Raw genomic sequence first — 72,089 nt, 5'->3', positions numbered from 1 at the left:
ATTAATATTTTTAATTTTTAAATAAAAGTACAAATCTTTTGTCATTTATTCTACCAAATATAAATGTTTTCCTCTGTCTTTACAGTTTGTAAATTTTTGATTTTATAATATATCTTTATATTCTTTAATTGAAATAAAAATATCATTTATCCGACCCGTGTATCACACGGGTATCTAACCTAGTGTTATAAAATACAAACACACACACTAACAGATGGGAGAACAATTATGACTAATCCTCTTAACAATTATGAGTAATCCAAATCTAATTAATTCATGTTATAAAATACAAACACACACACTAACAGATGTTAAATATGTTGAAGCCCTAATTCTAACAATTATGACTAATCCTCTAAATCCATATACTTAGCAGATGGGAGAACAAGGATCCACTGATTCAACAATTTCGAAAATAAAAGCTTCAAATTGCTACTGGAGAAAGCAATTACCTGGTTGATGTTGGGAGGGATCGTAGATGAGAAAGGCTGATTGACAGGGAAACAACACCGTAGCAGCACAAGATTGGGAGGAGGTAGCATAGGATTGAGAGGAGGTGGCGCTGTTGTTGTTTGAGGGTGGGAAAAGATTGCAGATGAAAAAGAAGCGCGGGTAGGGTTATTGGGGTCTATTTTCTCATTCAGACTCTTTCCAAAGCTGAGCGATTTAGATGTTGTAATTTTCATTCATATGAGTTTTTTAAACGAGCTAAACGCTCTTAATTTGTCTGATTCAGATTTGCACATCTGAATGGTTTCATTCAGACCCTTTCCAAACACCCCCCTAAATCTCATTCATCTGTAAAGATGCTGTATTGGTGAAACTTTAAGAACATAATCAAAGCAAGGATGAAATTAAGAACATAATCAAAGCAAGGATGAAATTAACAGTAGCATGTGGAGAAATTGCAAAATGCAAACCCAAGACACATGTTCAAGCAAAGTTCATTAAATGCCCCTAACCTTGTAGTCATTAAATTTTGCTTGTTGAATATGCTATTTGAAAATATGTGAACTTTCTTGATATATCATTGTTTGTGCATGTTAGAACACACTACTATTTCTTGTGGTAACGAACGTTTAGAATATTTTTACTGCTTATATAATCATCTTGCTTGACTTATCATTTTGAATTAGTTGAATTTAGAATATAACACATGCTCTTGTTTGTTGATGAGGGAAAGATGGATCAAAGGACATGTATTCTAATTAGATTGTTATTGAACACTGAGAAAAAAAATATAATTAGGTTAACTCGTTCTTTATTGAAACAAATAATGAGGTTATAAATAAAAATGTAGTCTACACATTCGGCTTCGTTAGTTGATGCTAGACTGTCGCTATCTAGTCAAAAACTATTAATTCAGTGTTCCTAATCACCTAAGCAAGCTAGGGTAAGTATAGTGTCGAACCACGAGGAGTATGTGGTCAGTGTGCAGTGAAACTGATTCCTAACATTATGAAGTAGTTCAAGTAAAGTGCTGATCACACTAGCAAACAGTTTGGTTTTATAGTAAACGAACAAGTAATCAAGTATTCAATCAATCAGACAAAGCAAATCACACCCGGGAATCCAAGTAAGCAATCAAACAGCAATCTCATGCAACTTAACAGATTAACTATCTTGTGTCAACTACAGACTGACTAACCGGTTAAACCTTAGGCATCTACGCTCGCTAACACATGGCACTGGTTATCAAACGGTCCCTGCCAGTGTGAATAAACTAAGGGCAAACGGATGCTTTCTTGCGATTAACAAGTCAAAACAATCCTACAAGCAATTATCATAGCAACTGGCACACTAATCGTTCCGATCGAAATAAACCTAAACTGACGTTGTACACAATAATACTAGACATCAATACTCATAGATTAACATCAAAGATAGTTACAATCAATTCATTCTTAATACATGATAAATAAACTGAAAGATTACAAACTACACATCCCGGGTATGACTCGAAGGAACTAGCCGTGCATCGGCATCTCTCAGGCCTCGGTTATGATCTGGTAGGCCATGTATGATGCTTAGAGATGATTGGAAGTGATGGGGCTCTCTCTTTTGTTCTGAAAATCGCCTGGAAGGTGAAGAATCGCGTATGGGGTCGTCCCAATGTTATATAAAACAAAACCCTAACTTTCACGATTTTGGGGACCATCGCGTAGCGCGATGGTCTCCTCCCCAGGTCCATCGCGCTACGCGATGGACCAGAAGTCAACGCCTGATCAATATTTCCAGGGCATCACGTAGCGCAATGCCCCACTTTCAACACCCATCGCGCTACGCGATGGGTCACTTCAATCAGCAGGTTCATATGATTGCCTCGGTAAACGTGCTGGACATCCCGGGTCTTCATTCCATGCTCGTACAGGTCCAAATTAAGCGCGTTAAGTACCTGTGACCTGAAACACAATAAACATGTATGAAGTATCATAGTTCATAAACTAAACGAGTAAAACAAGTAAGTTAACACACATAAGTATATACAAATAAACCGAACATCAGTAGTGCAAGTCCCTGCAACTTATATAGATTCTAAGTCTAGTTTCTCTTGGCTCGAGTATACAGGTCCAACAACAATTTAAATTTTAGAACCGGAATCTAAATGGTTTTATAAAGATCCATGTGAGAAAATTCAAGGCCCTTTCTCATTTACTCAGTTGTCCAAATTGATTGAATTTCCGACTTTGATATGACAATATGGAAGCGAAAACTGTGAATAATGAAAAGGATGGTATTCTGTTATTTAATACATTAAAGAGTTGGGATTAAATGTACAAGTAGTAGCAACGGTTCATCTGCTCACAAATCAACCGGGAGCATGAAAGTATCGAAAATCGATTAAGTCTCTTTGTATACGTGTATGGTATGGTGCATATGAGGTTTTCGTATTGGTTTCGTTGGGCTTTCTATTTTGTTGTGGTTCTTTTGGTATGTCTTTGTATAGTTATATCTTTTGTTTTGTTTTTTTCTTTTTCATTGGTCGGTTTGTGTTGATGTATCAACCTATCTAGTCTCTTCTTAATAATTTTTTTTATAATATAGATTCGTTATAAGAAAAAAAAATTCACATGCAACTTCAAAAAATTAGAAGTTTGGTCATGAGCTAAGATTGCGAAAATATAGTTTAACTAAAACTTTAGCATGCCTAATATTTCCAAAATTTTCTAAGTAATTAAGTTAGCATTATGGTTGATTGAACCAATCCCTTTCCATTGAACATTTGTCACAAAACTTACAACACACTAATAAAATTGCAAAGAGCTCAAAACTCAATGTAAACTTCTCATATACAAAGAGTAACTAGGATAAATATGAACATATGTGTTTCTTATGAAATTTGTTGAAATTAAACATAATACTTATATTCACAAATTATGCTATGAAACAAAACTAATAAAACCAAATTTAAATTTACTAAAAGGAACATTCCTATTACAAAAACGAAATCAAATTACGACAGGGCTAGATACTTGAATCTTATATCCAAAACTATTGAGTAGCACCACAACAAATTCACAAAGTCTTGATAAACACAAGCAAACACAAATGTCTCACAAAATAATATAAGGTGTAACTCTTCATTCAAGCATACATTAAAGTATGACACCGGATTCTACATAACTAAAATGTGAGTATGATAGGCATGCTTAAAATGTGATTATATGCTTCCTAGAGTACATTCCATCTATATGCCAAGCCCTAACTTCTTATGTACAATATCAAATTAACTACCTAAGCACCTAAAATGAACTTTTCTCGCTGGGGTGTGCATGAATCTGAAAAACTGATACGAAATTAAAAAGCTGAACCAAAATAACCGAAACCAAACAAAAACCAACGTTTGGTTTTACGTATATGTAAAAACCGAGTTTTTGGTGCGGTTCATAAAACCGGAAAAACCAAGCTGAACCGAATCGTATTTTGAATTGTAAGTAATTAATGAGAATTAAGTAATTAGTGTAACCTAAATATTTTACTTGAAATTTATAATAATTAATTATCAAATCCAAATGGTAAAACTGAATCGAACCAAATCAAAAACCAAAAAAACTAAAACCAAATGATCTTTAAAAAGTCAAAATGGTTTATTGTTTGGCTTGAGCCCAAAACCAACCCAAGCTAACTTTTACATACCAATGCTTATCTTGTATTGTTAATCCAAGACTAGACATTCTTAAAAATATCTGAAGAGGTAGGTCCCAGCAGAGCCCAGTTGGACCCGCAAGACTCACCTTAAACAGGGACGTCTGCGCAGAGACCAACTGGATCCGCAGGACCAACCATGCTCAGAGAAGTGACGTCCTTACGCGCAGTATGCAAGCTGGTCCCGCAGGAAATGCCTCCCATGGTGAAGGACTCCGCCTGTTCCCGCAGCCTCGGATACAAGCCATGAGGGAAGGCCACCCGCGCAGCATGGCTACACGCACAAGGCACTTAGCTCTCAATCGTTCAGTGTCACCTGAAGGAATGAGCCAAGCCGGGAGCAATCCCGCACAGAGGCGGGAGGGGGAATACTCCCGCCCAAATAAGCCAGTCCGTATACTGAAGGATCTTTTACTGTACCTGACGAGGTATGGGCAAAAGATCTGATCAGAGATGCGACAGCTCACTGACAGCAGCATGGCAGACAGCACGCCACAGCACTGTGACCAATAGCCGCCGCCTACCCACCAACTCCTGCCATACCACGTGTCTAGCCTGTAGTTGGCAGAAGAGGAAGAGTGCACGACACGCCTGCTCTGTGTCAGCCGCTACCTATCCACCACTCACAGGCAGGGCACGTGCATAGGTTACAGTTGGTAGCGTGTTGGGCCGGCTAAACCCCTTGGAAACCTACCTTCGGCTATAAATACCACAAATGGTATGATCATCTCATCTTATCATATCTTACTACATTATCATCATATTATACCTGATATCTGCTCTAGCAATCTCTTAATATACTTTTATATTTAAAGAGCAATCTAGTCTGATTCTCACGCCGGAGGGTGGTCACAAGGAGGAACCCCCCCCTTCTCAGTGACGAGCTCACGGTGTCTGTTTTGCAGGTTATCAGAAGAACCATCTTCCAAGGGTCTAACCCCTCGTGGGAAACATCTCTCCAACCCCCAGGTTACCAGTAACCTGCCCGGGGTCTGGTTAGTGTTTCTTCATTGGCGCCATCCGTGCATAAAGCTAGAACTACAATTTTCTCCAGTTTTTTCAAAACTTTATACAAAAGATGGTTAGAGAAATTCCGGTAACCACAACCCCAGCTATTGGGGGGAATACCGGCAACACAGTTTTTACAAACACTACTCCGGCTACCGAAGCCGGAGCAAGTGAAGTAAATTTTACGAACACTACCCCACTTACTAAAGCAGGGGCAAGTGCAGTAAATGACCGCCTACTGGGATCCACCGATACCCAGTTTGAAAAACGAAGACTCCCCCGCCAGACTCTCGACGAAGTCAAGGCATGGGCGGAGGCACGACAAAAGGAATTCCAGGCTGAGTTGAACGAACGCTTGCGTTCCGTGCAACAGGCCGACGAATTCGAATACTGGGAGGATGACTCGGAGGAATCCGACTCCGACGCGAACCCTCGTCATAAGGCAAAAGGGAAGCGTAAAGAAACGGAAACCCAACCGAAAAGGCATTTTGGACAAGCCTTCAAACCAAAAAGCATAGATGGAAGTCCACGAGACTTCTCTAAAACGTTCAGACCAAACGTTACAAATGCAGGAACGTCCAAATTTGCAAAGGACATTGCTGAAGCAATTGCCCCGAAAAGTGCTAAACAAATGCCTAACATAGGCACATATGACGGCCAATCTGATCCAGACGATCATTTGAACAGGTTCATAGCGGGGGCAACCGTTAGCAATTGGACGGAACCCACGTGGTGTTACATGTTCCAAATGACGCTGGTGGGGGCTGCTAGGGCTTGGTTTGATCGTTTACCGGTTAACCACATTTACGACTGGGCAGACTTCCAGCAGAAGTTTAGCCAACACTTCAGCCAGCAGCGAAAGTATACCGAGGAGCAATGGACAATCCTCAAATGCACACGGGAAGAAGATGAATCTCTGCCAAACTTCATCACTCGCTTCAACTCAAAGAAGTTAAGTTTGGGCAATATCAGCGAGGATCTTGTTCGCGCAGCCTTCATCCAGGGCGCGCAAGACCCAGAGCTTATCCGCACCCTAACGGGTAAAGATGGAATGCCATCCACATGGGATGGCATCATGACAGCAGCCAAACGCTATGCGGAAACGGAGAAGCAACTGGGTAGAGACCTTCCGCAGAACACAAACCTTTACACCCAGAGGACGAGAGAGGACAACGTCCTCACCGCCCGATTGAACAAAAAACGGAAGCAAGGCATTTGGCAGTCAAGGGTAAACTTTGACACCTCATCCGGCTTACAGCACCGATTGGGTGAAAGGGATAATGTAAAGCCGCACCGGAACTCCAGGTGGACGCCACTTACCAAAAGCGTCACTGACATATTTGCTACTGAGGAGCTCCCATGGCCAAAGCCTCCAGTAATCCGGCATCGTCACGATGCTGATCGGAGCAAGTACTGTGACTATCACAGAACAAAAGGCCACAACACCGAAGAATGCATAGACGTAAAAGACATGGTCGAAACATTCGTCAGAGATGGGACGCTCGCGCACCTCGTGGCGAAATAAAAGCTAGGCAGGCGAGTGCGTATAGAACCCCAGCTGGGGAAAACACGAACCAACTTCAGCTTCAAAATCGAGACTACATGCTGCGTAAAGAACGAGATCCCGAACCAGGTGCGTATCGGCTCGATGGCACTCCCATCCCAACATGGAAGGGAGTTCAATTACACAGTTTGCATGTAATCAATTCCAATTTGTAAAGAGAAGGCCAAGAGCCACTTCTAATGGAAATGATTCTCTAAGAATATCGAAGCTGATGATTTTACATTTATACTTTTCTGAACACTAATATGCCGGTTTTCACCGCATAATTACGTGAAGTCATTGCATGGGAAGGCGGTCCTACCCGCACGAACCCAATAACGTGACAAACCTTCACGCAGGTCAGTTGAAGGGGAAAAAGTTCAGCACCCAAAAATGAAAGTGCCGGTCTATCCGCATGAATCATTAAGGAAACTGAATAATAACCTGTCAACAACCGCGCGTCGAACGGTTAAAACTATCCAACACTGGTGACGACATTCACATTACGTGAAGTCGTTGCGTGGGAAGGCGGTCTTACCCGCACGAACCCAATAACGTGGCAAACCTTCACGCAGGTCAGTTGAAAGAGTTCATCCCATTAAATGAAAGTGCCGGTCTATCCGCATGAATCATGAAAGGAAAATGAACACTAACCTATCGACAACCGCGCGTCGAACGGTTCAAAACAAAATTCTTAAAAAGATGAGAAAAACCTACACGCAGGTCAGATAAGGGTAAAGTTCTGCCATCCTACTAAGTGCAAGTGACGGTTCTACCCGCACAATCACGAAAGAGGAAGCAAAACTTCACACCTATTATCAACCACGTTCAAAGGTTAACTTATCCTCAAAAGATGAGAAACCTACACGCAGGTCAGATAAGGGTAAAGTTCTGCCATCCTACTAAGTGCAAGTGACGGTTCTACCCGCACAATCACGAAAGAGGAAGCAAAACTTCACACCTATTATCAACCACGTTCAAAGGTTAACTTATCCTAAAAAAGTAAGAAACACCAGCACGCAGGTTAGATAAAAGTTAAAGTTTAGCCATCCTACCAAGTGCAAGTGACGGTTCTACCCGCACAATCACGAAGGAGGAAGCGAAACTTTAACCCACTATCAACCACGTTCAAAGGTTCTTATTCTGAACACTTGGAAAATTGCTAATTTAAACATGCAAGTCATAAGTTTATAAAGCAAGGAACCCAAAGAAGGAAATAACAGTCTTATACGCAAAAAGATTAATATTTCAATGATGTATTACAACAGTGGCCGGGTAACTACCCGCCTAAAAGAAATCTATACAAAGCTAAGTCTATCCTAGCGGTGGGAAGAGATCTTCAGGATCAGGCTTCAGGGCCACCTCCGCTTGGACCAGCACCGTCTGAGCGTGGCTGCCCAAGGAAAGCCTTAAGGATGTTTAGCCCATCATCAGCAGCAGCAGCCTCATTCACCTTCTCCACCACTGGATGCGGGAAGGCAGCGTACTGGTTCACAGCTTGGTCATAAGCAGCTTCAGTATTAACATTGAATAAAGGGAAGTTGGAGGGCGGAAAGCCTCTCTCAGCAAACCCTAGACCAAGCAGGAAGCCAGTCTTCTCCCCATCCTCATGAGAAGCGTTGAGGGCTGCGCTCATCGCATCGTCATAAGAGGTCTCTGAAAGGACCCGACGCGCAACCTACAAAAGAATACAAGTTAGAACATTTTCTAATTACGAGCGGAAAGCGTAAAGAAAAAGATAAAGATACCTGAGGCAACGCTTCTCGAAGCAGCCATTGGAGGGTAGCTTGACTTTCTTTGTAAGCACGTTCGGCTCCGTTTTTATCAAGGTTGGCAAGTTGAACTTCCTTGGCGGCAGCCTCTTCGACGCTTTTGAGTTTCCTTTCAGTGCGGTCAAGCACCCCCCTCTGGTCAAGGATCTCCTGCAGCTTCTTGGCATCTTCCATTGCCAAGGCGTCATGAGCATGCTGAAGAGCCTTTAATTTGCATTTAAGCTGCTCATTCTCTTCGCGAAGCGGCTCAACAACAGCTTCAGCCTTGGCAGCCCTCTCAGTTGAGTTTCGCGCAGTCTCCTTGGCCAGCCGAAGCTGTTCATTCACAGCTTGGGCAGCCTTGGAGCGGGCCTCGAGTCGCGCCTGGACTTCAACCTCGAGGGCCTTGAATGCCTTCTCCTTCTCGGCTGCGGCAGCGGCCAACTGCCGGTTCTCCTCCCGAAGAGCCCGCGCATCAGATATATCTTTGGCGCAAGCTGCTTTTAACTTGTCGTTTTCACGACAAAGCAGCTCGACGCGGGGCTGCGTTCGGGCCTGGAGAACCCGAAGCTCATTGGTTAGCCTACCCTCTTGGTAGCTAGCCATGGCTTCCCCCAACGCACCATGAGGAGCAGCGTGGCGAGCCCAGTCCACGCACTCCACAGGGGTGCGAAGGGTTGTTCCTCGGCGTATGTTCCATCTTGGAACATACACTTCATTGGAATCCGACACTGCAAAAGAAACAAAGGCAGTTAGGAAAAGATGATAAAAATATATAAGGGAAAAAGAACCCTACGTACCTGTAGGGTCAATAACAGGCCGATAGCCGCCAAACCCATCACCTGAACCTAAAGGAAATCCATCCAACAGGTCAGGCAGACGGGAAGGTGGCATAGATCGGCGGGAAGCCTGGCGCATACCTGATGGTCCGGCCATCGGTGCCGGTGGCGCAGGTATAGTGGCAGCCGCTGTGGTAGCCATGTTTGGCGCCACCTCCTCAGCAACAGTAACCGCCGGCTCCATGAAAGATGCTGTAAAAATTGCACTCACGGCCGGCGGAGACACCTTCTCAGCGGGAACAGCCTCAGGAAGGCTGGAACCAGCGGAAGCAGGCGTAGACGCCTGGGTCGACGCCTCGGGAAGGCTGACCGAGCCTACCGTCATTGGCGGGGGAATACTTGCTCCAACTCCACCCTGGAATGCGTCAACATCCACACCTGCACAATCAAAAGTGTTAGAAAAATTTATTTGAAACAACAAATCTAGACAAGAATTATGGGGGTACTCACGGGGTTTCTTGAGCTTGAACGCACGGACGAGCGGGGGCGAACCCGATGGAGTCGGCCTCTTGACACCGGTAACCGTCGTCGTCGCTGCCTCCCCGGAGGTAACACCTGCAGCCTCCGGAGCGGTGGTCTCCTCACCACCGGGCTTCCCCGCCACCTCTGCATTATCTGACTCCGAGTCAGATAGGATTACCGGGTCGGCCGTAGAGGCCACCTTCTCCTTGCCCTTCCCGACGGCAGCCTTTTTCTTCCGCACCAGTGGAGGACCTTCTGCGGATTCCTCAGAAGAAGAAATGTCATGAACTCCAGCAGCAGGCACAGCATTGAGAGGTTCAGGGTAGAAGATAGGCTTACCTGGCCGTCGGTGGCTCAGGATCTCTTGGCCTGGCGGGTAAACCTCCACGAACCGACCCGCGGTCTGCTCTAAGATGGGCAACTCGTTCTCGTCCAGAGCACGAGTACCCATCCGCGCGGGACCATCTTCCTCCCGCGGGTTCAGGAGCGACTGAAGATCGTTCCCCTCTGAAATCAACAAGAAAGTTAGTAAAAATCGAAGTCAGCAAAATGAAACAAGACGTACCATAAGGGACAGAGTTCGAACCATATTCAAGGACGATCGGAACCTTATCCGCATTCGCCGCCTTCCACACCCGGCTCATCCCCAACATCACCATCGCCGACTCCGGAAAACGGAAAACCGGGGACTGGACCCGGGAAATCTTCGAGAACCATTCCGCCTCCTCGTAGTTGAGGGCGGGAAGGTTCGGAAGCGCCTGGCCATTCTTGAACTTCATGGCGATGGGGATGGCGCGAGCGGATATGAAGAAGAACTCTCTTCTCCATGAGCGAAGACTCCGCTCGGTGGTACAGATCTTTAAACCCTTGATACGGGTTGTAAGAGTGTACCACCCTTGGATGCACCTCCATGTATAGAAGGTCATCAGGCGATCAACGAGGGGCTCAAGGCCCAGTATCCGGCACACCCACTCAAAGTGCCGGACCTTGGCAATGGCCATGGGGTGCACCTCTGTCAGGTGCACACCGTGCCTCTCTAGGACACGGTACACAAACTTTGTCAACGGAAACCTAAGGTTCCCGTAGACAAAGAATGCAGCATAAACCCCGATCTTGCCACTAGGGGCATCGTACACAGTATGGTGGGGTTCAGGAAACTCAGGCTCGAGAGACTCGAGCATGAACTTCCTGATGATATACTGGTACAGATCGACGGGAAGAGAGCACTGGCATTCGCCAGCAGTCTTCTGGTCATCAGCATCATGAGAAGACATGGTGGAAGAAGGACGAAAAGAGATTTCAGGGTAATGCTTTACTGAACAGAAAAATTTGCCGGAAATTACTTGAGAAGAAGAGATGAAAGTGGAAAGTGTGAATTGCAAATAACCCTCTCCCCCTTTATATAGTAATCGCAATTAATGCGGTGAATTTAATGCGGAGGAGAGAGAAATCAAATGTGCAATGAAACTATGACACGTGGCAAAAAGCAAGCTGGCAACAGCTGTTGAAAGGACGTGTGCCAGTAAATTCGCGGCCACGCGCCCGAAAAATCGCTCCCACGCGCCTGAAAAAGCGACTGGAATGACCATGTTCTGTCACGTCACCATAACTTCCTGCACGTCCTGACACAGTCAGAAGAAACCGTCGCACGACGTTTCAGAGGTTTATCTTTTCACCAACTCTTCGAATTTCAAAATTCAAAATTCGAAAGTATTAAAAAGTAAGCGGGAAAATACCCCTTACCCCTTGGCAAGCAAGCAACCGTAAGACGGATGCGGGTACAGTGTAAAGGCAAAACCCTTCACATACCTAGCACCCGCAGGGAATTGAAGCCAAATAAACCTTGGCAAGCAAGTAACCGTAAGACGGATGCGGGTACAGTGTAAAGGCAAAACCCTTCACATACCTAGCACCCGCAGGGAATTGAAGCCAAATAAACCTTGGCAAACAAGTAACCGTAAGCCGGCTGCGGGTACAGTGTTAAGGCAAAACCCTTCACATACCTAGCACCTGCAGGGAATTGAAGCCAAGAACCTTGGTGAACAAGTAACCGTAAGACGGATGCGGGTACAGTGTTAAGGCAAAACCCTTCACATACCTAGCACCCGCAGGGAATTGACGCCAGGAATACCTTGAGAGTAAAGTAACCGTAAGACGAGCGCAGGTACAGTGTTAAGGCAAAACCCTTCACATACCTAGCGCTCCGCTGGGAATTGAAACCAAGAAGGATCTTCTGGGCAATGCTCGCGGAAACGGAAATAGCATCCCCGCATAGCGGGAACATCGAGAACTACGTTGTTTGAAGCTCCAGGATGGAATTGGTGGTCTTAACATAATTGATCACTATGTTCAAAACTACCAAAACCTCATGGAAAATACATACAACTGGGACTCAATGCTCCTGACTTGCGAGGAGGTTACAGACCTACCCGCATCATACCCAAAGACCAAGCAGGAAACTCGGGCATTTCTGCAAGTGACAAGGACTTCCGCGGAAAGAATCCCCATGGAAAACCTTACAAAACCCTTTTCAAAACCCTTTGCTCAAGTCCAAAAGTTCACCTCACTTCATTAAACACTCATGAGAAGAACATTGGACTGGGGGGACTTGAAGAGGTAGGTCCCAGCAGAGCCCAGTTGGACCCGCAAGACTCACCTTAAACAGGGACGTCTGCGCAGAGACCAACTGGATCCGCAGGACCAACCATGCTCAGAGAAGTGACGTCCTTACGCGCAGTATGCAAGCTGGTCCCGCAGGAAATGCCTCCCATGGTGAAGGACTCCGCCTGTTCCCGCAGCCTCGGATACAAGCCATGAGGGAAGGCCACCCGCGCAGCATGGCTACACGCACAAGGCACTTAGCTCTCAATCGTTCAGTGTCACCTGAAGGAATGAGCCAAGCCGGGAGCAATCCCGCACAGAGGCGGGAGGGGGAATACTCCCGCCCAAATAAGCCAGTCCGTATACTGAAGGATCTTTTACTGTACCTGACGAGGTATGGGCAAAAGATCTGATCAGAGATGCGACAGCTCACTGACAGCAGCATGGCAGACAGCACGCCACAGCACTGTGACCAATAGCCGCCGCCTACCCACCAACTCCTGTCATACCACGTGCCTAGCCTGTAGTTGGCAGAAGAGGAAGAGTGCACGACACGCCTGCTCTGTGTCAGCCGCTACCTATCCACCACTCACAGGCAGGGCACGTGCATAGGTTACAGTTGGTAGCGTGTTGGGCCGGCTAAACCCCTTGGAAACCTACCTTCGGCTATAAATACCACAAATGGTATGATCATCTCATCTTATCATATCTTACTACATTATCATCATATTATACCTGATATCTGCTCTAGCAATCTCTTAATATACTTTTATATTTAAAGAGCAATCTAGTCTGATTCTCACGCCGGAGGGTGGTCACAAGGAGGAACCCCCTCCTTCTCAGTGACGAGCTCACGGTGTCTGTTTTGCAGGTTATCAGAAGAACCATCTTCCAAGGGTCTAACCCCTCGTGGGAAACATCTCTCCAACCCCCAGGTTACCAGTAACCTGCCCGGGGTCTGGTTAGTGTTTCTTCAATATCATTAGCAAAATTTGTCACAATAGCTTAATGATGAGCACACGGTCGACTCGTGATATCAACCATGAAGGTTTGTCTAAAAGGAAGATTCTATAATCCAAACATAAATGAAATAACGCTAACAAAACTTTGATGACTTTGCTTTGATGTAATATTCACACAATGTGCAAAATATTAGTAAACACATCATAGTTTTAACATTTGAAGTTTTGAACTCGTGATGCACAATTGGAATAATACATTTTCACTAAAATGACTCTTGATGTGTAATTCTTCACTAATTCCCTAAACAAGATTTAAGGTTAATAATTTGAAATTAAAAATGATTAAAAACTATATATTGCGAAAACATACATCACAACAATATAATAATTAACATATATGAGAGCTGTCATATTGTAGCCTCCATCTCCATCTATATAATTTATCTAGAAATACATGTGTTTTTTTTTATCTTGTTTACGTTCAAAAAGCTTTCGACGTTCATCTATTTATATCTCTCTCTCGCCTATTCAAAAACACTTGTATATTGTTTTACTTACTTCTTTTTAATATATTCATAACATACCGACGGTTAAATGAGTCTCTAGGTGTATAACATTCTATAAATTATTATGTATTATAGAGAATCCAATATAGTGATAATTTAGTTGTTTATATGATAAAAGTTTTATTTATTTTATATATTTTTTGTTCTCTATAAAAATATTTTAATTCTTTGCTCTACCTTTAAAATCTGCTATAAAACATAAATTATTGAGAACTTCAAAATAAAATATTACGCAGGACATGCAAAATAAGAAGCTCATTACTTGTCAGAAATTTATTCACACGCCTTGTCTTGTCAACATGAATAAACAAGTCAAGATATTGAGGATTTGTTATGCTCTATGCATTAAGATGTGTCATATCACATTATGAGATGCACGTCCCTAAAAAAATTGAGGGGAGTTTGTAAACAATACTGTGAGGCTTTGAGGGGTTATTTATTTCTTGTGAGTGTAAATTATAGGGTGAAAAAAAAAATACAGTGAAATTTTATTAATTTAGAGAAAAGGTAGTGATTTTATAAATTATAGGGTGAAGATAGAAAACTGTAATGATAAAAAGTATAAAAAAATATTATTTAATTAAACAAAAGAGAAAAATATAGTGTTTTTTATTGTAATTATAGAGATGTGGATAGAGGATAGGTTGAGAATGCTCTCATCGGCAAACCACCGTAGGTTTGTCACACTATTTGAAATAAAAAAATATTAAAAAACCTTAAAATAGTGGCAAAATGGTTTGCAATCCATATTGTTATCACTTGTCAACATATGAGTGGGTATATTTTTAGTTTTTTTTTTCCTTTATTCATTTACAATAATTAGTTTTATGTCTAATTTTGAGTTTTGTTAATAATTTTTAATATTTACGTTTTTATATAAATCTAAAAAACACAGTTTTGTTCAGTTTTTTTTGTGAGCATACATGTATAAATTTTATTAAAAAATGAGTTATTTAAAAAAATATTTTTTAATAAAAAATTAACATTACTTATTTAAATATTCCTTATGAATACAGTTTTTTTAATATAAAACTTATATTTTTTATATTTCTAGCCACTTTGAGAAACAATTTTAAATTATATTTATCGAATAAAAAATAATGAATGTTGGGTTATTAATAAGTGTCGAAATTTTAGGTTTAATTGGGTTTGGTTGGTTTGTGAATGAGAATGGTTTTATGTCACTTTCCATTCTCCTCTTTTGAAGGCTCAACTGATCACTTAATTAAAATGATTTTGTCATTGTTTGAGACCTTGACCTTGTAAAAAGCTAAAAAACGAAACAGTTCTTCTTCCAACATTATGACAACTCTAGATAGCTCAAAAAAATATTAATATTAGTAAGCATTTTATTCAAGTGATATTTTAATTAAAAATCCAATCAATGATCAAGAGTAGTAAAATTATAATCAAGAGCATAAGTTCAACAAGATAAGTTTGGTGTGGTGATTTATTGTAATTTGTAAACACCTGTTACCAACTTCAAAATGTGTAACTTGAGAGGGTAGTCACTATCCAAATAATGAGAAATTGAGAACTTAGAAGTGTGTAAAGCTGATCACTAACTTATCAATGAGAAGAGATAGGTGATCACTATGTAGATTATTGAAAAAATCAGAAGACAGACAAACAGTCACTATATATAGATTGGTGCGATTAATGGTGATCCCTTCCAACGCGGAAGAAAGGATAAATATTGGTGATCTCTGTCTTATTAGAGCGATGCTATGATGATCACTAGCTTCTTAGTGAGATGTTAGGGTGGTGGTGACTACCAAGCTTAGACGTTGCCGCTTTGGTTGTGACTGAGTAGTTACTACAGATGAACACAATTCTATAATGTCATGCATTATGAAAACATTAGTTGGGAAATGCTGAAAACAAATTAAGTGATATAAATGAAGAGGAAGTTATAATGAGCATATTATTATTTTTAGTCACGAAAACATTAAACACAACAAACTTTCATAATCTAATCATATTCATTATCATTATCATAAACAAAACATAACATAACAAAATGAAATAAATATTAGACGATTATGCAATCACGTGCAAACACTAAATTTGCAAGTAGTATTTTCGGCTTGCCCGGAGTTGGCTTTTATGAACCGAAGGGCCGCCATAAGAACTTGTTGCGTGGACCCATCAGCCAATGCCCAGTTCAAGTGTCTAACGACATCAACGGGTTGGTAGACGAATTGGGTGCTAGTGTAGGAGTTCAAGAGAGCAGTGGTTCCTTCCCTTAAAAGTGTTTGATAAGGATCCCCTATCCCATTAATGCTTTGTCGTAATGTGGTGTTTGACCCGTATTTCGTTTCAGCCAAGGGCCCAAACACAAGCCCAACTTTCTGTTCCGGGTCCAACATCCAATAACATCTATGTTGGGCCATCATCCACATCCTATTCATAAACCATCATACATGTTTTAAGCGGATGTTTTGAGCCCAAACCTGCTGGGTTCAGTCAAAAATGGTCAAAACAGGTTTTTGCATGAACCGGTTTGGTTTTGAAAACTGGTTTCTAAGTGAAAAAATTACGTATGGTTGAAAAAATATTTTAACCGGTTCCAAAAGAGAGGTTCTCAAACCGATATCAGTTTAGGTTCAGAACCGGTTCATATGTTCATCTTTAGGCACTCACAACGTAATTACTGGTTTTAAATGGGCTGTGTTCGTGGGTCGGTGGGTCAACCCCAAAACATACAAGAATTATTTGTTTGACATGAGCATGTGCCGGAAATTTGGTCAAACAAATGAACTCAAGCACAACATAAATTTTTATGGGTTGACATTAATACGACTCGTTTAAGTTAGAATATTATTTATTTTATTTATCCGTACTCTAAAATTATTAATCTACGACAAAATATTAAAATTGTATTGTTTAAAGTATAAAACTTGATGCTTATTTCTCTTTTAATTTTTTTAAGTGTAATAAAATGGCCGATAAATTTAAATTACGACACAACACATTTTAAAAAATAAGTTTAAAATTAGATGGATACAACGGTCCAAACGCACAAACCTGACAGGTCGACCCAAACACGAGGTGTTTGCGGAGTCAACCCGAAACTAACTTGAACCTGTTTAGCTTAAAACCAAACTAATGAATTTCATGTTATAGGTTCTATCGTGCGAGAAATTTATACTGCTAGTTTTATTAACATATATGTAACTTAGATTTGTAAAATTCTATAAATATATGTAAACACCTGTTGCAAAATTCTATAAACGTTATAACTTACTGGTACGGACAAGCCGAAGCTTCAAAGAAAGGCGTCTTTGGCATTGGAGGCAATGGCGGTAATGGAGGCAAGGGCGGCATGGGAAGTGACTCAGCTATGGGAGGTGTTAAAGCCGGCAACTGAGTGGTGGAAGGCGGCAATGGAGGCCGCTGCTGCGTTGGAAATGGCGGCAATGGAGGCAGCTGCTGCGTTGGAAGTGGCGGCAGTTGCTGCGTTGGAAGTGGCGGTGCGGTTGACTGATATGGTTGGGGGCACAATGGGGAAGGAACATCAGGTTGGGCAACTAAAGGGTCCACAGTATACATTTGAGAATCAAACATCTTTAAGCTAAGTCTGAAGTCTTGAGCGGGTCCGACAGCCGCCCCGCATGCTTGCCCATTGTCCGCTATTTGAGCCCGGCAACCACCCATATCCACTGTACCTGGAAATGAGGTTGTGTAAGCCCCTAACCAGTTTGTAGTTTCCTCCCTCAACACCGTGAACTGCCCGTTCTGTCCCGGGCAAGCCAGCAATATGGTTACTCCTGCACAGCATAAGGGTGTCATTTTTGTCGGGTTGTCAGGTTTCAGGCCAAAAACATGATTTGTGTAAAAAACGTGTAACCCCATTTTGCCCAATTATCTAAACGTGTCAAACATGTTAGGGCGGTAATCAAGTTGTAATTGTGTTAAATGTGCCATCTAAACGTGTCAAACATGCTACGAGTGGCAACATTGTTAGCCCTGCATAAATCAGCACCAGACAATTTAAGTAAAGGGGTCATTGGGGTCAAGTAGCATCGAGTTAGCTGGTTAAATTGTTCAAAAAGTATCCCCAACTTGAATACGACATGTTTAGCCCATTTATCTAAACATGTCAAACATGGTGTGTCGTAAACAACTTGTAAATGTGTTAATCCTGTAACAAATGGATTGAACGGGTTGATAGAACAACTTGTTTAATTACACAAATAAAACAGGTCAAAACAAACGTAACCTACTTATTAAACATATAACAATCCAAAACCTGATTATTTACGTGTTGTCTCGTGTTTAGGTCATGTCGCTACCCTCGACTTACAACGTATGATGCAGAAGAGAAGGAAAGCAACATTAAACCAATCTTATTCATGTCAAAAACATCAACCCTAACTCGTACACACTTGTAATCATGTATCCCTAACACGACCAGCTTAACAACTTATCTAAACGTGCCAAATAGGTTGGGGTAGTAATCAAGGTGTACATGTGCTAATAAAGTTGATGGCTTGTAACAAATAAGTTAAGCGGGTCGTGAAAAGGTTGACAGAACAACTTGTTTAGTTAAACGGATAAACAGAGTTAAATCAAACAAGACCCCTTTTATCAAACATCAAACATATTAAAATGACGGCCCAAAACCTTATATTTCCGTGCTGTGTCATGTTTCAAGTCGAACCTATCGGCCCTTAACGAGCAAAGATGATTTAAAGAAGAATACAGACATTAACCGGCCCTTAACGAGCAAAGATGATTAAAAGAAGAATACAGACATTAAACCGATCTTACACTCACCACCAAGAGGATAATCAAGAGCATCAAACCCGCCATCTTTACATTGGTCACAGAAAACAGTACCAGTAACTGTCGTATCTGCAAGAGCTCCATCAATGGCGACGGCCACCACCAACACAAGAATAGTCACCAACCAACCCATTACCATTCTCACAATACCCATTTATTCACAAACTATCATCACAGTTAATATAGGCTACCACATCTCACAATGGTGAGGGTGGTGACCCAACTGCTCCCCAATATTTAAAATGACTAAAACTAATCTATACATTCATAATCTTTGTGTGTTGACCCAAAAAATTTATAATCTTTGTAGACAGTAAGTATGAACAATACATGATATGATACACATCTTGGATATATAAGCTCTTAATAATATAAAGTTGAATACACTCACTTAAAACCGAAACAAGAACAAAACTGAGACGATAACATAACATAGATAAATTAACATAATTATGCATTTTACCCTACAAAAATCAGTCTACTTATCAAAACTTGCAATAGTACCAACAAGAACACAAAACACCGCTGCTTCATCACTTCTGTGCATCTTTTTCAGCTTCAGCTTCCGCTTCAGCCACAGCTTCTTCTGTATGTCCATTTTCATTGTTCTCGACACTACACATCAAACATACACAACCACATTATATAATTCATGGTGAAGTTATCAATTAAGATCATAATGTAAAGTTGAATCAAAAGTAAACCTTGGAGGTTGAACATTAGCATCAGTTTGATCCTTTCTCCAACGCTTTTCACTTGAATCTTCAACCGATCTCGCCTTACCATTACTACCTTTTTTGAACCGATCACCCGAACCCAAATCCTTCAATTTCATCGCCTCAAGCTTCTCATCAATCTCCTTCCAATCTTCACCTTTCTGTTTCAACACCTCTTCTCTCGGATGCGCATCACCAAACGGGCTCGACCCGTTTCCCGCCTTCACCGTTTCAACTTCACCCACCGGCAACTTCCTAGGCTGCAAATTAAGCTTCAGTCTGTTACCAGTGCCGCCGCCGCCACCACCCAATTCCTCCCTCTTTCTTCCCCAACTATCCGATTCCAAAGGATCCTTACTGAGCCGCCTTTCTCTTAAACTATCAAATGCACTCCCAATACCACCACCGCCGCTGAACCGTCGGTTTTCAGTTTCTTTCTTCTTTCCCCAATTATCCGAACTATCCGCGTCGCCACTCGACTCAAATCCCATTCTCCTCTCCCTCTCAAACCCCCCAAATTTCCGACCCTCAGACGGTCGAAAACTCTTATTTGACGCCCAGCTATCCGAATCATCCGCACGAGAATGCGAGCCCTCAAAAAACACACCACCCGAACCCCTCTCCAGCCTCTCGAACCCCCCTCCAATGCTCGATTTCTTGGCGGCACCCCAATCATCAATTTCATCCGCACGAGACGGTCCCAACGGCTCCCTACTAGATCTCCTACCCTCATCATCACCACCATTAACCCTCCCGGACCCCCACCTCGAATTCGATGACTCGTTCCTATCGCCATACGATCTAAACCCACCGCCTAGCCTAGTACGCTCCAGCTCCTCAGCGGTCCGTTGCCTCGGACCGGTGGGGAGCATCATCATATCCTCGGCAGTTAAACCCTGTTGAATAACCGGTTTAACGGCCGAGTAATTATTATTCGATGAACCAGATACAAATTCACCTAACGACAGCGTCTGACCTTTCTTCTTTTTGGTTTTGGTGGCTGCGGCCGTCATGAGGTCCGGGAAATCGGACATCTCACGAGTTGTTGTGTCAGACTGTTTGAGTTCGTCTTCGTGTTGTTTCGAATCTAAGGCCCATGCGCCAGGTTTGGCCCACGCGCTGGTAACAGTTGCCGCCATGGTGGTTGTTGTTCAGAGACAGAGAAAGAAAGAGAGGTTTTCTTTCAGGAGTTTGTGTTTGAGTTTGTGTTTGCGTGAGATCGAAGTGTTGAGATATCGATGGGTTATAATATTTGATCGGACGGTGGAGATGTGGCTTAAGAAACCTTGTGGGATTCTAATCCTTTTTTGGGACATATAGGTGGTCCTGCTTGAGTTAAATATTTTTGCTTTTTATAAAAGTGAAGAGCAAATCAAATAGAAGACGGTTTTGTTCATGTTCGTTTGTAATGAACGGTTCAGTAGCACCTAGCTGAACGGAATATTTTGTTCACGTTCGTTTTCACAAAATAAAAACAAACAAGTACAAACAGTGTTTCGTTTTATTTGGTGTTAAGTTTGCTACGTTTGTGTTGGTGTTTTTTTAACATATTCATATTCATATTTTAGCATTATATAAAAATTAATCTTGTAATACTCACATACATACATATATATACACACACACACATATAGGGTAGGGTTATGATATTGGTAAGAACACATAGTTTCCAAAAAGCGAACAAACATAGGCAAATTTGCTATATTATCACCGAACGTTTAATTCATTTACAATCTGATAAAATTTTATTTACCATTTCCATAATTTGATAAATTTAAATGCACAGAAAGAATAAATAGAATATTGTATGAATGGAAAAGATGTATGTATGCCAAGTCTCTTATTGGGGTAAAGTATTTATGTTGCCTTTTATGGTTAACAAATGCTTGCAAATTTATAGAACAAACTAATTAAGAAACCTTAAAGCTTTCAAAATTGGTATTGACAATAAAGCTACAACGTTTTCTATCAACTCAAATCTCAAAAAGATTTGTAAACAATCTCTTATCGGTTCTCAAATGTCTCCATGCCATTTAAATTTATTCAATTTTTAATGGCGTTTATAATCAGGGTCTATCTCCGAGAATTTATATGTCTTGGCCGAACTGCAATAAAATGTCCGTAAACCCTAAAGAGTAACGAAGTAATATGAGCAAAAAATATTTAGGTCTTATGCAAATGGTTTTTTGTTTAGTTTAAAAAATTAAATTTTTAAATGAGCTTATTTTGTTATGATTTAGGTTGTCTAAAAAACTTTTTGTATAAAAATAAGCTCAAAAATGTCTCAAGTGAGAATAGAAACTACTGCCTTTTGGTTGGGTGTCATACCTACTTGTCACCAGACCAAGCTAGTTATTGTATAATTAGGGTAAAACATTAAATATACGTATTTTTTTTCATAAAATATATATATATATATAATTGTGGCCTCGAAAATTAAGTGCCCCGGTCGGTTGCCCACGTCGCCCTATACCCAGCCGGCTCTGATTATAATGTCATGAAATTATGGTTATGTGGCAATTAATACCTTTCTTTTTTCTTTTTATTCTTACAGTTTCAAGTGTAGCAACATATATAAATGTCACTTGCATAGATCTCCTAATGGTTATGCTACTTAATTGAATGTTCCATGTTCAGTGCTCGGACATGACGTTAGTTTGGGAGTAAGTATAAAAAAACAAGAATAATTGTTGGAAAAATTCCTAAAATGTCCTTTTTTGCGGAGAGAGTTTCCCAAAAGGTCCTCATCTTTTCTATAATTCCAGAAAAGTCTCTTACGAACCCGTCGCATACGACGACTTGATATTCGCAACGACTGCTTTTTAACTCACAATCAAAACTTGGCACGTGCTTGTAACCCGTCTTCTCTGGCAAGTTTGACGTTAAAAAGACTTGGTCAATAATGACATAAATTTGGCATGATCAAACAAAACCCTATGTGTATGTAAGATGTTTTAATCTATGATTTGAGATAACCCAGCAATCAATTAATTTATGGTTTGAGATTTGATTCGTTTAAACGGGCCATAGTTGCTGTTATTTGATTGATTTAGGGGGTGTTTGGGATTCCTTATTTTAATCAACTTAACTTATAAACTTTTTGAAAAGTTAACAATGTGCATAAGGTGTTTGGCAAACCATAAGACCTTATGGATTATAACTTATGGAGAAGGCAAAATAAAGGGGTTTGGAAATGTTAGGAATATATAACTTAATATGTTTGATTTACCTGTTACACACCTCTAACCATCAAAACCCATTACATTCCTTTTAAAAAAAATAATGTCTTTTTTAATCATTTTGGTTTTCCCCAACACATAAGCTAATCCAAAACACACCCTTGACCTTTTGAGCTCATGTACAAAGAATAAGTTCCCTCTAATAATTGGGCTTGTGTCTCTTTACGCTAGGTTTTCCCTTTTTCTTTTTTCATGATTAGAGCATTCTCATCCAACCCCTCATTTAATGTGAAGGGTGTTTTTATAATTTAGAGAGTGATTCAGGATGTTGTGAGTGAGGAATTTTTATATTAGAAAAATTAGTGATTTTTCTGTATATTTGAAAAGTTACTGTTCATCCCCTATAATTTTTTAATATATTTTGAGAATGGTTGTGAGTGAAGGAAAGAGAAAAAGTAATGATAAAAGATATAAAAAGTATTATTTAGTGTAATTTTTGATTTATGGACAGGGGGTGGGATGAGAATGGTCTTACTCATGAGCTCTTCTTTACCATAAAGTCAATTCACACTTTTATTTTATGGAGATATGCATCTAACCAAGTTGGTCCTAATGAAGTAATTCAGAGTAACTTTGCAGTTGATCACAATTGTATTCAAATAAATTGGTCCTAATGAGGTAATTTGAATTTTGTTTTTTTCCCTTTATTTTTACTTTTTGGTCTTTCACAGTAATGAAATCACCATAACCAAAACATATTTTTTCGTTAAAAGCTCGTTCTCTCTTTATAAGAAAAAGCACAACGTTCTAACTTCTAACTTCTAATACATGGCTGTTGTCTCAAGTTAGTAAGGTTGCCCCAAGTTAGCAAGGTTTTAGTGGGATGCTTTATGTTTGATTGAATTGTGCTTTCATTCTATCATATATATCTAGTCCTGTCTTTTGTGTGCTTCCTCCAATTCTTTTAACTTGTAAGTAATATATGTTGTTAGTGTAAGTAACATATATAAAAGTTGTACGCTTTTGGTTGTAATAATCCCGACCACATGTCGAGTAGTCCAGATTAGTCACTAATCTCCACCCACCGTCCGATTACTACCAGCGTCAGTCAAGCCTAACTAAAATAAAAAATATAGATTGACCAAAAGAGTTATAGTAAGATTTAAAAATCGTTTTCAAAGTCAAGCTACCTTCAAACAATTTTTGGTTGAATAAATCATGCAATCGCAACCACCACTTCAACTCCGAATTTTCAAAGTTCTGGTTATAAACTGACAATATGTTACTTTCATCATATATCACCATGTAAAAAATCACTAAATAAGAAAATTTTTAAGCCTTTAATAATTTGTCAAAACATTAAGCTTAAAGCAGTCCAGAAATCAAGACAAGATCCAATATTCCTACTTATGCACTTAGCCAAGATCCAATAAGCAAACAAAAAAGTTGCATACCAAGTGTTCCGACGAAATATCTCACTTAGACATATAAATCATCATCACAACACCACCAGATCATGCAATTCTTAAAACAACCAGAACTATAAACACAATAATATTATTAAAAACTGATCTTATTTATCCCAAATAGTTCATTATCCATCAACAATCAAGTCAATGTAAACCACCAGTCCACCACCAGACATAGTAAATAAAACCCTAACAACCACACAATTAAAACTCAACACACCAAACATAACCAAAAACAGTTAAAACATAACATTCAGATCTAGAGTTGACCGCAATCAGCAATGACCACAGGCTTAGAGCAACTCCCACTGCCAGATCCAACCTTCTCAATCCCCTTCACAACCTCATACCCCTCAACCACCTTCCCAAACACCACATGCTTCCCATCCAACCACTCAGTCTTCGCCGTACAAATAAAAAACTGAGATCCGTTCGTGTTCGGCCCAGCGTTCGCCATCGACAGAATACCAGGACCAGTGTGCTTCTTAATAAAGTTCTCGTCGGCGAACTTGTTGCCGTAGATGGACTCGCCGCCGGTGCCGTTGCCGCGGGTGAAGTCGCCGCCCTGGCACATGAAGCCGGGGATCACACGGTGGAACGACGAGCCTTTGAAGTGCAACGGCTTGCCGGAGGATCCTTTGCCTTTCTCGCCGGTGCAGAGTGCCCGGAAGTTCTCGGCGGTGCGAGGAGTGGTGTCGGCGTAGAGCTCCATGACGATCCGGCCGGCCGGTGCGCCGCCGACGGACATGTCGAAGAAGACCTTAGGGTTTGCCATTTAAGAGTGTTTGGAATTGATTATCCCCACAGTGATGGTTAATTGAAAGAGGGTTAGGGTTTTGGGATCGGAGGCGAGGATATTATATAGGGAGGTTGGATGGCTGGTTAGATGATCTGGGCCGTTGAATTGGGACACGTAGCGAGATGAAGTGGGTTGATGAACTAGGGTTGGGTTTTGGTTAACTATGGTTTGTTTTGCCTCACGGACGAATCACGTGGCATATGCTTCCTAGATATTCCTTGCTCAACGGCTACAAATTAGTATAAAGTTTTTTTTTTATAAATTGAACTTGCAAGTTGGGTTGGTAAAAAATAAGGCGGTATTTGTTTTCACGCGTTGGTCATTCTATATTGTCTTTTAAATCTAGAAAAGGTACAAAGAATTACAAAATATAACATAAAGTTAATCAATATATACACATAACGTGTTGTTAAGTAATACAGCATGATGTCAAAAAAAAAAATAAACAAAATGACAAAAATAAACAAAAAACATAATTATAAATAAAAATGCACAATGCTTGAACAAAAGTTTTAAAATACATAAGCTGTAAATTAAAAAGTGAAAACCTAAATATAATATCATAGAGTTCAACGAGACAGTTCCAATGCCGCTAGTTTAACTTCAGTCGGAGTCCGTTTGATACTGTTTCTACGACTTCCTATTTGTAATAGAAGGCCATATATTTAAAGCCATTATGAATGGTTAATGTTTTATAAAATATATGATACAACTGTTTTTGATTTTTCCAAAGAGATACTTTTTCTTCTCTTTTGACAATTGCCTTCGCTAGTAATATCTTGTATATATGTGATCATTGACTTCATTGGTGGCGGATTCCAGATATTATTAATGGGTTTCCCTATCGTTTTTCTATGATTAATGGCTCCATTCAACTGTGACTCTGTGAGTGACATTACTCATTAGTTGTAGCACAGTCAAACACGATAATCTCACTCCCATTTATAGTCAACACAAGTGGTTTGGGGAAGTTACACGTAGTTGTTCAAGTAAATAGTGATTTAATCAAGTTATATTTAAAAAAAAAAAGCATTTTGAAATAGTAAATTCTTATTATTGGCTTGAAATAGTGGTTTGAATTACAAGTGGCCTTGTGTGGGATCATGTTGTCTTGAAATGGGGTTGTGATTTGTGAAGAGGCAGGGGTTCCCACACCCATCTATAGGACTCCTAATGTAAGCTTCTGCAGGCGGACACATATCTTCCGCGGAGCAGTAACAAACACCAAAGTAGGAAACTACATGGCATCAGTGGAATGCTAACCTGACGTGAGACATTCCCTGACATCCTTGGAAGGTTGACTCCAAAAATCTTCCTAGGTATGGGACAAAAGGAAGTATCTTGGAAAACAAGACTTCCAGCCAATAATATGACGACAGCGCGTCAGCGCATTGCCAAGAGTCAGCTACTTTATTCGTCAACCTTTTGAGCGCGTGCAAGTCCCACGATTGGTGGATTCACTGACATAACAGGTGACCTGTACCTTCTCTCTTCCCGTTCGGCTATAAATACCCCTTCACCTCCGACGGTAAAAGGATCCAGACTCTTATACGAGAATACTCCCTAGTGCTCCGCGATTACTTGTGTTTATTACATATTCAATCTCCAATAGAGGTGGTTTAGTGTTGAGCCAATGGGAGTATAGGCACCCCCTCAAATTCGTATTTTCTTCTATAAACTTTTAATATATTAGGTTCAAAAACCCCAAGTGCCCCATCCATGTTTTTTTAAGTGCTCCAAACTCAACTTTTCGAACCCAACTTTTTAAACGCAAGTTTAATTTTACTTTCACCAACAAGCTTAGATTATTTAATTGGCTAACCACTTCATCAATTAGTTATTAATATATTGATACATATTCTTGAGTTTAATTAAACCGTTATAAAAATTAGACCAAAATATGATAGTATTTAGAGTATCATTTCTTTTTTATAGTTCTACACTATTTAACTTTGTATTTTTTTGTTAATTTGTAAATAAGAGCTTTGAGCTATAACAAATATAGAAAGGTTTTTGTCAATTGTAATATGTTTTATTTATTGTGTTTTGATGAAATTTATTGCTTGCATGCCTATACATGGTTTATTGAACGTAATTTCTTTTGACCTGATATGTTTTGGTTTGATTTGCTTTAGTTTTACTTGACCCGTTCTAGGTTGACCATTTTTGGCACCCACTGACAAATATTTCTAGATCTGTCACTGATCTTCAATACTGATTCTCACGCCGGATGGTGGTTACGAGTCACGGTGTTCTGTTTTGTAGGTGTGAGTAATCGGATATGCCGGATTATACATAACCCCCGTAGGAAAGACTAACCTTAACCTAAAGACTAAGTAATTAGACCAAGTGTTAAATTATTGTTTCTTCTGGTTGGTAATTAGTATGAGAGAGAACAATTTAATAAAACCGACATTTGTTTAAATCATTAATGTTTTCGTTAGGTCAAGTGAAAATGTTTGTTAAAACTATAAACACAGCAACAAAGATGGCAGATTTTGGTACGTATTTCATGTTAGTTTAAGTGGGGGAGTAATAGGGCATCTTCGGGCTATCTGAAAAGGATGCATAATGACAGCTTAAAACTAAGTAGATTTTTTATTTTATTTATATTCTGAAATACTAACTTGTAATATTATTAAATTATGTGTGATGAAGAGGGGTCCGCTTTAGAGTTGAGATGTTGGAACCGTAGGCTGCCAAGTGGAATGTCAAATATGTTGGGTGTCGATAAAGGGGGAAAGTGGTAGTAAACACACTTTGTCTTATTTGTGTAGTTGATAGAGATGCATACATATATGACATTGACCATTATGGGTTAAGGTTTATAAACTTAAGTGGTTCTTCATTGGCGCCATTCGTGTATAAAAGCTAGAACTAATTCTTAGTTTTTTCAAAAATTTCTGAAGAAATGGTTAACGTTACTCCGGTCCCAAGGCCAGTAAGCGACCAAGAAACCCCGGTAACCACAACCCCAGCAACTGGGGGGAACACCGGCGGTTATACAAATTTTACTAACACTACCCCGGTTACCCAAGCCTGGGCAAGTGCAGTAAACAATATTCCACTGGGGTTTACTGATGCCCAGTTGGAAAAACGAACGAGGGTCCCTCGCCAAACACTAGATCAAGTTAAGGCGTGGGCCGAAGCACGTCAGAAAGAGTTCCAAGCTGAGTTGGATGAACGCTTGCGTTCAGTTCAACAGGCTGACGAATTCGGCAGTACTCGCCAACATCTCAATATGAACAGTGAGTGCGAGTACTCAGACGATGAGCAGGAAGAATCCGATACCGACGCAAACCCTCGCCATAAGGCAAAAGGGAAGTGTAAGGAAACGGACTTCCAACCGACAAGGAATTTTGGGGAAGCCTTTAAACCAATGAATGCGGAGAGAAACCCGCGTGACTTCTCCAAAACCTTCAGACCAACTGCTGCAAATGCAGGAAAGTCAAAGTTTGCAAGGGACATTGCGGAAGCAATCGCCCCGAGAAGTGCCAAACAAATGTCCAACATTGGCACTTATGATGGTCTATCCGACCCAGACGACCACTTGAACAGATTCATCGCGGGGGCAACCGTCAGTAACTGGACGGAACCCACGTGGTGTTATATGTTCCAGATGACTCTGGTTGGAGCGGCCAGGGCATGGTTCGATCGTTTACCGGTCCACCACATATATGATTGGACGGACTTTCAGAACAAGTTCAGCCAACACTTCAGCCAACAAAGGAAATATACTGAAGAACAATTGACGATCCTCAACTGCGTTAGAGAGGAGGATGAATCTTTACTAGACTTCATCACTCGCTTCAACTCCAAAAAGCTAAGTCTGGGCAACATAAGTGAAGATCTTGTTCGCGCCGCTTTCATCCAGGGCGCCGAATACCCAGAGCTTATCCGCACATTGACGGGTAAGGACGGCATGCCATCCACATGGGATGCCATCATGACGGCGGCCAAGCGCTTTGCCGAGACGGAGAAGCAACTGGGAAGGGATCTTCCCCAGAGTACACACCTCTACACGCAAAGGACTAGAGAAAACAATGTTCGGATCGCCCGGCAGAACAAAAAGAGGAAGCTAGGTATTTGGCAGTCAAGGGTAAACTTTGACACCTCATCCAGCTCTCACCCTCTTGTTGGCGGAAGAAATAACACACACCCTTCAAGCCAAAAACACCGGTGGACGCCACTCACAAAAAGCGTCACGGAGATATTTGCCACTGAAAAGCTACCATGGCCAAAAGCTCCAATGATCCGGCAGCGACCTAATGCGGATCAGAGGAAATCCTGTGACTTCCACGGGACAAAAGGTCATAGTACGGAAGAGTGCACATCCTTGAAGGATATTGTTGAAGCATTCGTCAAGGATGGAAGACTGGCACACCTGGTGGCATCAATCAAGAAGAGAGGAAGGAACGATAACCGGTACCGAGGCAACGGACGAAAGCCCGTTGACATCAGCATCAACATGGTTCATGGTAAGATCAGAGGAAGAAAAAGGCGAACGACAGAACCATGCGCGTGGAAGGAAGCTGAGGTGCGCTTCCCGCGAGTGCCAGGAGGACCCAGCAAAGAAGGCCCTATCGTCATCAAAAGCCAGCTGGGGCACTACATCACTTCTCGCACTCTTGCTGACAACGGCGCCTCGTCAACGGTGATGTACAGGCAGTTCTTCGACAAGCTAGATGACGAAGACAAGGAACGCCTGGAAACGATCTGCGCCTCGATGGAAGGGTTCGATGGCAGCACAAACACCCCCTGGGTATCCTATCTTTCCCCGTCACTCTTACGGACGGGAATCACTCACGCACAGAAGACGTGGATTTTGTCGTAATGAGGAAGCCACACCACACATACGACATTCTCTTCGGAAGAGACGGGATGGCAAGATTCAACGCCGTGGTATCCTCAGTCCACGGCATGATGGGATGGCCAACAGCTGAGGGTGTAGCGATGATCACCGGCATTCCCCAGAATTTGGTGAGCGATAACGGCACCAACTTTGCTGACAAGAAGCTACAACAGTGGCTGAAAGAACTTCAAATCACCCACACCTTTACCTCAGTGGCACACCCGCAAGGTAATGGTGAGGTGGAAAGAGCAAATAAGAGCATCGTCGAAGGCATAAAGAAAAGACTCTTGGAACACAGATCCGGTTGGGTGGACGAGCTTCCGCACGTCCTTTGGGCAAACAGAACGCTGAAGAAGGCCAGTACGGGAGAAACCCCGTTCAGTCTCACTTATGGCACTGAAGCCATGGTCCCGGTCGAAATTGGTTTACCCTCACCAAGGGTCTTGATTCAGCCAGAAGACAATGATGCGGAAAGACGGTTAGATCTTATGCTAACCGAGGAACGCAGAGACTTAGCCGCAGTGCGTGAAGAGAACTACAAGCGACAAATGCAAAAGTACTACAACACGCGGGTAAAACTCTGCAACTTCAATGTATGAGACTACATATTGCGTAACAACGAGGCTTAGAACCAAGAACGCCCAGGAAAGCTGGCCCCGGTCTGGGAAGGGCCATACATTATCAAAGAAGTTCTGGGAAAGGGCGCATACCGGCTCGAAAGGCTCGATGGCACTCCCATCCCAAGAACATGGAATGGAGCTCAATTACGCAAATGTTATATGTAGATCAATTCCAAACTTGTAAAGAAAAGGCCTAGAGCCACTTCTAATGGAAATGATTCTCCTTTCACAATGTGTTGATAGCCTTACCTTTATACTTATGAACTTCCCACACTGATGTGCCGGTATTCACCGCATAAATAGGGGAAGAAGTAAGTCGTTACGTGTGGAAGGCGGCAAAACCCGCATAAACACAACGGTAAAAATTTCAAGTTTTAAGGAAAACCTACACGCAGGTCAGATGTAAGTAAAGTCTAGCCATCCTTGTAAGTGCAAGTGACGGTCTTATCCGCACAATCACGAACAAGGAGGCAAAACTTAAACCTATTATCTGCCACGTTCAAAGGTTAACTTATTCTAAACACTTAGAAAATTTAAAAGGAAAAGATGAGGAAAACTTCCACGCAGGGACAGATATAGGTAAAGTTAAGTCATCCTACTAAGTGTAAGTGACGGTCATACCCGCACAATCATGAAAGAGGAAGCGAAACAAACATATAATTGGCCACGTTAAAAAGTTAACTTATCTAAGTACTAAAGAAATTGCTAAGTTAAATCAAAATATGCGTAAAATAAACAAGGCAAGGAATTAACACAATCTTTATTCCATCGAATTCAAATATTACAAAGATTGCTGGGTGCATACCCGCATACAAAAGAAGCTATACAAAAGCAAAAATCTAAGCTAATGGTGGAAAGAGATCTTCAGGATCAAGCTTCAGGACCACTTCCACTTGGACTCGCTCCATCAGTAGAGCGTGGTGGTTCAAGGAAAGCTTTAAGGATAGCTAGCCCATCATCAGCAGCAGCGACTTCGTTCACCTTCTCCACCACCGGGTGCGGGAAGGCGGCATACTGGTTCACTGCTTGGTCATAAACAGCTTCAGTATCCACATCATACAAAGGGAAGTTGGAAGGCGGGATGCCTTTCTCAACAAACCCTAGACCAAGCAGGAAGCCGGCCTTTTCCCCATCCTCATGAGAAGCGTTGAGGGCTGTGCTCATAGCATCGTCATAAGACGTCTCCGTGAAGACCCGATGCACAACCTACAAAAATAATACAAGTATCAAAAACCTTTTCTATTTACAAAGAAAAGCGTAAAGACATGAAAAGCTTACCTGAGACAACGCTTCTCGAAGAAGCCATTCCTTGGCAACCAGAGCTTCTTGGAGGGCGGCTTGAGCTTGGGTACAGGCACGTTCGACTTCACTTTTATTGAGGTTGGCAAGCAACACTTCCTTTGCAGCAGCCTCTTCGACGCCCTTTAGCTTCCGCTCAGTGTGGTCAAGCACGCCCCTCTGGTCCAGGATCTCTTGGAGCTTCTTCGCGTCCTCCATCGCCAAGGCATCATGAGCCTGTTGGAGCGCCTCTAATTTAGCTTTAAGTTCCTCATTCTCGAGGCGTAGAGGCTCAGCAACAGCTTCAGCCTTGGTGGCCCTTTCAGTTGCGTTCCTAGCAGTTTCCTTAGCCAGCCGAAGCTGTTCGTTAACAGCTTGGGCAGCCTTGGAACGGGCCTCGAGACGGGCCTGAACCTCAACTTCAAGGGCCTTGAACGCCTTCTCCTTCTCCGCAGCCGCGGCGGAGAGCCTCCTATTCTCCTCCCGGACAGCCCGCGCCTGAGCTACTTCTTGAATGCGAGCTGCTTTTAACTTGTCGTTTTCACGACAAAGCAGCTCGACGCGCGGCTGCATCCGGGCCAGGAGAACCCGAAGCTCATTGGTTAGCCTACCCTCCTGGTAGCTAGCCATGGCTTCCCCCAACGCACCACTGGGAGCTGCGTGACGAGCCCAATCCACGCACTCCACAGGTGTGCGAAGGGTTGTTCCTCGGCGGATGTTCCATCGTGGAATATACACTTCATTGGAATCCGACACTGCAAAAAACAAAAAGCAGTTAGGAAAAGATGATATATAAAAAAAATAATAATAAAAATAATAATAATAATAGGCCAAGAGAACCCTACGCACCTGTAGGGTCAATAACAGGCCGATAGCCGCCAAACCCGTCACCTGAACCTAAGGGAAATCCGTCCAAGAGGTCAGGTAGATGGGAAGGAGGCAGAGGTTGGCGAGAAGCCCCATGCATACCTGAAGGATCGGCCGTCGATGCCGATGACGGAGGAGGCATGAAGTCCGTCGCGGTCGCCGCTGCGGAGTCCGCAGCAAAAGTAACCGCCGGCTCAGTGAAAGATGCGGTAAAAATGGCACTGACAGCCGGCGGTGATGTCATCACAGCTGGAACAGTTGGCTCAATGGAATGAGCAACTGAACCAGCGGAAGCAGGCGCAGCCGCCTGGGTCGTCGCCTCAGGTAGGCTGACCAAGCCTACCGTCATGGGCGGGGGGGTACTCTTCCCCGCTCCACCCTGGAATGCGTCAACATCCACGCCTGCACAAAGAAGAAGTATTAATAATGGAAAGCTATGCATTTAAAAATATAGTTTGTACTTACGGGTTTTCTTGAGCCTAAAAGTGCGGACAGGCGGGGATGAACCCGATGGAGCCGGCCTCTTCACGCCGGTCACCGTTGTCATCCTGGATTCTCCGGAGGTGACAATCGTCGCAGCCTCCGGAGCAGTGGTCTTATCACCACCGGGGTTCCCCGCCACCTCCTCGCTCTCGGCCTCTGAGTCAGACCGAGGCACCGGATCGGCAGTGGAGGCCACCTTCTCTTTCCCCTTCCCGCCGGCAGCCTTCTTCTTCCGCACCAACGGAGGACCATCTGCGGATTCCTCATCAGAACATAAGATTAGAGGAATTCCAGCAGAGGTTTCAACATTGAGGGGTCGAGGGTTGAATAGCGCCTTACCTGGCCGCCTGGCGCTCAGGATCTCGTGGCCTAGCGGGTAGACCTCCACGAACCGATCCGCCGTCTGTTCAAGGATAGGCAACTCGTTCTCGTCTAGAGCGCGAGTACCCATCCGAGCGGGACTGTCAGCCTCCCGCGGATACAGGAGCGACTGCAAGTCGTTCCCCTCTGAAATAAACAGGAAAGAAGTTAGAAGAGATTCTAAATCAACAAAAAGAAACAGAGCATACCGTAAGGAACAGAGTTCGAACCGTATTCGAGGACGATCGGGATCTTTCGCGCATCCACATCCTTCCACACCCGGCTCATCCCGAGCATCACCATCTCGGACTCCGCAAACCGGTAAACCGGAGATTGGACTCGGGATATCTTCGAGAACCATTCCGCCTCCTGGTAGTTGGAGGCGTGAAGGCTTGGGAGAGCTTGTCCATTCTTAAATTTCATGGCAAGGGGGATGGCGCGAGCGGAGATGTAGAAGAACTCCCGCTTCCACGAACGAAGACTGCGCTCGGTTGCGCAAATCTTCAAACCCTTGATTCGGGTTATCAGCGTATACCACCCCTGGATGCACCTCCAAGAGTAAAAGGTCATCAGGCGGTCGACGAAGGGCTCAATGCCCAGAATCCGGCACACCCACTCGAAGTGGCGAATCTTCGCGATCGCCATCGGGTGCACCTCGGTCAGGTGTACACCGTGCCTCTCAAGGACACGGTAAACAAACTTTGTCAATGGGAACCTAAGATTCCCATAGACAAAGAATGCAGCATATACCCCGATCTTGCCTCTGGGGGCATCATACACCGTCTGGTGGGGTTCAGGAAACTCAGGCTCGAGAGACTCGAGCATGAACTTCCTGACGATGTACTGATATAAATCGACAGGCAGAGCACACTGGCACTCGCCAGCAGTACTCTTGTCATCCTTGTCGGACGTGGATGACGGGTGCTCGGCGTGCACCCCAGCCTCCTGGGCTGTACCCTCAAGATCGTAAGCAGAAGACATCTTGCAGATATGAAGAAAAAGATTTCGAGAGAATGCTCGACTGAAAAGTTGAGTATTAGCCGGAAATCGTTTTGAAGATGAAGAGAAAAGTGAAAGTGTGGATTACAAAGAACCCTCTCCCCCTTTATATACTAATCGCAATTAATGCGATCAATTTAATGCGGAGGAGAGAGAAATCGAAGGTGCAATGAAACTATGACACGTGGCAAAAAGCAAGCTGGCAACAGCTGTTGAAAGGACGCGTACCATTAATTTCGCGGCCACGCGCCCGAAAAATCGCGCCCACGCGCCTGAAAAAGCGTCTGGAATGACCAGGTACTGTCACGTCACCATAACTTCCTGCACGTCCTGACACAGTCAGAAGAAACCGTCGCACGACGTTTCAGAAGTTTGGACTGTTCTTATCCTTTCACCAACTCTTCGAAATTCAAAAAAAAATTCAAAAAGATTCAAAAGTAAGCGGGAAAATACCCCTTACCTTGGCAACCAAGTAACCATAAGATGGGTGCGGGTACAGTGTTAAGGCAAAACCCTTCACATACTTAGCACCCGCAGGGAATTGACGCCAGGAATACCTTGGAAGTAAAGTAACCGTAAGACGAGTGCGGGTACAGCGTCAAGGCAAAACCCTTCACATACTTAGCACTCTGCAGGGAATTCAAACCAAGAAGGATCTTCTGGGCCATGCTTGCGGAAACGGGAATAACACCCCCGCATGACGGGAACGTCGAGAACTATATTGTTTGAAACTCCAAGATGGAATTGGTGGTTTTAGCATAATTGATCACTATGTTGAAAACTACCAAAACCCCATGGAGAATCCACACAAGTGGGACTCAACGCTCCTGACTTGCGAAGAGGTTACAGACCTACCCGCTTCATACCCAAAGATCAAGCAGAAAAGTCGGGAATTTCTGCGTGACATCAGAAAAACCGCGGGAAGAATCCCCACGGAAAACCTTAAAACTAAAAACCCTTTTCAAAACCCTTTGCTAGTCCAAAAGTTCACCTCACTTATTAATAATTCATGAGAAGAACATTGGACTGGGGGGACTTGAAGAGGTAGGTCCCAGCAGAGCCCAGTTGGACCCGCAAGACTCACCTTGAACTGGGACGTCTGCGCAACGACCAACTGCTCCCGCAGGACCCACCATGCTCAGAGAAAACCTTACGCGCAGTACGCCAGCTGTACCCGCAGGGAAAGCCTCCCAATGGTGAAGTACCCCGCTTGTTCCCGCAGTTGAGGATACAAGCCATCAGGGAAGGCTACCCGCACTGACAGCAAGGCTACACGCACAAGGCACTAGCTACTTCAGTAGTCTACATGAAGGAATGAGCAAGGCGGGAATACTCCCGCCTAAATGAGCCAGTCCGTATGCTTCTGGAAGATCTTTTGTACTATACCTACTAAGGTATGGGCAGAACAGACGATCTGACCAGAACAGCCCATGAACCAATCACAGGGTGACAGCTCACCGACAACAGTACGAGGAGGAGCACCCTCTAGTACTGTTTGTCACTATTAGCCGCTGCCTACTCACCAACCCTTACTATGGGACGTGCGCAGCCTACAGTTGGTGGAACAGTGCACAGCCGGCAGTAAAGGAACAGTATACAGCCGACCTTGTTACTGTCGGCCGTAGTCTATCCACCAACCAGCATGGCCTGTGCGTAGTCTACTGTTGGTAGAACAGGAATACTATTCAGCCGGCTGTACCTTCTAGGAAACCTACCTTCGGCTATAAATACTCTAACACCTTGGAATGGTAAGGACATCATCTGATATCTCGTTATCTTATCTAGCAATCTCTTAATATACACTTATATTCAGAGCAATCTAGTCTGATTCTCACGCCGGAGGGTGGTCACAAGGAGGAACCCCCCCTTCTCAGTGACGAGCTTACGGTGTCTGTTTTGCAGGTCATCTGAAGAACAACCTTCTCTGCTGAACCTAATCCTCGTGAGAAACATTACTTAACCCACAGATTACCCGTAATCTGCCCGGGGTCCAGTTAGTGTTTCTTCAACACAACAACAAAGATGGCAGATTTTAGTACGTATTTCATGTTAGTTTAAGTGGGGGAGTAATAGGGCATCTTCGGGCTATCTGAAAAGGATGCATAATGACAGCTTAAAACTAAGTAGATTTTTTATTTTATTTATATTCTGAAATACTAACTTGTAATATTATTAAATTATGTTTGATGAAGAGGGGTCCGCTTTAGAGTTGAGATGTTGGAACCGTAGGCTGCCAAGTGGAATGTCAAATATGTTGGGTGTCGATAAAGGGGGAAAGTGGTAGTAAATACACTTTGTCTTATTTGTGTAGTTGATAGAGATGCATACATATATGACATTATGTGACCATTATGGGTTAAGGTTTATAAACTTAAGTGGTTGTAAGATTTTATTTGTGTGTATATGCCAAACAAATAACGAATTGGAAGTATTAAGTCAGTCTCTCTTTCGAACAAGGGGATAAATGGACTTGGATCGAATAACATCCGGGGAACTTCCAATTGCATCCATAAGACGGTAATTTTTAATGCTTTTGACCCAAATGCTCCTTTTATAATGGATTGAAACAATTGGGTACAAAAAAAAAAAATAAACATCTTTGTTTGAGAAGCAGAGATGGATCAGATCTCAACTCTGGAAGGGTTCGCATTCAGAAACATACCAGTTGAATTTGTCTAACGGTCAAATTTGTGAAGGACTTGAAAATGAAAACCATTTACTAACCTCTTGTTAGTTCACTGATCGGATTTGGCATCTTGTTAGTTCATGGTGCAAAATTTCTTCCATTTTTGCCTACTCGGTTCATGACTTACTCATAATTCACAAATCAGCCTCGCTATGCAAAAAAAAAGGATATTTTACAAGGAGTTATAATGACAGTGCATTTGGAAGTCAAGAAACGAAAAAATATTTGAATGAAGAGTCACAACATAGTCCAAGGTAACTATAGACATCAAATCTTTGGCATCTTGTTAGTTCATGGTGCAAAATTCTTCCCATTTTCGTCTTCTCGGTCTGCGACATACTCACAAGTCACAAATTAGCCCCCCTGTGCAATAAAAGATCCTACGAGGAATTATAATGACAGCAGGTTGATGCATTTGGTAATTAAGAAACGAATAGATATTTGAACCGAAGGGTCATAACGGAGCCCAGTATGATTGAAGACATCAAATCTTTGTCGTTTCTTCGAATAAAGCATAGATCTTCGTTTAAAAGATTAAAGTTGATTGACTAGTGCAATTTCTCCTTTGTAAGTTTTTCTTATTTTTTCTAGACTCTAGCATTGAGCTAGTTTGGTCGTCTTTTTAGTGAGAGTTGTTTGAGAAAATATTGTAATCTTATTTTTCTTAAAAAAAAATAACCTTTAAGCTGGTTTGAAATTCTGAGCCAGTTCAGAAAACATATGATTAGTTGGTATCGAGCTCATAACCATAACCTCACCATGCGCCAAAAGTAGGATCCTTTGACCTTTCAAGGAAAAATGAATATTATGTTCTATTTTGCAATAATATTTATAATAACATGTTAAATAATTGTAGACGTTAAGAGCATTCTCAGTCTGTTCCCTATATTTTTGTGAGAGAGGTTTGTAATTATATGATATATTGATATGGTTATGAAAATGGTTGTGAGTAGAGGAGGGAAAAAATGTTATATGGGAAAGTTAAATTTGGGGTTTTACTGTTCACATTGTATAATTTTTTAATATTTTCTGAAAGTGCTTGTGAGTGAATAAGAGAGAAAAAAATAATGATAAATGTTTAAAAACTATTATTTAATTGAACATGAGAGAGAAAATACAGTGATTTTTAGTGTAATTATATGATATATATATATGGATATATGGTAGGGAATAGACTGAGAATGCTCTAAGGTTATTTGTTGTGGATAGGGTGTTAAAAAAATCTGAATTCGTATATGAAATATCTGACAATCCGACTGAATCTCGGATATTCAAATTTTCAGATCCGGATAATGATTTTTAAAATTTTCAGATAGTTCGGATATCTGAACTATTCGAAATATTTTTTTAACTGTTAGATAATAAATATTATTTATATATTTTGGATAATATTAAGATATTTCGGACAATTTTTTGAATAATTTTGTGGATATTTCAAATAATTTTATGGATATTTAGGATAATTTTTCGGATATCCGACTTAAAAGTTTTTTATAATAATTATTTTTTTCCAGATTTTCGGATATCCGATTCACTATGGTGGGATAATTCAGGACTTTTAACAAGAAAATGGTGGGGCCTCCCTTAAATAACCAATCATTTTTGTTTTTTATTATTTAATGTCTAGTTATTAAACCTTAACATGTGAGTTAGTTAAAGTCTCACTCAGTGTGTACGTGGTACTGTGGTAGTGACTTGATGCTTTAACGAACTGATATTCACAATATATTCCCTATCCATATACATATAATTACAAAAAAATCACAATAGTTTATCTCTATTTTTTAATTAAGTAATACATTTTTATACATTTTATCGTTATATTTTCTTTTTTTTTTTCACTCACAACTACTTTCAAAAAATATTAAAAAATTAAACGGCATAAACAGTGAAACCCCAAATTTAACTTTCATGTATAACCTTTTGCTTTCCCTCTACTCACAACCACATCCGATAATTTTTAAACTCTCTCACATATTTTTAGAGCATGTGTTGTGAATGCTTTAAATCATTCTCCACAACAACCAGCCTAATGACTAACCAACTGAAATGATAATTGTAACTTCTTTTTAAATCACGAAGTAGACATGTAGTAAACGTATTGGCAAATAGATTTACACCTATGAAGAAACACTAAGTGACCCCGGGCAGATTATAGGTAATCTGGGGGCTAAGTAATGTTTCCCACGAAGGTTAGGTCCAGCAGAGTAAGTTGTACTTCAGGGAACCTGCAAAACAGACACCGTAAGCTCGTCACTGAGAAGGGGGGGGGGGTTCCTCCTTGTGACCACCCTCCGGCGTGAGAATCAGTCTATATTGCTCTTTGAATATAAAAGTATATGAATACTATTAGAGCAGTTATCAAGTAAGTTATACGAGATAGTAGATGATGAAATGATAATACCATTTGCTGTCTTTTATAGCCGAAGGTGGGTTTCCAAGGGGTTTAGCCGGCCCAACACGCTACCAACTGTAACCTATGCACGTGCCCTACCTGTGAGTGGTGGATAGGTAGCGGCTGACACAGAGCAGGCGTGCCGTGCACTCTTCGTCTTCTACCAACTGCAGGCTAGGCACGTGGTCTGGCAGGAGTTGGTGGGCAGGCGGCGGCTATTGGTCACAGTGCTGTGGCGTGCTGTCTGCTACGCTGCTGTCAGTGAGCTGTCGCATTCTTGGTCAGATCTTTTGTCTTTACCTCGTCAGGTATCACGCAAAATATCCTCCATCATACGGACTGGCCCATTTTGGCGGGAGTTTTCCCCCTCCCGCCTTTGCTCATTCTTTCAGGTGACACTGAATATTTGTAAGTGTTAAGCCTTATGCGTGTAGCTATGCTGTGCGGGTAGCCTTCCCTGATGGCTTGTATCCGCAACTGCGGGAACAGGCGGGTTACTTTACCATTGGGAGGCTTTTCCCTGCGTATGCAGCTTGCATACTGCGCGTAGGCTTCTCTGAGCATGGTGGGTCCTGCGGGAGTAGATGGTCTTTGCGCAGACATCCCTGTTCAAGGTGAGTCATGCGGGACCAACTGAGCCCTGCTGGGACCTACCTCTTCAAGTCCCCCCAGTCCAATGTTCTTCTCACGAATGTGTAATAAAGTGAGGTGAATTTTTGGACTTAAGCAAAGGGTTTTGAAAAGGGGTTTTTGTAAGGTTTTCCATGGGGGTTCTTCCCGCGGAAGTCCTTGTCACTTGCAGAAATTCCCGAGTTTCCTGCTTGGTCTTTGGGTATGATGCGGGTAGGTCTGTAACCTCCTCGCAAGTCAGGAGCATTGAGTCTTAGTTGTGCGGATTCTCCCTGTGGTTCTGGTAGTTTTTGAACATAGTGATCAATTATGTTTAAACCACCAATTCCATCTTGGAGCCTCAAACAACGTAGTACTCGATGTTCCCGCAATGCGGGGATATTACTTCCGTTTTCACAAGCATTGCCCAGAAGATCCTTCCTGGTTTCAATTCTCAGCGGGTGCTAGGTATGTGAAGGGTTTTGCCTTTACACTGTACCTGCGTCCGTCTTACGGTTACTTTACTTCCAAGGTATTCCTGGCGTCCATTCCCTGCGGGTGCTAGGTATGTGAAGGGTTTTGCCTTTACACTGTACCCGCACCCGTCTTATGGTTACTTGGTTGCCAAATATTTTGGCTTCAATTCCCTGCGGGTGTTAGGTATGTGAAGGGTTTTGCCTTTACACTGTACCCACACCCGGCTTATGGTTACTTGTTTGCCAAGGTAAGGGGTATTTTCCCGCTTACTTTTTTGAACCTTAGTCTTCAAATTTTTAAATTTTGAAATTTGAAGAGTTGGATGGATAACAACCCAATACCTCAAACGTCGTGCGACGGTTTCTTCTGACTGTGTCAGGACGTGCCAGAAGTTATGGCGACATGACATTATGTGGTCATTCCAGTTGCTTTTTCAGGCGCGTGGGCACGGGATTTCGGGCGCGTGGGCACGGGATTTCGGGCGCGTAGCCGCGAAATCTCTGGCACACGTCCTTTTTGACAGCTGTTGCCAGTTTGCTTTTGCCACGCGTCATAGTTTCATTGCACCTTTGATTTCTCTCTCTTCCGTATTAAATTCATCGCATTAATTGCGATTGCTATATAAAGGGGGAGAAGGTTATTTGCAATTCACACTTTCCACTTTCATCTCTTCTTCTCCAGTAATTTCCGGCGAATTTCTCTTTTTCAGTAAAGCATTGCTCTGAAATCTCTTCTTTCTTCCACCATGTCTTCTCACGATGCTGATGATCAGAAGACTGCTGGCGAATGCCAGTGTTATCTTCCTGTCGAGCTGTACCAGTATATCGTCAGGAAGTTCATGCTCGAGTCTCTCGAGCCTGAGTTTCCTGAGCCCCACCATACTGTGTACGATGCCCCTAGTGGCAAGATCGGGGTTTATGCTGCATTCTTTGTCTACGGGAACCTTAGGTTTCCGTTGACAAAGTTTGTGTACCGTGTCCTAGAGAGGCACGGTGTGCACCTGACAGAGGTGCACCCCATGGCCATTGCCAAGGTCCGGCACTTTGAGTGGGTGTGCCGGATACTGGGCCTTGAGCCCCTTGTTGACCGCCTGATGACCTTCTATACTTGGAGGTGCATCCAAGGGTGGTACACTCTTACAACCCGTATCAAGGGTTTAAAGATTTGTACCACCGAGCGGAGTCTTCGCTCATGGAGAAGAGAGTTCTTCTTTATATCCGCTCGAGCCATCCCCATTGCCATGAAGTTCAAGAATGGCCAGCCGCTTCCGAACCTTCCCGCCATCAACTACGAGGAGGCGGAATGGTTCGCGAAGATATCCCGGGTCCAGTCCCCGGTTTTCCGTTTTCCGGAGTCGGCGATGGTGATGCTGGGGATGAGCCGGGTGTGGAAGGCGGCGAATGCGGATAAGGTTCCGATCGTCCTTGAATATGGTTCGAACTCTACCCCTTATGGTATGTCTTGTTTCTTTTTTGCTGACTACGATTTTTTCTAACTTTCTTGTTGATTTCAGAGGGTAACGATCTTCAGTCGCTCCTGAATCCGCGGGAGGAAGATGGTCCTGCGCGGATGGGTACTCGTGCTCTGGACGAGAACGAGTTGCCCATCTTAGAGCAGACTGCGGGTCGGTTCGTGGAGGTTTACCCGCCAGGCCAAGAGATCCTGAGCCACCGACGGCCAGGTAAGCCTATCTTCTACCCTGAACCTCTCAATGCTGTGCCTGCTGCTGGAGTTCATGACATTTCTTCTTCTGAGGAATCCGCAGAAGGTCCTCCACTGGTGCGGAAGAAAAAGGCTGCCGTCGGGAAAGGCAAGGAGAAGGTGGCCTCTACGGCCGACCCGGTAGTCCTATCTGACTCGGAGTCAGATAATGCAGAGGTGGCGGGGAAGCCCGGTGGTGAGGAGACCACCGCTCCGGAGGCTGCAGGTGTTACCTCCGGGGAGGCAGCGACGACGACGGTTACCGGTGTCAAGAGGCCGGCTCCATCGGGTTCGCCCCCGCTCGTCCGTGCGTTCAAGCTCAAGAAACCCCGTAAGTACCCCCATAATTCTTGTCTAGATTTGTTGTTTCAAATAAATTTTTCTAACACTTTTGCTTGTGCAGGTGTGGATGTTGACGCATTCCAGGGTGGAGTTGGAGTAAGTATTCCCCCGCCAATGACGGTAGGCTCGGTCAGCCTTCCCGAGGCGTCGACCCAGGCGTCTACGCTTGCTTCCGCTGGTTCCAGCCTTCCTGAGGCTGTTCCAGCTGAGAAGGTGTCTCCGCCGGTCGTGAGTGCAATTTTTACAGCATCTTTCACGGAGCCGGCGGTTACTGTTGCTGAGGAGACGGCGCCAACAATGGCTACCACGGCGGCTGCCACTATACCTGCGCCACCGGCACCGACGGCCGGACCATCAGGTACGCGCCGGGCTTCCCGCCGATCTACGCCACCTTCCCGTCTGCCTGACCTGTTGGATGGATTTCCTTTAGGTTCAGGTGATGGGTTTGGCGGCTATCGGCCTGTTATTGACCCTACAGGTACGTAGGGTTCTTTTTTCTTTGTATATTTTTGTCATCTTTTCCTAACTGCCTTTGTTTCTTTTGCAGTGTCGGATTCCAATGAAGTGTATGTTCCAAGATGGAACATACGCCGAGGAACAACCCTTCGCACCCCTGTGGAGTGCGTGGACTGGGCTCGCCACGCTGCTCCTCATGGTGCGTTGGGGGAAGCCATGGCTAGCTACCAAGAGGGTAGGCTAACCAATGAGCTTCGGGTTCTCCAGGCCCGAACGCAGCCCCGCGTCGAGCTGCTTTGTCGTGAAAACGACAAGTTAAAAGCAGCTCGCGCCAAAGATGTATCTGAAGCGCGGGCTCTTCGGGAGGAGAACCGGCAGTTGGCCGCTGCCGCAGCCGAGAAGGAGAAGGCATTCAAGGCCCTCGAGGTTGAAGTCCAGGCGCGACTCGAGGCCCGCTCCAAGGCTGCCCAAGCTGTGAATGAACAGCTTCGGCTGGCCAAGGAGACTGCGCGAAACTCAACTGAGAGGGCTGCCAAGGCTGAAGCTGTTGCTGAGCCACTTCGCGAAGAGAATGAGCAGCTTAAATGCAAATTAAAGGCTCTTCAGCATGCTCATGACGCCTTGGCAATGGAAGATGCCAAGAAGCTGCAGGAGATCCTTGACCAGAGGGGGATGCTTGACCGTACTGAAAGGAAACTCAAAAGCGTCGAAGAAGCTGCCGCCAAGGAAGTTCAACTTGCCAACCTTGATAAAAGCGGAGCCGAACGTGCTTACAAAGAAAGTCAAGCTACCCTCCAATGGCTGCTTCGAGAAGCGTTGCCTGAGGTATCTTTATCTTTTTCTTTACGCTTTCCGCTCGTAATTAGAAAATGTTCTAACTTGTAATTTTCTTTTGTAGGTTGTGCGTCGGGTCCTTTCAGAGACCTCTTACGACGATGCAATGAGCGCAGCCCTCAACGCTTCTCATGAGGATGGGCAGAAGACTGGCTTCCTGCTTGGTCTAGGGTTTGCTGAGAGAGGCTTTCCGCCCTCCAACTTCCCTTTATTCAATGTTAATACTGAAGCTGCTTATGACCAAGCTGTGAATCAGTACGCTGCCTTCCCGCATCCAGTGGTGGAGAAGGTGAATGAAGCTGCTGCTGCTGATGATGGGCTAAGCATCCTTAAGGCTTTCCTTGGGCAGCCGCGCTCTGACGGTGCTGGTCCAAGTGGAGGTGGCCCTGAAGCCTGATCCTGAAGATCCCTTCCCACTGCTAGGATAGACTTAGCCTTGTATAGATTTCTTTTAGGCGGGTAGTTACCCAGCCATTCTTGTAATTGATTGTGAAATATTAATCTCTTTGCGTATAAGATTGTTATTTCCTTCCTTGGGTTCTTTGCTTTATAAACTTATGACTTGCATACTTAGTTTAAATTAGCAATTTCCCAAGTGTTTAGAATAAGAACCTTTGAACGTGGTTGATGATGGGTTTAAGTTTCGCCTCCTCCTTCGTGATTGTGCGGGTAAAACCGTCACTTGCACTTGGTAGGATGGCTAATCTTTACCCTCTATCTGACCTGCGTGAGGTTTTCCTTTTCGAAATTTCTAAGGCATTAAGTTAAACCTTTGAACGTGGTTGATAATGGACTAAAGTTTTCGCTTCCTCTTTCGTGATTGTGCGGGTGCAACCGTCACTTGCACTTAGTAGGATGGCTTTAACTTTAGACCTATATCTGACCTGCGTGTAGGTTTTTCTTATCCCTTTTTTTTTTTTTAAGTGTTCATAAGTTAACCTTTTAACGTGGTAGATGGTAAGTTAAGTTTGGCTTCCTTGTTTGTGATTGTGCGGATAAGACCGTCACTTGCACTTACAAGGATGGCTAAACTTTACCTACATCTGACCTGCGTGTAGGTTTTCCTTAGAACTTTTTAACATTTTGGCGTTGTGTTTATGCGGGTATTGCCGCCTTCCACACGCAACTACTTCTTCCCGTAAGGGAAGTTCATAGGTTACAAGCTATTAATACATCATGAAAGGAGAATCATTTCCATTAGAAGTGGCTCTAGGCCTTTTCTTTACAAGTTGGAATTGATCTACATATAACATTTGCGTAATTGAGCTCCATTCCATGTTCTAGGGATGGGAGTGCCATCGAGCCTTTCGAGCCGGTACGCGCCCTTTCCCAGAACTTCTTTGATAATGTATGGCCCTTCCCAAATCGGGGCCAACTTTCCTGGGCGTTGTTGGTTCGAAGCCTCGTTGTTACGCAGTATGTAGTCTCCTTCCTTGAAGTTGCAGAGTTTTACCCGCGTGTTGTAGTATTTTTGCATTTGTCGTTTGTAGTTTTCTTCACGCACGGCGGCTAAGTCTCTGCGCTCTTCGGTTAGCATAAGGTCTAACCGTCTTTCCGCATCATTGTCTTCTGGTTGGATTAAGACCCTTGGTGAGGGTAAACCGATTTCGACTGGGATCATGGCTTCAGTGCCATAAGTGAGACTGAACGGGGTTTCTCCCGTACTGGTCTTCTTCAGCGTTCTGTTTGCCCAAAGGACGTGTGGAAGCTCGTCCACCCAACCGGATCTATGTTCCAAGAGTCTTCTCTTTATGCCTTCGACGATGCTCTTATTTGCTCTTTCCACCTCACCGTTACCTTGCGGGTGTGCCACTGAGGTAAAGGTGTGGGTGATTTGAAGTTCTTTCAGCCACTGCTGTAGCTTCTTGTCAGCAAAGTTGGTGCCATTGTCGCTTACCAAATTCTGTGGAAGTCCAAAACGACAAATAATAAATTCTCAAATAAATTTTTTGATATGCTTTGCGGTTGTTTGGGCTAAAGGTTTCGCTTCTATCCATTTGGTGAAGTAGTCAATGGCTACCACTAGGAACTGAACATTCCCAGCTGCTGTTGGAAATGGGCCTGTCACGTCAATGGCCCACTTCTGAAATGGCCACGAGGAAGTGACAGGAACAAGTTCATTTTTCGGGCGATGCGTGTTGGGTGCGTAAAGCTGGCAAGATCTGCATTTTCTGATGTATGCCAACGCGTCCATATGCATCCCCGGCCAGAAGTATCCCGCGTTGTTTAGCTTGGCTACCACAGCGCGGGGGCCTGCGTGTACTCCACAGATGCCTTCGTGAACCTCCCTTAGGAGGTAGTCAGCATCTTGGTTGTCCACGCATCTTAACAATGGGCCAAGAAAGTTACGTCTGTAAAGGGTGTCATTGACCAGCTGATAATTCAGTGCTTTACAGCGTAGTTTTCTTGCCTGTGACTTCGACTCTGGTAACGTTCCTGCTTCAAGGTATTTTATTATTGGGGTCATCCATGTTTCTGTACCGGTTTGGATGACACAAATTTCCTTGTGCGGGACTGATGGTGTTTCGAGGAGTTCCACGCGGATGTCCTTTCCCAAGTGGGTGAAGGCCAGTGATGCAAGCTTGCTTAACGCATCCGCAGATTTGTTTTCGCTGCGCTTGACGTGTATCACTTTACAATCATTAAAATCGCGCATGATGGCTTTTGCTTGGGCAAGGTACAGGGCCATTGTGTCGTTCACAGCCGTGTACGTCCCGTTTATTTGGTTTGCCACTAGCATGGAATCTACGTGGGCTTCCAAATTTTTTACACCCATCTTTCGCGCAATCCTCAATCCGGCCAGGAATGCTTCATATTCAGCTTCGTTATTCGTACTTGGAAAATCCAGCCGAATAGCATAAGTATATTCCTGGCCTGCTGGATTTGTTAATTTTAACCCTGCGCCTGAACCCTCGTTACTAGCTGCTCCATCAGTGTAGAGTCGCCAGACTTCATCGATTTCGTGTGCTGGGGAGGGTTGAACCTCCTCCTGGCACTCTTTCTCCCGTGAAGCGGGGACTTCTGCAATAAAATCAGCCAGGACCTGACCTTTAATGGCTGGTCTCGGCTTGTATTGAATCGCATATTCTCCCAATTCAATTGCCCATTTGGCTAGACGTCCCGATAACTCGGGTTTGCCTAGAACATTTGAGAGTTTGAAGTTGGTGAGAATAGTGATTGGGTGACCCTGGAAATATCGTCTCAACCTGCGTGAAGCGTGTATAAGTGCCAAGACCAGTTTTTCCAGGGTAGAGTACCGGGTTTCCGCGTCTGCCAGCACGCGGCTAACATAATAGATTGGCATCTGGATGCCTTTTCGTTCTACAAGCAGGACTGCCCCGGTTGCTCTATCTGTTGCGGAGAGGTATAGGATTAACTCCTCCCCCGCTTGTGGTGCTGTGAGTGTTGGGAGTTCGATCAGGCGTGATCGAATCTCCTGAAAAGCTGCTTCCGCTTCTGGTGTCCAGCGGAAGTGCGTTTTCTTTAAACAATTTCTTAGCGTTGACACAAAAGGGAACGACCTATCCGCATGGTTTGCCAAAAAGCGGTTAAGCGCGACTAGTCGTCCATTAAGTGTTTGAGCCTGTTTTATGGTGGTAGGTGATTCCATTTTGACAATGGCTTCGACCTTTTCAGGGTTCGCTCTGAAGCCATCTTTAGTAATAATGACTCCTAAGAACTTCCCTTCTTCCACCCCAAATGAACACTTGCTCGGGTTGAGCTTCATGTTTATCTTTCTGAGCGTGTTGAAAGTTTCCTCAATGTCTTTCAACATCGCCTCTGGCTCGGGGCTTTTGATGACCAAATCATCCATATAGACTTCCAAGTTTCTCCCAATTTGGGCGTGAAACTCTTTGTCCATTAGTCGTTGGTACGTGGACCCTGCGTTCTTAAGTCCGAACGGCATCATTTTATAACAAAATGTGCCATCGGGCGTCCGAAAGGCGGTTTTGTCCTGGTCATCTACAGCCATGTGGATTTGATGGTACCCCTTATACGCATCCAAGAAGCATTTAAGGCGAAATGGTGCCACCGAATCCACCTTGAGATCAATTTCTGGCAACGGATAACAATCTTTGGGGCATGCTTTATTCAAATCTTTGAAATCTATGCACATGCGCCATTGTTTGTTATTCTTCGGTACCATTACGGGATTTGCAACCCATGTTTGATATTTGCTGACGCGCACGATGCCCGCATCAAGGAGTTCCTTGACTTGGGTTCTGCACGCGTTGGTTTGCTCGGGCCCCATTACTCTGCGCTTTTGTACGATCGGCGTAACGGCCGGATCGCATTTGAGCTTATGCTCTGCCTTTCCCCGGGGTACACCAGTCATGTCGGCTGGTGTCCACGCGAAGATGTCTGCGTTTCGCTGCAGTAAGCGCTTGAGTAAGGTGCGTGTTGGATCAACAATTGTCGGGCCAATGGTAACGGCCTGATCGGGATATTTCCCATTGAATGCCCACTGTTCAGGTTCAGTGATGGTTTGTTTGGCCATCTTCGGTTTGGGTTTAGAGGAGACAGATGCGATGCATACCTGGGGAATGCCCGTGATCATCGCTACGCCTTCAGTTGTTGGCCATCCCATCATGCCGTGGACTGAGGATACCACGGCGTTGAATCTTGCCATCCCGTCTCTCCCGAATAGGATGTCATACGTATGATGTGGTTTTTTCATCAACAAAATCCACATCCTCCGTGCGTGAATAATTCCCATCGGTGAGAGTGACGGGGAAAGATAGGATGCCCAAGGGAGTGTTCATGCTGCCGTCAAACCCTTCCATTGAAGCGTAGACCGTCTCCAGGCGTTCCTTGTCTTCATCATCGAGCTTGTCGAAGAACTGCCTGTACATCACTGTCGACGATGCGCCATTGTCAACGAGGGTGCGGGAGGTGATGTAGTGCCCCAGCTGGCTTTTAATGATAATGGGGCCTTCTTTGTTTGGGCCTCCCGGCACTCGCGGGAAGCGCACTTCTGCTTCTTTCCATGCACATGGTTCGGTCATCGGTCTCTTTCTTCCTCTGACCTTACCATGGACCATGTTGATGCTGATGTCGACGGGCTTTCGTCCGTTACCCCTGTACCTGTTGTCGTTCCTCCCTCCCTTCTTGATAGATGCCACGAGGTGTGCGAGCCTCCCATCCTTGACGAATGTCTCGACGATGTCCCTCAAGGATGTGCACTCCTCAGTGCTATGGCCCTTTGTCCCATGGAAGTCACAAGACTTGCTCTGATCCGCATTGGGTTTCTGTCGGATCGCTGGGGCTTTTGGCCATGGCAGTTTTTCCGTGGCAAATATCTCCGTGACGCTCTTGGTGAGTGGCGTCCAACGGTTTTTCCGGTTCGAAGGGTGCGTGTTGTCCCTTCCGCCAACCAGAGGGCGAGAGCTTGAGGGGGTGTCAAAGTTTATCCTTGACTGCCAAATACCTTGCCGCCTCTTTTTGTTTAGCCGGGCGGTTCTCACATTGTTCTCCCTTGTCCTCTGTGTGTAGAGGTTTGTATTCTGGGGGAGATCTCTTCCCAGCTGTTTCTCCGTTTCGGCGAAGCGCTTGGCTGCCGTCATTATGGCATCCCATGTGGATGGCATGCCGTCTTTACCCGTCAGAGTGCGGATAAGTTCTGGGTACTCAGCGCCCTGAATGAAAGCGGCGCGAACGAGGTCTTCGCTGATGTTGCCCAGACTCAGCTTCTTGGAGTTGAAGCGGGTGATGAAGTCCAGTAAGGATTCATCCTCTTCTCTCACACAGTTGAGGATCGTCCACTGCTCCTCAGTGTGCTTCCTCTGTTGACTAAACTGTTGACTGAACTTGTTCTGGAAGTCTGCCCAGTCATAAATGTGGTGGACCGGTAAACGGTCGAACCATGCTCTGGCTGCTCCTACCAGAGTCATCTGGAACATGTAGCACCACGTGGGTTCCGTCCAGTTACTGACGGTTGCCCCCGCAATGAACCTGTTCAGATGGTCATCTGGGTCGGATAGACCATCGTATGTGCCAATGTTGGACATTTGTTTGGCACTCCTCGGGGCGATTGCTTCTGCAATGTCCCTTGCAAATTTTGACCTTCCTGCGTTTGTGGCAGTAGGTCTAAAGGCCTTGGAGAAGTCACGCGAGCTTTTTTCCGTGACTGGTTGGAATGCTTCCCCAAAATTCCTTTTTGGCTGGGGATCCGTTTCCTTACGCTTCCCTTTCGCCCTATGGCGAGGGTTCGCGTCGGTGTCGGAGTCTTCCCTCTCGTCGTCCGAGTGCTCGTACTCACTACTCATGTTGAGGTGCTGGCGAGTACTACCGAATTCCTCAGCTTGTTGGACTGAACGCAAGCGTTCGTCCAACTCAGCCTGAAATTCTCGTTGACGTGCCTCGGCCCATGCCTTCACTTGATCAAGTGTTTGGCGAGGGGCTCGAGTTCGTTTTTCCAGCTGGGTATCAGTGAATCCCAGTGGAATATTTACTCCACTTGCCCCTACATGAGTGACTGGGGTAGTGTTCGTAAAATGTACTTCACTTGCCCCAGCTTGGGTGGCTGGGGTAGTGTTTGTAAACATTGTGTTGCCGGTGTTTACCCCAGTGGCTGGGGTTGTGGTTACCGGAATTTCTCTAGTCATCTTGGAAGTTTTGAAAAACTGGAGAAAGATGTAGTTCTAGCTTTATGCACGGATGGCGCCAATGAAGAAACACTAAGTGACCCCGGGCAGATTATAGGTAATCTGGGGGCTAAGTAATGTTTCCCACGAAGGTTAGGTCCAGCAGAGTAAGTTGTACTTCAGGGAACCTGCAAAACAGACACCGTAAGCTCGTCACTGAGAAGGGGGGGGGTTCCTCCTTGTGACCACCCTCCGGCGTGAGAATCAGTCTATATTGCTCTTTGAATATAAAAGTATATGAATACTATTAGAGCAGTTATCAAGTAAGTTATACGAGATAGTAGATGATGAAATGATAATACCATTTGCTGTCTTTTATAGCCGAAGGTGGGTTTCCAAGGGGTTTAGCCGGCCCAACACGCTACCAACTGTAACCTATGCACGTGCCCTACCTGTGAGTGGTGGATAGGTAGCGGCTGACACAGAGCAGGCGTGCCGTGCACTCTTCGTCTTCTACCAACTGCAGGCTAGGCACGTGGTCTGGCAGGAGTTGGTGGGCAGGCGGCGGCTATTGGTCACAGTGCTGTGGCGTGCTGTCTGCCACGCTGCTGTCAGTGAGCTGTCGCATTCTTGGTCAGATCTTTTGTCTTTACCTCGTCAGGTATCACGCAAAAGATCCTCCATCATACGGACTGGCCCATTTTGGCGGGAGTTTTCCCCCTCCCGCCTTTGCTCATTCTTTCAGGTGACACTGAATATTTGTAAGTGTTAAGCCTTATGCGTGTAGCTATGCTGTGCGGGTAGCCTTCCCTGATGGCTTGTATCCGCAACTGCGGGAACAGGCGGGTTACTTTACCATTGGGAGGCTTTTCCCTGCGTATGCAGCTTGCATACTGCGCGTAGGCTTCTCTGAGCATGGTGGGTCCTGCAGGAGTAGATGGTCTTTGCGCAGACATCCCTGTTCAAGGTGAGTCATGCGGGACCAACTGAGCCCTGCTGGGACCTACCTCTTCAACCTATAATCATGAGTGTAATTATACAATCATGAGAATTCTTATTAGTAGTTTATTCTATTAAAGGAAATAGATGTCTAATTTCTACACGTTTCATACGAGTATGAAAGACTAAATTAGCATAGAGAAGCCACTCTAGACGTTATGACAGTTAAGTTAGTTCGACGTAAGTAACAAGGGTGATCAAAGTATAAAATATTAAAGTATCATATTTAACAAAATAACGAAAATAACAAATATAACAAAAGTAATCGAAGGAATTTTATTGGAAAAAGTTATAAACAATGACGATAAATTCACTTAAAATTACAATTGTATATTCTTTTTAAACAAGGATTGAAGGTCACCTAATGTCATGTTCATATGACTAAACTATTGATAAAAGTGAAATGTATTCGTTAATCCATGGTTTAATTCATGATTCCTAACAAGGGTGATCCAGGTAGAAAAAATTAAAATTCAAGTTTAACACAATAACAAATATAATAACTGTAATTTATGAAAATTTATATATACTAATTAAAAAAGTTAGAGTTAACACAATGATGTTGCCGCCTACTTGGGTTGCCTCGTACACAAATTAAGATTATGACAATGTATGCGACAAATTCACTTGAAGTTTCGATTGTGTCTTCATTTTAAATAATGATTTAAAGTCATATATCTTCATGTTCATCATGATTCCTTTTTTTGTTTTTCTGAAGGCTGGATTAGCAAAGGGAAGTGGCTCCAGTGTTATAACCTTTAAGTAGAGTACAAATATTAAAATATCAAGTGTCAAAAAATAACAAAAATAATTGATTTACATATAGACATATACTATTTGAGAAAATATTTTAACGATGATTTGACTGCCAACTTTTTTAAACCTAAAAAAGATAATTTATATATATATATATATATTTAAAAAAATATAACAAAAAATAAACTAAACTCAGGCCTACTCTTTTCGGAACCCGCCCTTGCACACTCGCATTCTCCAACCCTGCCCTTTAAAAGGGCCTCTGTCCACGGGTCACGAACGGCTCTGCGATCCCGGGATGGAGATGTTCTTACTTTTTATCATTTCAATTTCAGAATTTTATTATCATTATGATTGAACAGTGTGGGTATGGCATGGAAAACAATGGCACGTAATCCGTAATACAAGGAAAAGCATCATTTCACTTTACATTTCCACCATTCACAAAAGGCATCTCTCCCTTAGACCACTCCAAACGCCATAGAATCCAATTCTCAAGCACCACCACCATTTTTCACATACCAAAGTATCAGCTATTATAATATCTATCAATAAAATAATCCTTAAAATACACCTACAACAGTTTACACGGTTTCTTCTCCATTGATCAGTAATGATCCTCAAATCAACAAAATCGAAACATAAAGTTGGATCACAAGCACCTTTCAGTCTGTAACAATCCCGGGTACACATACGATGTTATTTGCTTCAACGACTTAACTGTTTCTTCAAGAAAGACATGCCCTGTAGTTGCTGCATTATAACAATTCAACTCAGATGCATGTAGTAGTAATAATAATAAGAATAATAAGAATAACAATAACAATAATAATAATAATAATAATAATAATAAAAATAATAATAATAATAATAATAATAATAATAATAATAAAGTACCTGCAAACAATAATTTGATTTCCTTTGAGAAATCTTCAATCCGTCCCAGTACTGGTCTTATACCGCAAACTTGTGAAACGCAGAATTCCAAATATAAACTTTTTTCAACTATTTGTAACAGTAAGATGCACACACTCTTTATTTCTGATGTCATCTTGTTGGTTTCACATAACTCCCTGACAACACTAATTCCTTGATCCTGTTTTTTGAATAACAAAAACTAGTTATCAACTGACCGTTGTGAACTACTTGAGATGAGCTAAAACAAGCTCGAGCACTAAATTGTAGCTAGTTTAATAAACCAACTTCAGTCTTGAGCTTCACATACCGAGCTTAACCAGCCAGCCCATTATTTATATGATCATAATAATTTTTAATTATATGTAATAAATGTATGACTACATGATAAATATCATTGTGTATAAATTTATGAAAAAACTAAATAATATACATATATAAAGTTTCAATTGCATGTAAATAAAATAATTAAACATTAAGCTGATAATAAACAAAACAAGCTCGAGCTTCAAAATTAACCAGTCGCACTTGAACTTCATAAGCAATGTTTACATAACCAGATCAGACAGCGATCCGGTCGCCTTACCCATTCATTAACCGGAAGGCATCATAAATAATACAAAATTTTAAACTATATATATTTGTGTGTGTGTGTGTGTATAATATAAAAATACTTTATGTTTTGGTGTGAATTTACCACTTTAATTATATATATTAATACATAAATAAAAGATGAAGTCTCAAGTAATAAATGAAGAATAAAATAAGATTCCGTAAGGAAAAATGGAAATCCAGGCAGACCACCTGATCTGGTTCACTGGTCTGACCCGTAATCGGCTGCTCAAATGGAAAATGGTTAAACAGGTTCAAACGGTTCCTGGAGCGACCGTCCGGTACGGTCGTGAAAACAGCGAGCATAAGACTCGAAACGAACCGAGCTCGAGCTCTTCTAACTTTAACGAGCCGAACTCAAGCTTAGAAGTTAGAAGAGCTTAGGCTTGGCTCGGCTCGTTTAGACCCCTAATTATGATGAGTTGACACAAAGTCAACTTACATACCAGTAATAAGTGCAATAATTCCATTAGTTACAAGGCAGCAACTAAAATCCAGTTGTGATAAAAAACCGAGTACCTGTAAACCATGTAAGATATCAGGCATGGGCAGATCAGGAAAATGAGCCACATCAACAAACCCTAATTCCTCGGCTCGTTTGGCAGCAGCAGCAGCTTGCAGACACAAGAAACTTAGAAGATAAAACGCAATTCTGTAAACCTCAACTGCAACCATATCTGAAAACATTGTTGATGAGGAACACAAATGTTTCCACCTGGCGTGTCTTTAACAACCACAAGTGCAGTCGATGATGATAACGTTTCAACAGAAGAAACAGAGAACCAGCCACTTTTGCTGTTTACAAAAGACGGTTTCTTGTCCCACTCAACCTCTTCTTTAAGAACTGGATGACAAAGTAACGAACCAACCCGATTGTTTTCTGCAAAACGCGGGCCTTTACTGATAAAAGATAGTAAACGAATACTCATTTCCCGTAACTGTGGATCCATTTCTTTTATTATTTTACTCCACACGTTGTGATGTTTGGCTAGCACGCATATTAGCACAAGGGTATGCTGCGTTTCCTTAAGACCAGTCAAACTTGGTTGTTTTTTATGAGAACGCGCTCGTTTTTTTCGGTCAATAATATCGGGTGGGAAGTTTGGCATGGTCAAACAATTAGAAACTATATCTGCTTTCTCCATTATAAAACAAGAAATGACATAATCCACCATATCAGGAAAAGATGAATAGCTGTCCTTTAACGAGTAAATAATCATCGACAAGACAGCCGATCCGAGACCCCATACACGATCAGGATTTTCGGTTTCCACCTTTTCAGACTCGTTTCCGTTTTCCAATAACACCCTTAAAGACGAGAAGAATCCAGTGTTAGCTAGTATCTCGGCACCTTCTTTCACGTGTGAAAATGTTAAAAAGAGTTTTAGTATCACCGGAACTGACGGTAGGTACGCTTTAGCATGAAGCTTTTTAACGATAGTTTGCACGTGTAGATGGTTCTGGATGATGGGAAACCATAAAGTAGGTGACTGAATGCGCTTCAGTAATAAGTCGATTGTAGCCAACGAAAGGGTACAATAGTCATTTGGTTCAGTGAAGTTGCAGAGAATTGGTAGAAGCCTTAAATACAGATCTGATGCCTCGGATTCATTGTTGATTGATCCAATGGTTGAGAGAAGAAGTGTGAGTAAAAGGTTGGTTGTGGGTTTAAGGTCAACAGATGACGGGTTTTTCAAGTCTTTTAATGTTTTTAAAGTGGACCCCATGGTTTTTATAACGACTATTGAAGATGGTAAAGATTGTTTTTCCACAAATTTGATAAAATTGTAAAGTAATTCCACTTGAGCTGCAAGAAAGTCAAAGGTCAATGATTCTGTGGCTTGGTCAACAGACTGACATATAAGTTGAACACAAGAACTTATTAGTTGCTCAGAAAGTCCTCCACCATTTGTAACCTTGAAAAAACAAAAGAAATAATATTAAAAAAAATGAAATATATATATATATATTTTTTTAAATGAGGACTTACATTTTCACCATACATAGGCAACATGGTAGCTAATGACTTCAAAGCAGAAAGTTTGCAACTACTGAGTAGCAACATAGAGTTGACTTCTTTCAAACAAGTCAACATTGTTTGTGCAACTGTTTTCGAATCTTTGAATTCTGAAATATCCCATAAGTCTAAGCATAAATCCTTTCCTAGACGGGTGTGGTCGAATAATAAGACATCCTTATCATGAATTGACAAGTTACCGACATCTTTGGTCTTGTAACTTTCCAACAACGTGGATTCTAGAAGGAATTGAAACAGTTGTTTAAATAGCTGATGTTCTAACTTACGGCCTTCGAATTCTCCTTGCATGTGGTAATATAGGTCACTTAATATTAAACTCTTTAGCTCCTTCCTTTCACTGCCAAATGATATGCAACAAAGTACAATATGTTTATTTTAGTGCAAAATAAACAGTTAAAAACAGTTGGAGAACATTGAACTCACAGAAAACATGCTTAATTAGAGATATGGCAGTAATTGTACCTGTAACCTCGTTGTCCGTATTGAGTTACCAACTCAGAAAATGCAGGTAGATCAAGTAACTGCAATATGAAGAAAAGCTGTTACTTGACAACAAAGTTTGTGTGTGTGTGTGTGCCGTGTTCTTTTCAGAACCAATAGTATGTTAGAGAGCCGCGAGAACTTGCATATGGCGTACACACTTTGCCTCAATGAAAATTTTAAAATTAAAAATAAATATTTGTCTCTCTCCATCCTTCTTTGATTTTCTCTCTCATGAATTTAAAACAAAAAATATGCACATATGCATATATGTGTGCATATGGTGTAAGTGCATTTTAATAATATACTATCAATTTTACAATTTCAAAAATAAATCTTAAAAATATTAAAATCTATTTGCATTTTAGTCAAATTATATAATATATGGTACAAGAGTTTATATAGATCTCACAGTTCTCAATATATAATTAGTTATGAAATGGATGCGCACATGTGTGTGTGTGTGTACAGCTACAGCAAGACAGATATGATAAACCAACAAACATGAAAAAGGACAAACCTTTTTTCCCAGGATGCTTATTTTCTCAACTAATGATACAGACAAACTCCCCGTGTGACCATTTCTTAACTTTGAAAAGGCTTGAGCAAAGAACAGAGCAGCAGAAACCTGCAAAATTTCCATAATTAAGTTAAGTTTTAACATAATGTTTGACAAACTGAAAGCACACTAAAGTGTGAATACCTACCATAACTGAGACAAGTTTTAACATAGTGATTTAGAAAATGTTATTATGCTAAAGGGGAATACCTTTCCTTTAAGATACTTCTCATTGTCATATTCACAGTAAACATATGACTTTATGAGGTTGTTCAGAACCGAGTTCTTGCTCCAGCTAGATAGTATATCTTTTGGAACATTTTCTGCTTTTTCACCATTACTAGCTTTCCCAGCAATACCTTTTTTAATAATCTCGGCGTGCGATAACTTGTTTTGCAAAAACATCTCGAGGGACATGATTTGCAAAATGTTAGACTGGCATTGATATCTGTATGATGAGATTAACGAGTCTGAACTCGAAAAATGATGATCTTCAATACAGCTAAACAACTTCTTAGAAAAATTTCCTGGCTTCTTCAAACAGTCCAGAATATTAATGAACTGGGAAGCTCCTTGCCATAATGCCAGCAACAAGTCCAAAAAATTCAGAAGTATTTTGGGATGACTGGTGATAAAATAAAAATAAGTTTTTAGAGGTGGGACCATTAAGTATCAGAATTATTAAAAGTCATACCTTTTTATCAATTCAGGGGATTTTTCAACATACAAACAAAGAGAATCAAGTATATTTTCTCCCTTGGGTCCCACAGAGATAGACTTATCTTCAGTTGTACTATCCTTTAAATCAACTAGTGCTACAAAAAAAGCAGGCTGCATAGTGAACAAACCCACATCAACTAAGTTATTGATCGATTCTTACGCAAATGCAAACAAGCAAATAAATAAATAATGCAAACCTGGTAATATGCTGCTGAAGCGAGCATCTTAAACGTATTGAGAATGAGATCTTCATGTGGAAAAGATCGGTCACTTATTATCATAATAATAGAATTCCTAAAATCTGCAATCTGATAAATCATTCATGCAAGAGTTAGAATAGGTATAAATAATATAAATAACCAACCGTTGAAAAATATAAAAGTGTTTTACCTGCTTTTCATCCATGCCAAAGCATGCATTTCCCGATGCGTATGGTTGTAGCTCATCAACCGTTAAGAGTAACATAGAGAGAGCACTCACAGCACCCAATTGGATCTTCTGTTTATAAAGTTACAACTTTAAAAATTAAAATAAGAAACTAACTGTTTAATATTTTTAATACATTGTATATTTGTACTCCCTTACTGGATTTCTGAAGAATGATATAAGAGAAATGATAGCTGTAACCACAGGAATTGGTTTGGTAGAGGATGACATCACTGCTTGATGAAAAACTTGGTAGCCAGGTGAAGTATCCTAGAAATAAAGTAAGACTGAACATCAGTTTATAATTGCATAATTTACTAGAAATTAACTATAAATTAAAATAATATATTCAAATGGACCTTATAAAGATCAGAAATCAAGCTGAAAATATCCAATACGGAGGAAATTGCTTGCTGTAATCCTTCGATTTCTGTTAGATCATACATGCGGCTGACATAAAGTTTCTGCAAGAAGTCAGTGAGATTATAATCTTTGACCAGAAGTCAACAAATGGGGTACAAAGGGATATCAAAGCAAACCTCTAAAGTTGGTGTCGTTATACAAACGATGCGAAAAAGAGCATTGTGAACTGAAGAATCAGATAGCAATAAGTCACGAATAACTTCTCCCGCTTTTGGAAAATGTGGAATTGACGCAATGCACGTCTTCAAAAAGTCAAGCACCTAAAAGAATAATCAATAATTGTCTTAATGTGTAATGAAATGAGCAATTTAAGAAGCTTGTTAATAATTTCTTAAAACATGTCGATTCATCAGAAATACCTTCAATGTCACCTTCCAACGAGATTGTTTCGCTTTGTATTTCCAATATTCATGATTTAAAAGAATATACTGAATGCAGAAAACGGTAAGAGCCAATAAGAAGTCATTTTCTATCCCCCTCTCCAAAAACTGAATGGTGAACTCCAACACTGTAAAATTCATTTTTTTTTTGCAATAAAGAATACTGAAAAGTCAAATCGAAACATTTAACTATTTGACTAAGGTCATGTAGCATGCCTGATACTGCAAGTGCGCATGAACTGTCATTATGCTCACAGTCGATAACTAGTAATTTAGCAAGTCTTCCAGAAAGCAACCAGGAGCCACTGGATCAAAAAAACGCATCACATGTAAAGTCCAACATAAAATAGGTTAAAATATTATCCAATACAATAGGTGAAACACATGTGAACATCTCAACTAATCACACCTTAATAATCCATCAGGGCCATTGTTAAAAGAATTCGTCCTTGAAGAAACATAAAAAATATTGGTCTTCAAAATAGTTGGAGTGACATGAGATGGGGAGCTGAAATACAATAATAATAACAAAAATTAAGACCTAATAAGTACCAATGAACAGAAAAGAATTGAAAATCTTACCAGTTTAACATCATAGCTAGAATGTTAACACCTCTTGACATCATTAGTGCTCCATTAATGTTAGAAGAAAGATTCTTGATCAAAGTGCATATTATCTCGGCCACATTTAACCTTTATTAAAAAATAACGTAACACGAGATATAACCATATAAATGACAAGAAGACATATCTGATTAGATAACAAGAAAAAAAATGAAAAAGAAAGTTTGTTAGGTACCTACTATCTTTGTCATGAAAAGTATCACCAATACTCAACAGAGAATGACACACACCCTGTACATAAAACACACGAGCTCACTGTAAAAGTACCTTTAGACTACAGAAGATTGCACAATGCTTGTATATATAGCTGTTTTGTAAATTGTTAATGAAAATCTCAATTAAAGTAAGAATATATTAATCAAATTCTGCCTGCCTATAGCCAATAAGGTTATTGTTCTTGATGCCAAAACAATCAACCAAGAGCTATACCAAATATACTCTCAATTACAACATTAGAACAAACATTATTAAAATACTTTGTTACTAGCTTTTGTATGGGCTACAATGTTTCCAAGAAATTAAAAAAAGTTTTTTGGGCCAGATTTTGGCAAATTAAGATAAAAATAAGTTTAAAGAAGACTACCGTATAACTTACCTTGTTAAAAGTGACAAGTCGACTGATCAAATCAAGGATAACAAGTACTTCTTCAGAACCATCAGGATACATTTCTTGTGCCACACGCAAAAGCAGCACTAGAACTCCAGATTGTGTGTACTTCATAAAAATAATGCAAAAATAAGCATAGACCAGGTAACAATATAGAACATATAGCCAATTACTAAAAAGTGAGCAAACAAATCAAAATTTACCTCCCAACGAACAAGGGCGGTGTTATCATCTACAAATTTTAACACATGACCCAGTGTATCCCTTGGTATCTGAAGACCTTCAAATCCCGGAACACACAGTGGCAATCGAGTCTCAACAATTCTTGAGTTATTAGCAATCCCATGGTCGCCTCTTAACTCAACCAAAGTAGACAACCCAACAGATTTATCAAGAAAATTATACCTGTTCATAGGTTAAAAAGGCATAACATGTATATGAAAACGATCATATTCTAAATAAACTAAAAAGGGCCATTTGGGTACTCACACACATTCTGCAGGCCACGCTCCTTCAGAGAGAGCTGATAATAAGCTAATAAGTTCCACAGTCCTGAACGGGAATTCACCTTCTAAGTTATAAAGCAGACAACGAATAGGACTGTCTACGAAACTGTCTCGGTCCCAAAACTGAACACAAAGTGATTCCTGTATCATTAAAGTCAACCAAGTCAAATGAACTTACAATAGAATGGAAAAATTAATCATAAACCACAAAAATGGTTGATAGCCAAACCTCTCCTCGGTAGATTTCTTCAAGAATGTTCAATATCAGTTTGAGATTATCATCCTCTAACTGCAACAAAGAAGTCACTGTGATATAAAAAATATGCAACACAAACTACAACATCTTTGTTTGTTAACTGAATGTAATGCCAAATGAAACCAGTTACCTGAAGACTGATCTCATAGGATGCTATGAAAGCAGAAATGAATGTCCTCAAAACACTACGAGAACTCGCAATTGGGCCCTAACAAAAACGGCATTGTAGTTTTTACTAATTTACATGATGCTAATTAGTATAAGAACTTAAGTAGAGACATTAAGCAAAATGAGAGAATGGCCCACCTCTGAATCCTTCAGGAGATCACTGTGAAGAAATTCATCAAAATAAGTTAATGATGCAGCATTGATGGATTGACGAACATAACCCACGTGATCGGTTTCCTGTAATATGAAACCAAAGTATGGTTACGATTTATCAAAATACAATCATTGTGGATAAAAGAACAACTGAAAACAGCTGGTGTACCATAATAGTATTATTCTCTGGTTTTTCTGGAAGAGATGAAATGAGACACAGAAACACTGCCCAGGCCAAAATTAATGGGCCTGCTTCTTTCGTCTCAAATGGGTCAAGCCTAGAAATAATCGCATCCACTTCTTGAATATCACTTAAAGCAAAAGAAATACTTCCCTGACTGCAATGAATTTCAACACGAACTTTTTAAACAACTGAATATACATAGAAACACAATTCTGGTAGAAATAATTTAAATATCAGCATGTTGATATGCTCTAAAATTATACATTTTTTTTAAAACAATAACCCTGCAGTTTAGACTTTTTTATTGATGGTAATGTCGAATTTGATACTTAATAGCTTCATATTTGCGTATAAGTATAGATCCACGTGAGATGATGAAAGTCACGAACAATGTAGTAGCTTTCTTGATTCCATGTTTATCACAGTAGATCTTTGTTACTTGCTTTGATGATACAAGCCCTTGTGTACTAAAGTTATGATTTTTTCTAGGTTAAACTCAAATTGGATTTGATTGTAGATATCGCTTGCATGTATTTGGGTAATGATTCTTTAAGGTTAAGTACTTCTATTGTGAGTAGTAAATAGATATAGGATCTATAAATGCAACAGACACACATGAGACAGTAGATTGTACCATGACAAGAAAACTTCTGCTTGAAATTAGGTTTATTGATAGTTAATCCAAATCACATGAGTAATTGCACAAAGGACAAATACCATAACTAAAAACCAACATGCCTTTTGTTTTATCATAAAAGTCCCTTAACATGTTAAATTTGAATATACATAATATATATATATACATATATATATAACATAGTGTAATTATAGTGTGAAAATCAACATGTTACACACACACACACATATATATGTATATATATTAACTACGAATGGATGAAATCATGAAAACATTAATTTCCAAACTACATTAAAATAACGATAAAAAGCATTTGTTGATAAACTTTTAACAAGTTGAACCCATTATGAGCTCAAACTCGAGCTTGAAAATACGACTCATGAGCCAAGCTCGAACCTTTAGAAAAAGAGCTCAAAACAAGCCAAACTCAAGCTTTAGAAAAAGAGCTCGAAACGAGCCAAGCTCGAGCTCAAGCTCTCCGAAGTCAAAACAAACCGAGCTAGAGCCTAGTCGAGCTCGGGGTTCAACATATTTACATTCTTACACAAAGTTTAAAGAATACAATTTTGTTCACATTCAACATGTGGAGACTTTTATGTGCAAAATAATGTTAAGGGACTTTTACAAAAAAAAATAGAAAGTAGGTTTTTTATGTGCGAAAATTTGTTAAGAAACTTTTATGAGGAAAGAAAAACAGAAAGCATGTCGGTTTTTTATGGCATTTTCCTTGGCATAAAAAGACCGTTCAGGGGGTGTTTGGGATTCCGTATTTTACCTCCTTATAACTTTTCATTAAGTTGATAAGCTACAACATTGTAACTTATGAAACTTTTCGTCTCACAATATAAGCAATCCCAAACACCTTATTACTTTTCAAAAAGTTAATAAGTTATAAGTTAGTGAAAATAAGCAATCCCAAACACCCCCTCAGTGTAATTAACATATTAAGCATATTATCTGTCAGATTTGCAAGGACTAGTAACGTGAGAAATCTGAGTTAGTTTCTCATGGTTAGAGGTTAGCTGAGGTTCTATGTATACAAGTATAGATTCATTATTCATAGCTATTTGAGTTTAGTTTTTATGATAGATTAATTGAAAAAATGAGAACGTTGATTTGATTTAAAACTAGCAATAATATTTAATTACTTCACAGATTTTAAACTTGCATAATCCGTTGTTGCTAGACACGCATCACATGTTACAACAATAGCACAATATCTCAACATACTAAGCATTATGTGCTTTAAAAATTAAACCAGGGTTAAAAAGTTTGAACCTGAAAGGGGTCTCATCATGGACCATTTGAAGAATATTTTCAAGGTAAAGAGTTTCTATTAGAATAAGTAGCAGTTGCACTCTAGCATGATATATAGATTTCACAGCTTCAGTTGATATGGCCAGTTTGCCAAAGTTACAAGATCCAGATATCATCCTCTGCATTAAAACAATATTGATTTACATACCATACCAGAAAAGTATCAAAAAGCAGTAGATGTAGATAGAAAATACACCTCATAAAGCAAACACAAATTCTTCCACTGTTTACCATCACATGTACAAAATGATTCATAATAAGAAAGAAAAAGAATATCCAGAATCAAATTGTCTTCAATTAGCATCTCTTCAGCCCATAAAGTGAAAACATCAACCTCCTGAAAAAAAAAGACGAAAAAAATCACTCTCTGTCCAAAATAAATCCCGCTTTACCCTTATTTATACTATATCAATAAACTGCATTAACTGCACGCTCCTATAAACTGTATGCGTTTCATTGTGGTAAAACTAGCATCTAACAGTTTATAATGTATCAACTGCACATTCCTGAAACTGATGCCTTGTCTAATTTACACATTTTTGATAGGTGGATGATAGTTAAACTTGTAAAACAGATTTGTATATTATTGTGATTGTAATCTGTACATTAAGAGAGTATATAATAGAATACAATATTACACTCTAGACCCTCTAATATAATATAATAATAAACTATGTCTAATATTCCCCCGCAAGCTAAGGCCGGGGAGCTATCCTTAGCTTGGACCGTAAGTAGATAAATCGCTGAGAGGGTAGAGGCTTTGTAAAAACATCTGCAATCTGATCTTCTGTAGAGATGAACTGCACCGAGAGTTTTCCTTGAGCAACCAGTTCTCGAACAAAATGAAAGTCCACTTCAATATGTTTTGTACGTGCATGGAAGACAGGATTTGCTGACAAGTATGTCGCACCAAGATTGTCGCACCACAGTGTTGGGGCTGATTTGACTGGAACACGTAGCTCACGCAAGAGTGCTTGTAACCATGTTAGTTCAAGAACCGTATCAGCTAGAGCTTTATACTCAGATTCTGTGGATGATCGTGAGACAGTCTTTTGTTTCCGCGCAGCCCAAGATATAAGGCTCGACCCAAGATATATAGCATGTCCCCCAGTGATTTTCGGTTGGTGAGTGCATGAATTGACAGACCTTGTTGACTGCATAAGTGATATCGGGACGAGAAAGTGTTACGTACTGAAGAGCACCAACAATCCGTCTATATTTTACCGGGTTCTCACACGGGAGGCTACCCAACGCCAAGTTGGCAGTTGTTGTAATAGGTGAGTCAACCGGTTGAGCATGTGATAAGTTTGCACGTTGTAATAGTTCCAGAACGTATTTCTGTTGTGACATTATGATGTCCGAGCCTTGGTAAATAATCTCAATACCCAAAAAATAGGAGTCGGCCCATGTCCTGAACCGCAAAGGACCTGCTAAGATTATGTACCATTTTATCAATCGCCTAGGGGTTGTTACCTGTCAAAATAATATCATCAACGTAGACAAGTAGATACAAAAGAGTGCCCCCGGATGAATAAATGAATAAGGAAGGATCCGTCCTAGAACCTCGAAAACCAAGCCCGCGAAGAGCTGTAGACAACCGCTGAAACCAGGTGCGAGGGGCCTGTTTTAACCCATACAAAGACTTATGTAATAGACAAACATGATCAGGTCTTTGTGGGTCAACAAAGCCAGGTGGTAGTTGTAAATACACTGTCTCGTTTAATTCACCATGTAAAAATGCATTCTGAACATCAAGTTGTTGTAGTTGCCATTTTTGTTCAACTGCTAAAGAAAGGACCACACGAATGGTGGTAGGCTTGACAACCGGGCTAAAAGTCTCCTGATAGTCAATGCCCGGTTGTTGTCGAAAACCTTTTGCAACTAAACGAGCTTTGTGACGTGTAATAGCTCCTGTTTGGTCCTGTTTGAGTTTATAAACCCACTTACAATCAACAATATTAGAGCCCGGAGCACAAGGCACCAATGACCATGTATGATTTCTCATCAACGCCGAGTATTCTTCAGCCATGGCATGACGCCATTTAGGATGTGTGTTAGCAACAGTAAAGGAGGTAGGTTCGGTATCAGGATTAAGGGTGGTAGAGTGAAAAGATGTTGCATTAAAAGGCTTTGTAGTTTTTGGATTTTGGCGAAGGTTTGATGGGCGTTGACGGGGTGGAGGCTGGGCTGTAGAAGTTGGTTCATTGGCGGTAGTTGGAATGGGTGTTGTAGAAGCCGTAGGGGCTGATATGGCCGGGGGGGCGGTGTAACTGTGGGGGCTGGTTGAGTTGAGTCAGTGAGCGGGGATAGTGAGGCTGGTGTTGAGGTCGTAGGAGCCGTGGAGGTAGTGTCGGTAGTGGAGGTTTTGACAGGTTTGGCTTTGCGAGCGTAAGTATGGATCAGAGGTGGACGACCAGAGGGTGAGGGCGGTGGAGGTGGTGCAGGCGGAATGGTAGGGTAGTAGGACACATACATATCTGTAGGTTGAGATGGGGAGCATGGGATGGATTGTGTGGAGAATGGGAAGTTGTGTTCATTAAAACGAACATGGCGTGCCACATAGATGCGTTCGCTTTGTGGATCGAAGCATCAATAACCATGATGAGTAGGAATGTAACCTAAAAAAACACACGGGGTGGACCGAAAGTCCATTTTATGTTTGTTGTAGGGGCGGAGATATGGGAAACATTGAGAGCCGAAAACCCGTAGAAAGGAGTAGTCGGGTGGATGGTGAAAAATGTGTTCAAATGGAGATTTAGATGAATTTGTACGGGAGAGCATACGGTTTATTAGGTAAACTGCTGTGTCAAAGGCAAAATTCCAAAAACGTTGTGGAACGTGTGATTGGGCTAATAAGGTGAGACCTGTTTCGACAACGTGATGATGCCGACATTCCACAATGCCGTTTTGTTCACTGGTATGTGGACACGAAAGACGGTGTGCGATACCCAGGGTAGTAAGAAAGGCAGACAAGCTTCGGAATTCTCCACCCCAATCACTTTGAACAGACTTAAGTTTAGTGTTAAATTGTCTTTCAACCATAGTGATAAATTGCTTGAAGATTCCAAAGACATCAGATTTACTTTAGAATGGAAAAATCCACATAAACTTAGAAAAATGGTCTACACACAACAAAAATTAATTATGACCCTCAAAAGGACGTAATAGGGGCAGGCCCCAAACATCACAAAAAATAAGATCCAAAATACTTGAACTCTTAAAATTAGATGATAATAAATATAATTTAGACGATTTTCCAATATAGCATGAATCACAGACAGTGCTAAAAACATTGCTTTGTAAAGGTAAATGATAAAAAGATAACATTGACTTCAAAAGCTGTGGATGAGGATGTCCCAGTCTTTGATGCCAAGTTGATGTGGAGGCATGAACCACGGAGAAGGATACTTTAGACACGGGTTGTAACCGCGGGAGCTTGAGGGAGTAAAGAACCCCATTACTTGGACTCGTGAGGAGGGTAGTGTGTGTAAACTTGTCCATCACAGCAAAAAAGGTAGCATGAAATTCAATATAAAACTTTATTATCAAGGCAAAAACGTTGGACAGAAAGGAGATTTTGTTTTATTTCAAGGACATGAAGTATGTTTTTAAGGTCAAAGGTTTTTGCGGGTGAGGAAAAACGAGTAGAACCAATATGCAAAATGGGGAGACCCTTACCGTTGCTAACATGAAGACTGTCATCACCATGGTAGGCTTCAGAGTTATCGAGGCTAGAGAGATCCACTGCAACGTGGTTATTTGAGCCGGTGTCCGGGAGCCAATTGTTGAAAGTTCGTGAGCTATGTTCCGCATAGTTGGCAGATGGTTGTTGTCTTGAGCAGAAAGTGGCAGGGTCACGATTAGGGCATTCAGACGGTACATGACCGATGCCACACCTGTTGCATGTGCCATAAACAATATTTTGATTAGACACCCAATTAAATTAATTGATTTCGATTACCTCCCCTGTTGTTACGGTTGTTATAGCTGTTGTGACCGCCACGTCCCCGACCGTTGCCTTGTCGATTGTTTTGGTTACGGTTTGAGTTCCGGTTTGTGTAGTGGGCTTGTGGCAGCTGAAATGAAGGCAACTGTAGTTGTAACCCTAATTGGGCAGCCAATTGTTGGACTGCATGAATTGCATCAGATTGGGACAACGAGCCAGACAAACCGGTGATGGCCTGAGCAGCTGGTTTGCGAGCTGCTGTAAAAGCTTGTGTCGGTGGGAGATCAGCCTCTGTTTTCTTATGCATATAATCATAATCAGCAAATAACGCATGTAGTTCGTTAAAAGCCAATTGTCGTGTAAGAGCGGTTGTCTTCAGTCCATGGCATTCTTCACGAAGACCTGAGATCACAAGCATCACAATGTCTTTTTCTTTCATCGGTTCGCCAATATTGGCGAGTGCAGTCGCATATTCTTGAGCCCCAGTTAGATAGGCAGAAGTCATCTCATCATTCTTCATCTCGATTCGAAGAAGTTGGGTCTTCAAAGTGTATTCTCTGGAAGCCGTATGAGGAGCATAGGCACGTTCCAAAGATTGCCAAAGATCCCGGGATGTCGAACCCTGAACATGCTGGAAGGAGCTTTCAGAGATTGTGGACAGCACAAGCATGCGAATATGAGCATCATTAGAGACCCAAATAGCATGCTGGGGATTGGGTTGAATCTGTTGTAGTACAGGGGCCTCTTCCTTGTCTTTCCCAGAAGAGGATGTAACCGAGATAGAGGGTGAAGGAGATGGAATTGTGCCATCTATGTAGCCAAACAAATTATTGGTTATTAAGAATGGCTGAATCATAGTCTTCCAAAAACCATAATTGGTCGGAGACAAGGTAAATCCAAACTTGTGAGAGTTATGAATTGTCTTTTCGGATTGAGAGAATGCCACCAGATCAGTCATTGTAGGGACTGATTAAATTCAGCAAAGAAAAAAAAAGAAGGTTGAGGTACACAGGAAGATCGTTGATTGAAGGGTTATTGCTGGGTGGTGGGTGACGGCAGAATTAGGGTTGACCTAGCTCTAATACCAAGTTAAACTTGTAAAACAGATTTGTATATTATTGTGATTGTAATCTGTACATTAAGAGAGTATATGATAGAATACAATATTACATTCTAGACCCTCTAATATAATACAATATAATAATAAACTATGTCTAATAATGATAGACAAAACTAGCATCTAACTACTTGTACTATATTAACTGCACCTTTCTATAATTGTGTCTCGTCTAACTGAAACTTATTCAAGGATTGAGGGACTAAGTGACTAACTTCTGTATATTAACTAAGAAAGATCCATATAAAAAGACATCAATGAGAGAAACAAACCAGAAAAGTATAACTTTACCATGCTTTCAGGATAAGTAGCAGACAATAGACTCTCGATAACAGATAATAATTTGGTTTCCAACCCATCAGAAATCAGCTTCAGCACCATCTCCCTCACAGAAGAATCGGCTTTTGAGCCATCTTCAACATACACTGAACAAGGTGATCATAAAAAACAATGTAAAACATAAAATACTGCCTGTCCTGTCTTAGAATCAGAAATAGATAACTACAAATTAAAAAATTTCACCAAATGATTTATGTATGATGGATACAAGACAGTATACACAAATAAAGAGTTCAACAATATGCTTACATGCATTTAAGTTAATTAATAAAAAGTTATAAAAGCGGGGATTATGGACTTACAAGATAGCATGAGAAGATGGCGGATACACTTCAACACACACTGTCGCTCAATGTAATACTGAATCATAACATTCTGGGCAATGAAAAGAAAAAAAAGAGAGAGAAACACCAGGCATATCAAAGTCAGATTGTTACTTTATATAAAGCTGCTTGATTCATTGATCACATTAACTATACTTTGCAAACAACTTAAACAAGATAGGCAAGGTTTCACAAATTTTTGCTTCTATTAGCATTGCAGACAACATCCGCAAGCGGATTCACAGTGTTTGTTTTCTTGCCAATTCATGAAGATTGTTATCTTAATTATTCGAATCCTCAATTTGAGGATTGCATAGAAAAGAATTAAGTTATGACTGAGTTGGTATTATAATCAGTGTAGGCCCACCTAATACACTCTATGTATGAAAAGTAACCCTTCATTGGACCATATTGGTTATAAACATAAAGCGTGTTCACACTTCACCCAAAACATCTATAGAGCAAGCAAAGCACATTTTGGATAAGATGTTGTGACTACTTCTGGGCAGTACAAGTGAATATCAACGCCTTAAGGTTTGATTTGAATTCTTTGAATTGTTATACCCTTAAAAAATTAAAAATGCAGAAGTACACACATGTACCTAGTGAAGCACCAGTACCACCATTTAAAAAACCTTTTAAGTGCTATCTTATTACCCATTAAAAATCCAAATGAGAGGATATATAGAAACCACCAAACAGTAACAGCAAACTCACCATTTTACTTCTACATATTAAGCATGCCAAGTAATGAAGTGATGCACACCCTCTCTATCTAACAACATTGTTTGATAAACAAAAATGCCCAAGTTTAGTGGATGTCATGCAGTACTCAGTAAAGAATGTAAGTTATTACATAAACTCCTACAAGACTGCAACCATGCTACCTATCTGTGTGCATATGCCTGACTTGGTTGTTTAAAGATAACATGAAGAAGAATAAAAAACTAACCAAACGAAGTGGCTCAAGAGCTGCAATATCAGGCGTGTCACCTTCACATGACCTTTCAACGAGTATATAAGATTGCACCTCATCCAAACCCTACAACAAAAGTTCATATAATTTTCTTTATCAGATTCTAAAATTACAATGACGGTTGTGAAGTGTAAAGTGCTATAATCAGACAAAAAAGATAGCATGTATCAGCCTTTATTTGTTTAGAAACCCGAACAAGATATATAATGCATCCAAAGATCCATAAAACCAGCGCAATTATAGTTCTAGTACAAGTCAAGTTGTCAACACAAGTACTCCTAATGGCTACAATGACATTGAAGCAAAACTTAAAACCTTAAAAGACATATGTTTGACCTGTGTTGTCCAAGGTTATTACATAAGTATACATGTGAGTAATGCACAAACATAAGACTTCAAAAAATCTCAAAGCTAAATATCATGAACACCACAAGATGCTTAATCACTCAATCATTAAGCAATAAAAGAGGAGACTACTAACCAATATCCTTATCCCTAAAGAAGGCTATTTGACAGATTTGCATATTTTATAACTATACCAGTAATTTTGTGTTTACTAGAGAACCAATCATCTTGGTTGCACATAATATTATCACTAGAACCATAGTTATTAAAAGCCCTCGCTTCTTGTGCCTAGGCCCATTTTCCAGGCAAGGCCCAATATACGCGCTTCTAGTTCCTAGGCCCTTGCTTCTTGAAATTGACGACACCTCTATTGGTATTGATGATGTCATGACGGATCAAGAACAATGATCATATAAAGCTTTACTTATTGCGTTTTGAACCTTTGGTTTTCATGTTTTGAACATTTAAGTACTGTACTTTAAACATTTTGTTAATCAAGTTTTGGTACTAATTAGATAATATTAAACGTTATATATTAGCCTTTGTTTATTTTATGAAAAATGGTATAGCTTTTCTAATACATAATATATTTTAACCTTTTGTATTTAAGTGCGCTTTTTTTCCTTAGGCCCTCACTTTTTTTGCGCCTTGAGTGCGACTAGCGCCTTTGATAACTATGACTAGAACTTTGCATATTCATATTTGATTTAGATCATAATAGAGCCATTTCATCTATTCTATAACATAATTCACTATAACAATGTAGGCTAATCATAATTAGGTTAACTACAAAAACAATTAAAAAAATGTATCAGCTAAACTGACCAATGAGGAACTAATCTTCAGTGCCAGCTCTTTAAACTCGGCCTGCACGGTCAACCGGTATGAGCCAATTTGAACGTGTTGAGAATCTAACGCCGCTTTGGACTTGTGATTAGGCAGTTTAAACATCGATACAGAGTTCAATAACCACAAATGGTTTTCCTTCAACTTTTTCGCCTGAAACACACGCATTCAACTCGATCAATTGAAAGTGCGGAGATTACAATAAACTGAACTGAAGTTTGAAAATATTGAGCGAAATTTACCAGAGAAATTGGGAGTTCGGATGACGGAGGAAGGTTTTCGAGATCTGTGAGTAGGTCCGTGAAGGGGTCCCACCACAGTGAGGCTTCGACGGACTTCGTCGTCGCCATTGGAGGTAGCTTGAAGCTCGATTATCGAATGAATGACGTGAAAAAACAAACCCTAGCGCTGGAGTTTGGGGTTTTGACAGGGTTTGTGCGTGGATAGCCCGCGCTTTTGTGCTTATTATGGTTTTGCTTCAACAGTGGCCCTTAGTAATACTATTATGATTTCCTACAAAGGCTAGTAATGAATATTTTTAATGGGTGTTTCATTAGAGTGGAATTGTTTGCTTGAACCGGCGTGTTGCCACAACGTTGAATTTAAACCAAGTTAATAATTTGAATGAAATTTGCAATGGTTAGGAAACATTGAGGGTTTAATTGTGAAAAAAATATTTTTGAACGAAATTCACAAATAAGACCAAACCTCATGGACTATTTTGGCACTTTACTCATATAATAAATAAATAGTGCCCTGACTTAACGATTTAATTTAACAGGGTTAGTGATTTGGATATAATTGGCAATAATTGGGAAACGTGGATTGTCCATATGCAAAAAACAAACTTTTTGGACTAAATTCGCGTTGTTTGCCAAACCACAAGGACGAAAATGACACTTTACTCTTATACACACATACACACACACATGTAGTGCAATTATGTAATTACGTCGTAATTAAATTACACTACATTATAATTACAATGTGTTGTTTATATAATTGCATCACTTGATTTGCACAGTTAGCACTGATTTAATTTTTATTTGATCTAGACTATATATG

The 72,089-nt window shown here is 41.5% G+C and overlaps 2 protein-coding genes and 1 pseudogene across 3 annotated transcripts; all 3 read right to left on the bottom strand.

Moving 5' to 3' along the window:
- Positions 1–19,011: 19,011 nt before the first annotated feature.
- On the bottom strand, positions 19,012–20,550 carry LOC143547392 (eukaryotic translation initiation factor 4B3-like). The gene is made up of 2 exons (XM_077038828.1): positions 19,371–20,550; positions 19,012–19,281 (listed from the first exon to the last, which is right to left on the bottom strand). Exons 1-2 carry the CDS (start codon positions 20,519–20,521, stop codon positions 19,200–19,202), a joined length of 1,233 nt encoding a protein of 410 aa, XP_076894943.1. The 5' UTR covers positions 20,522–20,550; the 3' UTR covers positions 19,012–19,199.
- Positions 20,551–24,256: 3,706 nt separating this feature from the next.
- Positions 24,257–24,869, bottom strand: LOC143547409 (peptidyl-prolyl cis-trans isomerase-like). The gene has a single exon (XM_077038841.1). It carries the CDS (start codon positions 24,803–24,805, stop codon positions 24,290–24,292), a length of 516 nt encoding a protein of 171 aa, XP_076894956.1. The 5' UTR covers positions 24,806–24,869; the 3' UTR covers positions 24,257–24,289.
- Positions 24,870–52,779: 27,910 nt separating this feature from the next.
- On the bottom strand, positions 52,780–71,398 carry LOC143547403 (uncharacterized; annotated as a pseudogene). Its single transcript, XR_013137764.1, has 32 exons — positions 71,267–71,398; positions 71,004–71,177; positions 69,810–69,899; positions 68,837–68,909; positions 68,487–68,620; positions 63,329–63,469; positions 63,094–63,251; positions 61,164–61,332; positions 60,980–61,078; positions 60,804–60,881; positions 60,647–60,706; positions 60,401–60,558; positions 60,115–60,316; positions 59,900–60,019; positions 59,480–59,535; positions 59,263–59,373; positions 59,090–59,188; positions 58,897–58,985; positions 58,660–58,808; positions 58,417–58,560; positions 58,237–58,341; positions 58,037–58,147; positions 57,842–57,949; positions 57,649–57,759; positions 57,426–57,562; positions 56,942–57,356; positions 56,693–56,800; positions 56,155–56,213; positions 55,645–56,029; positions 54,174–55,570; positions 53,025–53,223; positions 52,780–52,880 (listed from the first exon to the last, which is right to left on the bottom strand). The product of XR_013137764.1 is annotated as an uncharacterized LOC143547403 (transcript).
- Positions 71,399–72,089: the final 691 nt, after the last annotated feature.

This window comes from Bidens hawaiensis, unplaced genomic scaffold (genome assembly GCF_021521415.1).
Source record: "Bidens hawaiensis isolate Kalapana, Puna unplaced genomic scaffold, B.hawaiensis_p1.1 tig00014716_1, whole genome shotgun sequence".
In the NCBI taxonomy this organism is placed as follows: Eukaryota; Viridiplantae; Streptophyta; class Magnoliopsida; order Asterales; family Asteraceae; genus Bidens; species Bidens hawaiensis.
This window is presented reverse-complemented; position numbering and strand designations above follow the sequence as displayed.

Excerpts from the sequence above, each read along its gene's own strand:
- LOC143547392 (XM_077038828.1), bottom strand. The coding sequence starts at position 20,521 with ATGGCGGCAACTGTTACCAGCGCGTGGGCCAAACCTGGCGCATGGGCC. Across the intron at positions 19,282-19,370 it reads GCTAATGTTCAACCTCCAAG|TGTCGAGAACAATGAAAATG; the intron begins GTTTACTTTTGA and ends TTTGATGTGTAG.
- LOC143547409 (XM_077038841.1), bottom strand. The coding sequence starts at position 24,805 with ATGGCAAACCCTAAGGTCTTCTTCGACATGTCCGTCGGCGGCGCACCG.